At 35.3% G+C, this 72,089-nt stretch overlaps 2 pseudogenes; both read right to left on the minus strand.

Annotated features, from left to right (window-relative positions):
* On the minus strand, window positions 2,367-26,418 carry Vom2r-ps53 (vomeronasal 2 receptor, pseudogene 53; annotated as a pseudogene).
* Vom2r-ps54 (vomeronasal 2 receptor, pseudogene 54) lies at window positions 49,385-66,840 on the minus strand (annotated as a pseudogene).

Raw genomic sequence — 72,089 nt, forward strand, 5'->3', positions numbered from 1 at the left:
ATAAATTATTACAGGTTAAATATAACAGTTTCCAATTCATATGTAACCAACAGTAAACAAATAATCTTTTGAATAATGATGTTTCTATAGATGTCAACACAATTTGAATAATTGTGGCTAACTCTGCAATAATATTTTAATCCATTACACTGCTGGAAAATGAACTGGGTGTGTATAAAATACCAAATATAAGATTCCTCATATTCTATACATAATCCATTAAAAATTATCTATAAATTCATAGATATCAAATCATGTGAAATGTTTAAATGGGTGTATTGACTAGTTTTGTGTGTCAACCTGTTACAACCTGGAGTTATCACAGAAAAAGGAAACTCAGTTGAGGAAATGCCTTCATGAGATCCAGTTTTAAAGCATGTTCTCAATAAGTGATTAAGGGGGGAGGATTCAGCTCATTATGGGTGGTACTGTTCATGGGCTGCTCGTCTTGGGTTCTATAAGAAAGTAAGCTGAACAAGACAGAGGAAGCAAGCTAGTAAGAAACATCATTTCATGGCCTCTGCATCAGTTCCTGCTTGAATTCCAGTCCTAACTTTCTTTGGTGATGAACAGCATGGAAATCAGCTGAACAAACCCTTGCTTCTTGATCATGATGTTTGTGCAGGAAGAGAAACCATGACTGAGACAATGCGGGTGTCTAGTTCTTGAATAAAGTCTTCAGTTTCTTCCTTAGCAGTTTTTTTTAATGTTACAATTAATCATTTATCCTCTTCATTAATTTAACATGGATCTTGAATCTGGATTTGCCATATCCAACATGTACAGACCAGTTGATCTTTTGACATTTTCTATTTTCCACTGTCTCCTTCACTTATATGGTGACCAGAAAATATGTAAGAACTCAAAGTTAAATGTCAAAAAATAAATAAATATTATTAAAATTCAAGATGGGAATAAAATATGAATGTAATTTTAGAGGAGATCAATTAGTATAATAAATTTGCATAGAAATACCTTAAACCACAGTTTATATATCAAATCTTTCTTTGTGAAAATGACACCTTACACAAATTTTCAGTGAGAAAATTTGGAAGTTATTGTAGATGTGTTCGTAAAAGAAACATTGTTAACGATCTGTGAAGACTAACTTAGGGAAGTGATTTTTTTTTGGTTAATGCTGATGCATTTGAGACCAATAAAGTATCATATTGTGAGGAAGGAATTCACAAATATGAAGATTTAGTGCAGGTGTAAGCACTTAATTATCTTTTGGGAAAATTAATATACTAGGGAGCAGCATAATCAAAGCCCAATGCATTCTTCCAGAATTTTGTGACTACAGGACCTCAATCAGAACTGTACAAGTAGGGTAGTGTCTGAGAAAAATTAGGTACATACCAATATCGGAAGTTTTACCTACCCCTTCCATTACACAGTATGATAGCATGTTAATATATCTATATGTCTATTTAATTTAATTTTGTTTTAGTTTTTTATTCTTTAATATTTTTACCAAGTACTCATTATCCCTTTCCCAGTCTGCCCCCTGACTCTTCATCATCCCAAACCTCCTCTCCCAGCTTAAAGAGGAAATCCCCACCTCCCCAAACCCCACATCTTCCCAATCCCTTGAGCCTCACATCTCTCCTCTCCGGAGTTAAGTATGTCTTCTCTCACTGAGGCCAGACCGAACCATCCTATGTTGCATATTTGTTGGGGGTATCATATCAGCTGGTGTATTCTGGCTTGTTAGGGGCTCAGTGTCTGAGAATTCTTGGTTTCCTAGGTTAGGTAAGACTGCTGGTCTTCCTGTGGGTCACCCTCCTTCTCAGGATCCTCCAACTATTCTCTAATTAAAACACAGTGGTCGCTGGCTTCTGTCCATTGTTGGATATAATATTTTTGTGTTTGGCATCAGAAAAAAATATTCCAACTAAGAATATTGACAAATAGCTTGAAGAGAAACTCCAAAAACGGACAGAATTTGGTTATGTGTGCAACCCTATTTGAAATCAGAAAATGTATTCTAATTTTTTCTGTGTTAATCCTTTGGTTTGTTGTTTAGTCTTATTAATTGTTTGATTTGAAAGATGGTTTCTATGTGTAATTCCTGTCTGTGGTGAAACTCATATTCTATATATGGTTACAGATTCAACTGCCTTATCAAATTTATTTGATGTTACCAGGGGGGAAATGTCCATGAAAGCATAATATTGAATAAAATTTTAATAATAATTTGAGAATTTTAGTTTTCCCAGAGAAAACTAAAGAGGTGAAAGAATGCAAGATTTTATGGATAATGTATGCAAGATTGGTAGACATGATATTTCTATATCATGAGAGGAACCAGTGAGAGTGAATCTAAAACTATATACATGCATTATAAAGAAATATTTGGTGGGTATATACCAACATTAGATTTGACAGAATTCTGGAAATATTTGTTCAGAATTATGATTTCTCCCTGATCTTTTGGATATAATTTCTGTCTGGTCTCATTAAAATTATGTAGAGTTTGGGTGCAAAGATGCATCCAAGCATCCCTGCACTGGATGCCAAGATGGAGAAGACCTCAACAGCAACCATGACCCTGCCCTTGGTGCTATGGTACACAGGGAGAAAGGTGACCCAGACACTGCAGAACACTAGCATGCTGAAAGTCAAGAACTTGGCTTCGTTGAATGTGTCAGGCAGATTCTTTGCCAAGAAAGCCATAGTGAAACTTCCAAAGGCTAGACAGGCCAAGTATCCCAGGACACAGTAGAATGCCATAACAGAGCCCTTGTTGCACACAATAATGATGTTGCCATGCTCAGAATGTTGATCAATATCAACAAAGGGAGGAGAAACTGCTAGCCAAATTGTACACAGAATACATTGCAATAAGGAACATATGGGAATAATGTAGTTGGGTAACCCCAATACCAGGAAGTTTCTTAACCTCCTTCCTGGGTCTGTAATTTTAAAAGCCAGAACCACAGTGATTGTTTTGGCCAGAACTGTGGAAACAGACACAGTGAATACAATTCCAAATGTGATTTGCTGTAAGATACAGGTAGCTCTGTTAGGATGGCCAATGAAGAAAAAGGAGCACAGAAAACAGAACATGAGTGACATGATTAATATGTAGCTAAGGATTCTGTTATTGGCCTTCACAATAGGAGTGTTATGGTGCATCACAAAGACCCAAAGAATCGCAGCTGTGAATGCAGACAAACAGAAGGCTATTATTGCCAGAAGCATCCCCAAGTGATCATCATAGCTTAGAAAAATCACACCTTTCTGAATGCATTTGCTCTTTTCTTTGTTGGCATACTGGTATTCTGGACAATTCACACACTGATCCATATCTGATGTCCAAAGAAAAGTTTAGTTAGTGTAAGGAAAATAATAGTAAGAAATTATTTCTTTTTCAATTTAAGATTGTTGATTATATCATATTTATGGTTATCAGAAAGAAAAGATTTCCAAAACAATTTTTTGTTCAATGTTGATATCAAGTTGAATATTGAATGGAGAGAAGATACTTTCCTAGACCCCAATGTTGTTCAGTATATTTTATAAATACAAACCCATATATTCACTGTTTCCTGACATACTTGACTGGTTTATGAATGTATTCCCTGTGACACATTATAACTCTGACTTTACTTCAACAATATCTGTAATAGGTATTTGAGAACTCACTATCTCAAAGTCATTGACATAGAGAAAGCACTAAATTGAAAATGTAGTCTTTGTGGATGTGCACACATATTGAAATGTATGTGTCCATGTAAAATTAAAATTGCATTGTTGAATTTAGGTGATTCCTCTCATAAATCATAAGAATAAGGTGGTGAATGAGAGGAAATACAATATTGATGTTTGAAAAGTAGAAAAAAATTAAAGAAAAAACCCTCAGATGTTTCTTCCTCTAGAAACAAGTAATGATCACTTCTTCAGTTAGAATGCTGAGGAATTTCATCCTTGCCTCATCTCCATTCCCTCAGTGATGGTGAATGTACTCAAGGATAAAATCAATATTGAGAAACAAAATCAGTAAAGTAACAGTGGAATCCTTGAGCTAGTGTGAAAACCCAGGTGGTTTTTCTTAAGCAATAGGATCCAATTCCTAAGTTGTAATTCCTATCATGGCTACAATATCAACTGTAATTTATTTGAATTTAATTTTTTTGTCATTTCAGAGAATGTTGATGTGCTTCTTTGGTTGTCAGAATTCTTGTCTAGAACAATGCCTTTGTGGAGAGCTATTATTTGATAAGTTACCTAAAAGCTTAAGAAGTTGGTTTAGCTATAAATAGAATATTTTATTCTAGCAGAGAACCTGAGGTTAGATCCCAGCACTGGTGTCTCATGATTGCATATAAGTATAACTATAAGAGTATTAAGTCCTCTTATGTGTACCTGTACATGTATTAGCCATTACACACATATACAAATTAATATAATGAAATGTTTTGTTGTGTTTTTGTTGAATTCATTGATGTAGATATTAATTCTTTTTTGTTTTTACATCTAAAACAATTTCAGTATACTTTTAGAAATTATTTTCTACTGTAGTGAAATGTTGGAATGCATGGCTTCAAAAGAGATCTTCTGAGTACATTGTGTGTTTCTTCTTCAGACATCATGGGAATTAAGTCTGATTGTAAGCCTTAGTAACCAATAACTTAACTGTTGTACCATCTCACAGGCATGTTATATCTTTTAATAAGTTTAATTCTTTGTATACATTGAAAGACAAAATAATTGAAAAGCTAATCATAAATATTATGCATGTTGCCAACCCTAAATAATACTTTAAATAGTGGGAGTGGATTGTAATATGAGTCTCATATATTTTAAATCCTGGGTTAATGTTTATCCCCTACTTTCTGGATTCATAACACATCTAGCTTTGAACAAGATCTTCAGAATTTTACATACTAAGCAGTTTCTCTTAAATTTTCAAATATAATTGTATTCTATATTAATCATACAGAACATGAATTTTGTACCTAACAGTCTCATAATCTAGCCCAACAGATTTTCTATTACATTTGGTACTTCATGGGCTCCTGCATGTACATGGAGTGCATAATCATATAAAGGATGGATATATTAATGAAATATGACTAATTTAATTGTTTCAAAAATTGTTAATAAAATTTAAAGTATATGTTGTTTTACAATAGATCAATTATTGGGAAAAATCTTGTGGAGTATTCCCTTATATTGCAGTTTTATTTCCTAAAGTATTTTTGAGAACATATAATCTGCCATGAATTTTCAATGAGTCAATACGTGATTCAAGAAACAAGTTATATGTGTTTGTTTGTTTTTGGCATGGTTCCATTAATTATTTTTATTTCCTCTACGAGTGAACTAGAAAAGTGATATATTTTATATTTGCAGGTGCTTTTATTTGACTTCATAATCCTTGGCGGGCACAAGAGTAATATGTATTTTTAGGATATATCAAAGCAGCAAACACTCACTTGTCTCATTAGAAATTTCATTTTCGGGGCATAGGCTGCAAACAAAACAGCAGGCTGCCATTCCCTCCTTCCAAGTTTTTCTGAATCCAGGACTACAATCTGCACTGCACACAGAGGATGGCATCTGAGAAAAAAATAGACAGATTCTAAAAATGAGTTTTAGCTATTATTTTTGTGTTGTACATTAGTATACTGAGATTCAATGAGCTTGTTTTATGTACACCAACTTATTGCCACTTCACTCTGTCCAATTTTAATAACCAGCTATGAATATTGAAAATACATTGAAGAAATGGTGGCTAATTTCTCAATGGTTAGTTATTCAGAAAAAAGAGCTGATGATGAGTTGTATATAAAAACTGGAGATTGCAACCTGATGTTTTTTAGTTAATTGTCTTCAAATTGGAATTAAGAGCTGTGAATAGAATGAGGGAACTTTAATTGGGATATTTTCTCAGACAACACTAGCCTGTCCTCACACCTTTCAAGCATTTTTTAAATTGGTAATTGATATAGGAGTTGCATCTCACTGTGGGTAGTATAGCCAGCAAATAATGTGCTTTTGAGACCTATGCCTTAGTTCCAGTCTCCAGATATCCACACTTGTTTTTCTTTGACTATAAGCCATACATTAAATCACCCCTTCATCTTCTTGTCCCTTATGATCAAATTTAATTAAAGCAACAGAGAAGCAAGTTAGTATTTGAAGACATTGGAAATGCAACAGTATGTTTCTTAATCACTGATAATAAGTATGATCTTGGATATATTACCATTTTAAAGCATGAGAAATTGTATATGAAAAAATAGGGGAATATGCAGACACTGGTTTAATATTGTTGGAAATGATAAAGTGATGTGTAGTGTTAAATATGGAGTGTTTCATTAGGTTAAAATGCTCCACAGTGGCTACAAATACTGGAAAAGGCTGGGTAAAAATTAGATTGTTTAACACTAATTGAAGATTTGAAGAGGTCTCCCTATGTTTTTCATATTGTTGAAATAGGGTTTTACCATGAAGTATCTAGAGATTAATTTTCACAATAAAAATTAGAGTACATTTTCTCTTTTTTACCCCATGATTTTCTTAAAATTTATGTTAACACTAATATATTAAAGATTATTTTGAGCTAAAGTACTAAAAATGGCATACTTTATTCTTTGAGTTTATTTTAAAGTAGTATCTTCATATCAAACACGGCTGGTTTAGGCTCACAATATAGGACAAATTGGCAAGAAACAATTATTTTCAGACAACTGAGCCTAAAGGGCCTGGATAAATACATGAATCAATAAAACTACCTTTTATTATTTCTGACTTTCATGGATAATAATTTTCTCTGCATGTATTGTCAAGGTGTTTGTGAAAGAAAATGTCTTGTCAATATGTGTTCCTTCTGTTCTTTCACTTGTTTTATTCTTCACCTCTGAATTTTGTGCCAGGTTAACGGCCATTTCTATATGTTACAGAAAATAATGTAATTCTATATTGTGTTCTGTATTACAATCAAAGAATATGCATATGTGGAACCATGCTTGCATCTCAGGATTAAATTCTCTCTGTCTCAGAGTGTGATCTTTCTGTTGTCTGTTATGTTATTTGATAGTTGTTTAAGTTAAGAATTATTCTATACATATCAATCAGAGATATTGATATCAAATATATTGCCCTCTTATTACACATTTAAGGGTTTCCTAACACTTTATAAAGAAAAATTCTCCTCCTGTTTTTCAATGAGTCTCCATCTCTTCTGAAGAGACCAAGACATATCTTAAAATATCAAAAAACCTTCTTGTCATTGATTACATTTAGAGAATATTACCAAAGATATTAAACTATAATTGAAAATTATTTTTGTCTGGTTGCTGTTATTGCTGTATTTTATGAGTTTTAATAGCTATTTCTTTGTCTGCTATAATAGTCCTGTCTACATATTCATTTAAAAATTCGATCATCTAACTTAAAAGTGTGAAGGGGTTCTTAAACTTTATTAAAAATTGATATTTCAGTGGATATGAATTTCTGTAATTGTATCCTTACTGAACTTGGGATATGTCCTTGTATTATATGGGAAACATTTTTGCGTATAATGACAATGTTAGAATTATAAATATTACTGTTTAATAATTGTAACATTAGCCTCACTTGTATCAACATGTCTTCCAGAGGTTTAAGTTAAAGGAGGAGATTACTGTCTAATAACAACAATGATATGAAGAAAACATTGTTCATTTTAAAGAAAGAATATCACAAATTGGTGAAGAACAGTTTTACATTCATTATTTTTCAGCTTATGGTTCCGATAAGACAAAGGTGTAATTTATGCATGCATGAAATCTTCAGAGAATTAGTAAAACAGGTTAAAAATGAAAAAAAGAAATATAAAACAGGAGCCTTCAAGTTGTTTCTGATGTGATAAAATATTTAATTTCTTTATGTTGAAGTGTTAATGAAGTGTAGTATAAAACAGTAAGTTAGTACACACCCACCTTTTTACTTCCTGTTGCCAACTCAATCATGTCTCCATATAAGTGAAAAAGTCTACCATTTGGAAAATATGGACTGAACTTTCCTATCTTCACCTTAATCCAAAGGTGTTGTGAGAAGTTATGAATGTGAACAATGTCATAGTCTTCCTGCACTCGCTCTCTGTGTTTCATAATCACTCTGTCCCCAAGAGGATTAGTAAAGTGGGTCTTTCTGAGAAAGGAGTTTAGCTAGAAGACAAGCGTTGCACAACAATGTACATACCACTCCTTCAAGTCATAAAATGCATTATAATTTCATAGTTAAGGAGACATTATTTAAAGAATGAACGAGATTAATTAGAACAAAAGCGATTGGAGAAATGAAATTAACAGGTTTTATGTGGAAGTCCTTTAACCCATTAGACTTGAGTTTGTACACAGCAATAAAAATAGATCAATTTCCATTCTTCTATATGATGAAATCCAGTTGAACTAGGACCATTTGTTGAAACTGCTGTCTTTTCTACTGTATAGTTTTAGCTTCTTTGTCAAAGATCAAGTGACCATAGGTGTGTGGGATTATTTCTGGGTAGTCAATTCCATTCCATTGATCTATCTGCCTGACTCTGTACTAATACCATACAGTTTTTATTATTACTTCTTTGTAATACAACTGGACTTTAGGGATGGGGATTTTCCCAGAAGTTCTTTAATATTTGAGAATAGTTTTCACAATTCTAGGTTTTGTTGTTATTCCTAATGAATTTGTAAATTTCTCTTTCTAAGTCTGAAAATTTGGCTTTGTATTTTCATGGGTATTTCACTGAATCTGTATATTGCTTTCAGAAACATGTCCATTTATACTTTATTAATCCTGCCAATCCATGAGCATGAGCGATCTTTCTACAATATGAGATCTTCTTCAATTTCTTTCAACAGAGATTGTATTTTTTTTGCCTACAGATCTTCACTTCCTTGGTTATAGTTACACCAAGGTATTTCATATTAATTGTGACTATTGTAAAGGGTGCTTTTTCCCTAATTTTTCTCAACCTGTTTATTGTTTGAGGAGAGGAAGTCTACTGATTTTTTGTGTTTGTTAATTTTGTATCCAATCAATTTGCTGAAGTTGTTTATGAACTGTAGTAGTTTTCTGGTAGAAATTTGTGGTCACCTAAGTATACTATCATATCATTTGAAAATAGTGATATTTTGACTTCTTCCTTTTATTTTTTATCTCTTTAACCTGTTTTTGTCGCCTAATTGGTCTGGCTAGGACTTCAAATGCTATATTGAACACGTAGGGAGAGAGTTGGCCAAGTGGACCAATATCTTCCACATACAACTAGATACCCTGAAACTAATAGAAAAGAATGTGGGGAAGAGCCTCAAACACCATGGGCACATGGGAAATATTCCTTAACAGAACATCAGGATTTATGGTATAACATCAAGAATGAACAAATGGTACCTCATAAAATTTTAAAGATTCCATAGGGCAAAGGACACTGTCAACAGAACAAAACAGCAACCAACCAATTGAGAAACGATCTTTACCAATTCTACATACGATAGAGGATTAATATCCAATGTATACAAAGACTTCAAGAAGTAAGGCTCCAGTGAATCAAAAAAGAATCCTTTAAAAAAATGTGTTATAGAGCTAAACAAAGAATTTTCAACTGAGGAATATCAAATAGCCGAGAAGCACCTAAACGTGTTCAGCATCCTTAGTCATTGGGTAAATGCAAATCAAAACAACTCTGAGAATTCACCTCACAATGGTCAGAATGTCTAAGATCAAAGATTCAGGTTACAGCAGATACTGGCTAGCATGTGGAGAAGAGGAAAATTCCTTTATTGTTGATGGGATTGCCAGCTGGTTCAACCATTCTGGAAATCACTCTGGTGGTTCCTCAGAAAATTGGACATAGTAGTACCTGAGGCCCAAGTTATATCACTCCTGGGTATATACCTGAAAGGTGCTCCAACATATAGCAAGTATTTATGCTCCACTATGTTCAAAGTAGACTTATTTATAATAATCAGAACCTGAAAAAAATCAGATGTTCTTCAACAGTGGAGTGGATTCAGAAAATTTATTTGCACAATTGAATATTACTCAGCTATTGATAACAATCTCTTCATGAAATTCTGAATTCAATGTATGGAACTAGAAACATCATCCTGAATGAGGTATCTGAATCACAAAAGAGCATGCATGTTATCCACTTCCTGATAAGTGGCTATTTGCCCAAAAGCATGGAATAACCAAGATACAATCCCCAGACCACCTGAAGCTCAAGAAGAAGGAAGAACAAAGTGTGGATGATTTTGACCTTCTAAAATGGGGGAAAGACAATGCTCACAGGAGGAAATATTGTGACAAATTGTGTAGCAGAGTCTGAAAGAAAGTTCATGAAGAGACTGCCACACTTGGGGGATCCATCCCATATACAGAAAGTATTGTGTATTCTGGAAGTACTTGCTGACAGCAGCCTGATATAGTTGAGAGGCTCTGCAAGAAACTGACATAGACAGAGATGAATGCTTGTGGCCAATCATTGAACTGAGAATAGGGTACCCAATGGAGGAGTTAGAGAAAGGACTGAAGGAACTAAAGGGGTTTGCAACTCCATAAAAAGAACAACATCAAGAGACCAGAAACTCCAGAACTCCATGGATCCCAGGGATTAAACCACCATCCCAAGAGTACACATGAATGGACCATTGGCTCTACCTGCAAATGCAACAAGGGATGGCTTTGTCAGGCATCAATTGGTGGAGAAGCCCATGTTCCTGTAAAGTCTTGGAGAACCCGTGTAAGGGAATGTCAATTCGGAGAGCTAGGAGTTAGTGGGTGGTTGGGTAAGACAGCACCCTCATAGAAGCAGGCGGAGGGTGGGTGGGATAGCGTTTTGGGGGAGAGAAAACTTGGAATGGGAATAACATTTAAAATGTAAATTACACATATTATCCAATAAAAGAAAAATAAAACATTATAAAATGAAATTTTCATAATATTCCAAGAATTTCAGTTCACTAGACTACCAAACACAAATGTACAAAAATACAGAACCAAACAGAGATATGCAACACCCACATTCATACACACACAAACACATTAAACCATAAAGAGGCTCACATCTTTTCTGAGCAATACATATAATAGAGCTATACACATATTTACACACAAGTATACACATGTGTTGACACACAGATGTAACCATTCAGGTACAAAAATGATATACATATGCACAGATATGAAATTATACAAAATACACACACTGGCACACATATAAACACACATATACACACACAGGCATGCACACGAAAACACACAAATGTACACAGACATACAAAAATACACAGGGAGAGTTATAAAATATAACCACCAGGCCTGAGTGATATTGACACCCAGAGAAATTTATACCCATACATAATGTATAAAAGGCAGGTAATGGACAAAAATGAATAAAGAAATATCAGAAATATAACCTTTAAAGCAGATAGAAGCACTCACAAAATACATACAGTGGTACACAATGACAAAGAAACACACACATACACACAGAAACACACTTATAGAAAGAAATTCATACAAAGAAAAATTGTTGCTCATATCCACAGTAATACAGATACATAAACACGCATGCCCAAAGCAAAACTGATAAAAAACAGATACACAGAAAGTATAAAAATTATACATATACACAGTGAGAAAGATACATTCACACCTATAAACATATTTTTATAGATGGATTTACACAGTGAGAAAGATACATTCACACCTATAAGCATATTTTTATACATGGAACTGACTACCAACATTATTTCTTGTTTAATTACTCTTAGAAACCATGTAAGTTACCCAGAGGAAGCAATGTGTGCCGAATCACTGAAGGACCCTAATGAAAACCACTCCTTAAAATGATTTCCAAACAATTGTTATGTATATATAACCTCATCTCATCCTAGATAAAATTCATGAAGAAGGACTGTTTATAGTGAGTATTAGAAGGGATATGATGATGGATAGTTAGGTGCTCCCTATGAAACTGTCAGTTACAACTGATACACCATACCTTATTCCCAAATTAGAGGGCAAGAAAAATATCTTCAACAGAATTATAGAAGAATACATTCCTAACCTAATAAAAGAGATGGCTAAGAAACATAGAAAAAAAAACATATTGAACTCAAAATAAATTGGACCAGAAAAAAATTTCTTCTGTCACGTAATAGATAAAACACCAAATCCACAAAACAAAGACAGATTATTAAAAGCAGTAAGGAAAACTGGTCAAGTAACATATAAATGTAGACCTATCAGAATTATATTAGACTTCTCGACAGAAAGATGAATGCTAGAAGACCCTGGGCAGGTGCCATACAGATACTAAGAAAACAGAAATGCCACTCAGGATACTGTACCCAGCAAAAATCTCAGTTGACAAAGATGGAGATACCACAATATTTCATAACAAAACCAAATTTATAGAATATTTTTCTGCAAATCCAGGCTTACAAAGAAAATACATGAAAACTCCAACACAAGTAAGGAAACTACAATCTACGAAAAGCACGAAAGTACTCTTCTTTCGACAAGCCCAAAAGAAGATAGCCACACAAGCATAATTCCAGTCCTAAGAACAAAAATAACAGGAAACAACAATCATTGTTTCCTAATATCTCTTATCATTAATGTACTCAATTACCAAATAAAGAGATATAGACAAACAGAGTGGATATATATATATATATATATATATATATATATATATATATATATATATATATATATGCTGCCTAGAGGAAACACACCTCAGTGACAAAGACAGCCAGTACCTCAAAATGAAAGGTTAGAAAAAACTTTACAAGCAAATGGTCACAAGAAACAAGCTGGAGTAAGCATTCTAATATTGAATGCAATCAACTTTCAACCAAAAGATATCAAAAAAGTAAGGAAAGCCATATCGTATGCATCAAGGGAAAAATCTACAAAGATGAATTTTCAATTTTGAACATCTATGCTCCAAATACAGTGGAACCCACTATCATAAAATAAATTTACTAAATCTAAATCATTCATTGTATCACACACAATAATACGTTGGGACTTTAACACCTCATTCTCATCAATGGACAGATCATGGAAAAAGAAACTAAGAAGAAACAGGTTGAAACTAAAAGAAGTTATGTACACTCACAGCTCACTGCTCCCAAAACCCTTGGCAGAGGGAGCTCATTGCCTGGACAGGTGGGAACTCCTGAGACTGCAGAGCGGGAGAGACCACCAATACTGCCCACCCCTGCCCACATCCCTAAACCTTCTGGGAAACCAGAAGAGACTACACTCTGCCCACATTTCTGACTTCAGAGGAAAACACCAAACACCATCTGGGACCCCAGTGCACAGGGGCCTAGGGAAAGGCAGCACAGGCTCTCCTGGTTGCCGCTCTCATGGAGAGCTCAAAAGCAGACTCCACGAGCAACTTGAGCCACAGGACCACAGGTAAGACCAACTTTTCTGCCCCAAGCAAACTGCCTTGTGGACTCAGGACACACAGAAGCAAAATTCCTCTGAGACCAGACTCTTCTGGTTTTTAGCTGGAGCCCAACCTCGCTGATCCCTCTCCACAGCTCACTGCTCCCAAACTCTTGGGAGAGACAGCTCATAACCGTGGACAGGTGGGCACTCCTGAGACTGCAGAGCGGGAGAGACCACCAATACTGTCTACCCCTGCACACATCCCTGACCCAAAAGGAAACTGTATAGGGTCTCTGGGAACCAGAAGAAAGAGGTGCTCGAGCGGCAGGTCCCCTGCGCTCCAGACACTGCCCTGACCTAAAGGGACCCAGTAAACATTTCTCTGCACCTAAATCCCATGGGAGGGAGAGATAAACCTTCAGAGGGGGCAGACACGCCTGGGAAACCAGAAGAGACTACACTGTGCCCACATTTCTGACTCCAGAAGAAAACACCTAATGCCATCTGGGACAAGGTGCACAGGGGCTCAGGGAAAAGGCAGCGCAGGCCCTCCTGGCTGCTGCCCTCATGGAGAACTCAAAAGCAGCCCCCCATGAGGAACTTCAGACATAGGACCAAATGTAAGACCAACTTTTCCGCTCCCAGGGACCTGCCTGGAGGATCCAGAACACAGGCCAACAGGAAGAGCTGAAGACCAGTAGACAGGAAAGACTACATGCCAGAAAGCAGAACACTCTGTTCCCATAAATACCTGAAAGTAAACAGGAAAACAGGTCTACAGCAATCCTGACACACAGGCCTATAAGATGGTCTAGCAACTGTAAGAAACAGCAGAACAAGGACAGAGACAACCTGATGGTGAGAGGCAACCACAGGAACCGAAGCAACAGAAACCAAGACTGCATGTAATTTTCAGAGCCCAATTCTCCCACCAAAGCAAACACTGAATATTAAAACACACCAGAAAAGCAAGATCTAGATTTATAATCACATTTGATCATGATGCAGGAAGACTTCAGAAAGACATGAAGAACTCCCTTAGACAAACGCAGGAAAACATAAATAAACAAGTAGAAGCCTATAGAGAGGAATCACAAAAATCCCTGAAAGAATTCCAAGAAAACACAATAAAACAGGTGAAGGAATTAAAAATGGAAATAGAAGCAATAAAGAAAGCACAAAGGGAAATAACCCAGTATATAGAAAACCAAAAGAAGAGACAAGGATCTGTAGATACGAGCATTACCATCAGAATAAGATGGAAGAGACAATGTCAGCAGCAGAAGATTCCATAGAAATCATCAACACAACTGTCAAAGATAATGTAAAACAGAAAAAGCTACTGGTTCAAAACATACAGGAAATCCAGGACTCAATGAGAAGATCAAACATAAGGATTATAGGTATAGAAGAGAGCGAAGACTCCCAGCTCAAAGGAAAGTAAATATCTTCAACAAAATCATAGAAGAAAACTATCCGAACCTAAAAAAAACTGATGCCCATAAACATACAAGAAACCTCCAGAACAATAAATAAATTGAACCAGAAAAGAAAATCCTCCTGTCACATAATAGTGAAAACACCAAGTGCACAAAACAAAGAAAGAATATTAAAAGAAGAAAGGGATAAAGGTCAAGTAACATGTAAAGGCAGACCTATCAGAATCACACCAGACTTCTCACCAGAAACTATGAAAGCCAGAAGATCCTGGACAGATGTCATACAGACCCTAAGAGAACACAAATGCCAGCCCAGGTTACTGTATTCAGCAAAACTCTCAATTAACATAGATGAAGAGAACAAGATATTCCATGACAAAACCAAATTTACACAATTTCTTTCTACAAATCCAGACCCACAAAGAATAATAAAGGAGGCAAGCTACGCCCTAGAAAAAGCAAGAAACTAATCATCTTGGCAACAAAACAAAGAGAAGTAAAGCACACAAACATAATCTCACATCCAAATATGAATATAACAGGAAGCAATAATCACTATTCCTTAATATCTCTCAACAACAATGGTCTCAACTCCCCAATAAAAAGACATAGAGTAACAAACTGGATACACAACGAAGACCCTGCATTCTGCTGCCTACAGGAAACACACCTCAGAGACAAAGACATTACCTCAGAGGGAAAAGCTGGAAAAGAACTTTCCAAGCAAATGGTCTGAAGAAGCAAGCTGGAGTAGCCATTTTTATATGGAATAAAATCGATTTTAAACTATAAGTCATCCAAAAAGATAAGGAAATACACTTTATATTCATCAAAGGAAAAATCCTCCAAGATGAATTCTCAGTCCTAAATATCTATGCTCCAAATGCAAGGGCATCTACATATATAAAAGAAAACTTACTAAAGCTCAAAGCACACATTTCACCTCACACAGTAATAGTAGGGGATTTCAACACACCATCTCATCAATGGACAGATCATGGAAACAGAAATTAAACAGAGATATAGACAGAATAAAAAGAGAAATCATGAACCAAATGGACTTAACAAATATTTATAGAACGTTCTATCCTAAAACAAAAGGATATACCTTCTTCTCACCGCCTGATGGTACTTTCTACAAAAGTGACCATATAATTGGTCATAAAACAGGCATCAACAGATACAGAAAGATAGAAATAACCCCATGCATCCTATCAGACCACCACAGGCTAAAGCTGGTCTTTGATAATTATAAGGGAAGAAGGTGCATATATACATGGAAGTTGAACAATGCCCTACTAAATGATAACCTGGTCAAGTAAGAAATAAAGAAAGAAATTAAAGACTTCATAGAATTTAATGAAAATGAAAGCACAACATACCCAAACTTATGGGACACAAGGAAAGTTGTGCTAAGACGAAAACTCACAGCTCTGAATGCCTACAGAAAGAAACAGGAGAGAACATATTTCAGCAGCTTGACAGCACACCTAAAAGCTCTAGAACAAAAAGAAACAAATACACCCAGGAGGAAGAGAAGGCAGGAAATAATGAAACTCAGAGATGAAATCAACCAAGTAGAAACAAAAAGGACCATAGAAAGAATCAACAGAATCAAAAGGTGGTTCTTTGAGAAAATCAACAAGAAAAATAAACCCTTAGCCATACTAACAAGAGGACACAGAGAGTGTGTCCAAATTAAGAAAATCAGAAATAAAAAGGGAGACATAACTACAGATTCAGAGGAAATTTAAAAAATCATCAGATCTTACTATAAAAGCCTATATTCAACAAAAGTTGAAATCTGAAGGAAATGGACAATTTCCTAGACAGACACCAGGTACCGAAGTTAAACCAGGAACAGATAAACCATTTAAACAACCCCATAATGTCTAACGAAATAGAAGCAGTCATTAAAGGTCTCCCAACCAAAAAGAGCCCAGGTCCATATGGGTTCAGTGCAGAATTCTATCAGACATTCACAGACTCATTTTAATACTATCCAAACTATTCCACAAAATTGAAACAGACGGAGTACTACCGAATTCTTTCTATGAAGCCACAATTATTCTTATACATTAACCACACAAAGACCTAACAAAGAAAGAGAACTTTAGGCCAATTTCTCTTATGAATATCAATGCAAAAATACTTGATAGAATTCTGGCAAACTAAATCCAAGAGCACATCAAAACAATCATCCACCATGATCAAGTAGGTTTCATCCCAGGCATGCAGGGATGGTTTAATATACGGAAAGCCATCAACGTAATCCATTATATAAACAAACTGAAAGAACAAAAGCACATGATCATTTCATTTGATGCTAAATAAGCATTTGACAAAATTCAACACCCCTTCATGATTAAAGTCCTGGAAATAATAAGAATTCAAGGTCCATACCTAAATATAGTAAAAGCTATATACAGCAACCACTAGCTAACATTAAACTAAATGGAGAGAAACTTGAAGCAGTCCCACTAAAATCAGGGACTAGACAAGGCTTCCCACTCTCTCCCTACTTATTCAATATAGTTCTTGAGGTTGTTCCCAGAGCAATCAGACAATAAAAGGAGATCAAATGGATACAGATTGGAAAAGAAGAAGTCAAAATATCACTATTTGCAGATGATATGATAGTATATTTAAGTGATCCCAAAAGTTCCAAGAGAGAACTCCTACTCCTGGCTCCTACACCTTCAGCAAAGTGGCTGGGTATCAAATAAATCAGTAGCCTTCCTCTACACAATAGAGAAACAAGCTGAGAAAGAAATTAGGGAAACGACACCCTTCATAGTAGTCTAAAATAATATAAAATACCTCAGAGTGACTTTTACCAAGCAAGTAAAAGATCTTTACGATAAGAACATCAAGCCTCTGAGGAAAGAAGTTGAAGAAGATCTCAGAAGATGGAAAGATCTCCCATGCTCTTGGATTGGAAGGATTAATATAGTAAAAATGGCCATTTTACCAAAAGCACTGTACAGATTCAATGTAAACCCCATCAAAATACCAATCCAAATCCTAAGACAGTTACACAGAAAAATTTGCAAATCATCTGGGAAAACAAAAACTCCAGGATAGCTAAAACTATCCTCAACAATAAAAGGACTTCCAGAGGAATCATTATCCCTGAACTCCAGCAGTGTTACAGAGCAATAGTGATAAAAACTGCATGGTATTGGTACAGAGACAGACCAATAGAACAGTAAAATCGAATTGAAGACTCATAAATGAAGCCACACACCTATGGTCACTTGATTTTTGACAAAGGAGCCAAAACCATCCAATGGAAAACAGATAGCATTTTCAGCAAATGGTGCTGGTTCAACTGGAGGTCAACACATAGAACAACGGAGATCGGTCCATGCTTATCACCCTGAACAAAGTTGAAGTCCAAGTCAATCAACGGGCTCTCACATCAAAGCAGATACACTCAAACTAATAGAAGAAAAAGTGGAGAAGCATCTCAAACACATGAGCACTGGAATAAATTTCCTGAACAAATCACCAATGGCTTATGCTCTAAGATCAAGAATCGACAAATGGGATCTCATAAAACTGCAAAGCTTCTATAAGGAAAAGAACACTGTTGTTAGGACAAAATAGCAATCAACAAATTGGAAAAAGATCTTTTCCAATGCTACAACTGATAGAGGCCTTATATCCAAAGTATACAAAGAACTCAAGAAGTTGGACAACAGAAAGACAAATAGCCTTATTAATAAATGTGGTTCAGAGCTAAACAAGGAATTCACAGCTGAGGAATGCCGAATGGTTGAGAAACACCTAAAGAAATGCTCAACATCTTTAGCCATAAGGGAAATGCAAATGAAAACAACCCTGAGATTTCACCTCACACCAGTGAGAATGGCTAAGATCAAAAATTCAGGTGACAACAAATGCTGGCAATGATGTGGAGAAAGAGGAACACTCCTCCACTGTTGGTGGGATTGCAGACTGGTAGAACCATTCTGGAAACCAGTCTGGAGGTTCCTCAGAAAATTGGACATTGAACTACCTGAGGCCCCAGCTATACCTCTCTTGGGCATATACCCAAAAGAGCCCCAACAGATAACAAAGACACATGCTCCACTAAGTAGATATGGAAAATGTGGTACATCTACACAATGGAATATTACTCAGCTATCAAAAACAATGACTTTATGAAATTCATAGGCAAATGGATGGAACTGGAAAATATCATCCTGAGTGAGGTAACCCAATCACAGAAAAACACACATGGTATGCTCCCATTGATAAGTGAATGTTAGCCCAAATGCTCGAATTACCCTAGATGCACAGAACACATGAAACTCAAGAAGGATGACCAAATTATGAATGCTCCACTCCTTCTTTAAAAGGGGAACAAGAATACCCTTGGCAGGGATTAGAGAGGCAAAGTTTAGAACATAGGCAGAAGGAACACCCATTCAGAACCTGCCCCACATGTGGCCCATACATATACAACCACCAAACTAGATAACATGGATGAAGCAAAGAAGTGGAGGCCGATAGGAATCTGATGTAGATCTCTCCAGAGAGACACAGCCAGAATACAGCAAATACATATGCGAATGCCCTCATGAAACCACTGAACTGAGAACGGGACCCCCGTTGAAGGAATCTTAGAATGGGCTAAAAGAGCTTGAAGAGTTTTGACACCGCATATGAACAACAATGCCAACCAACCAGAGTTTCCTGGAACTAAGCTACTACCCAAAGATTATACATGGACCTACCCTGGGCTCCAACCTCATAGGTAGCAATGAATAGCCTATTAAGAGCACCAGTGGAAGGGTAAGCCCTTGGTTCTGCCAAGACTGAACCACCACTGAATGTGTTGTTGGGGAGAGTGTGGTAATGGGGGGAGGGTGGGAGGGGAACACGGATTGAGAAGAGGAGGGGAAGGTGTTAAGGGGATGTTGGCCTGGAAACCAGGAAAGGGAATAACAATTGACATGTAAATACGAAATACCCAAGTTAATAAAGATGAAAAAAAATCATCAGATCCTTCTCAACAAATCAAGTAATTCTGTATGGGATGGAAAATATTGAACAATAACAGGATGCTGTGAGTGAGTAGGGGTGAGTGGGATCATCTTCATAGAAACAGAGGTAAGGGTGTTGGAAGTGAAGGAAAGAGGATAATATTTGAAATGTAAAGACAGAAAATATCCAATAAAAATATAAAAATAAAGAAAACCTACCTTCAAGCAATGAGTACCTGCTCCTTTCCCATTTCTTATTTCCTGTTTATCAATCTCTTGCAGATTATTTTCATGGAGGGCATGGGCCATGGCATACACAGCATTGTATACGCTATTACTCTCATCATTAAAGGCCATCTGAAACTTCTGTTCTGTTAGCCATTCCAATGAGGAATTAGAGGTAAAGTTCCTTAATATTTTACAGTTAGATCCTGAGGTTTCATAGCTAAAGTACTTCCACTCTGATATTAATAGATTTAAATTTCTGCTTCTGAGATGGTCCCACATCTCTACAAAATTTTTAAATTCAGAAATCTCACCATGGTGGTGTAGAAATGTCAGAGTCCCATAGAATGTTCCATGATTTAAGTCTCTCTTACTTGTTGGGAAATCCAACTCTGATTTGGTGACCCATATCCTCTGTATAACCGGGGATTCCCACATTCTGAAGCTCAATTCAATAATACTGTCTGTTTCCCCATAAATGATAATAACATTTGTGGATGACATCACAATTTGGTTGTAGTACATTTCAGTTTTGTCATAAAATGAAATATCATCGATTGCCATCATGTTCACAAAGGCAAAGCAAATTTCTTTGTTTTGGGCCTCTTTTTTCAACTCTGAGAGAAATTGATTGCCTTCATCATTATCTGAGATGATAAGGCCAATCCAGTTCCAGTTGAAGTAGAGTATGAAGGAAACCATTGCTAGTGCTAGTGATGTGTCCTTTGGGGTCATCTGATAGAGATAGGGAAATTGTTCATTATCACTGAAGATGGAATGGAAAGGTCCATAGGAAATCTGAAGGAACTACAATAGAGAGAGCAGCATGAGTTGTAATGCACTTAAAAACTTGTAATCATATTTACCTACAAACAGTTGATTACCTATGACATTTGCTCTCATCACTGAGTCAAATAAGCACATGTGGAAGCCTGGTACATCCAAATTTAATGGGAACAGCAAGCATAGCTGTTTGATAAAGATATAACAAAACATATTTGCATGTTATAATAACTTCCTTTCTGTCATTCAGTTTTGGTCCTGATATCAGTGTATTCAAAGTTTGGAGAGATTTTAATATATTTACAACTTGGAGATATTTGGCTAATATTTTTTTTTCAAAAAGGCATTTATGCATTAATCCAGAAATTCTTCCGCTATTATTTAACAGAGAAGTTTGATGCATAACTGCTTCAGCTACTAGGAACACATATTCTTATCTTGCCCTACTTGTAGGTATTCCTTGTACACTAAAGGATGCAACTCACATAAAGAAGATATAGATCTCCTTTTCAGGATAAGGCTCCAAAAATACTTTGTGAATATCTGCCTCTCTCCTCCTCAGGAAACAGATAATCAAAGTAAAGTAAATTTAAGAGTGTAAACTCAAATTGGCTGCATAAAGATGTATGAGGCAGATCATATTTAAAAACTCATCCAACTATATACCTAAGCAATGTTGCTACAAAATATATCAGACTGATAAGTTGTATTTTTAAGGCAATTATACAGAAACAAAGTTAGACTAAATGGTGTTATCTCTAATAAACAAAATATCTTATAATGATGGAAAAATAATTTTGTGGAAATATATGAAAAAATGAGGTATCAGAACATCATAAACCTTCTTTCTTAGAATAGTTCACTCATGAAGGTCCACTCTTGTATCTTATAAGGATGAAACAAATGAAAACACAAGGTAAGACATAGCAATAAATTCCACAAAGATATGACTTAATCGTTATATTATTAAAGAAAATGATTTATTCTAACTATAGCAGTATGTTGATTAAAATTTTGACAGAGGTTCTAATGATAATGGATACTCTGACCATTAATGGTTGCCCAAACACTTGCTTTTAGTAAAGTGGCTAATGTCACAGACTGGAATGGAGGTTATCATCCTGTCTAGTGATACTGAAATGTCTTGAACTGCAAAGCTAAACATTTTTTGTCATCATGCCTCTGTAAAAAGGTACTCCAGATAATTAAAAGTTGGGTTATAGAATAAATGTCTGTAAAATAAAATTTTGTTCATTCACAGTTTATCACTGATAACTAAACGTATAAAACCACCATTGTGGTAAGTAATAAGTGCGTTATTTGAAATTTTAACAATGATAATCTAAACTTAGATGATGAAGATGAAGATAACACATATCTGGGGACATAAATAATATTTTCTAGGTTTTAGAACAGCATGATTCAATCTCTGCCTATTGATATTTGTATAAATAAAGAAACACTCTGCTGCAAGTTTCTCTCTGCCACCATGCCAGACTCAATTCTTCACGGTCTCCACTATTCTTCTTTTCTGGAATCTGTAGAATTCTGGAGGTAATGCCTAGCAGAAGGCCTATCTTGTTTATGATTAGTAATTAATGTGGAAATACATAGATTGTTTGATATAAACATAAGCCCAATCTCATCCATTAATTTTCTTAATACCTATCAAAATATGCCAAAGAGAAATGATGTGAATAATTCCTTGTCTATGATAACTCACACGTGGAAAGAAGAAGGTGTCCAAGTCTCTAAAAAGTATTATGGACGACATCCAATTCAATCCTATAAGCAGAAATGAACACATACTCTCTTCACTACAGACATAATTAGGTAAAGGCCTAAAAAATTTTTCTTTAGCTATATGTAGTGCAGTTTTTCCATCACAATAGCTTAAAGTATGTTTTATAATCAAAGACATATTTGGTAAAATATCAGGATTCCTGTTGATTTCTTCCATTGTAAAGGCTAATGCCAAGGCATATTTGTTGGTTTTAGTTGTTTTTCTGTAAAAGAGCACAGTTTTTATTATGGAAAGATGTTTATACAAGTTCAATTGTAATCAATAGAAGCACTATTCTGTACTGGACGTTTCAGCTTTTGACCTCTGAAGATGGAAACAGCTGGCTTGTTCTGAGTGTGGGATGAAATGATAACCTATAAAATAGCAAACATTTTAAAAGTTTATGTCAGTATGTCTCCCATAATAAGATATGGTATTTATGCCACTTACAGAAAATTTCCATCTCTGGTTTTGAGTGCCTACTCAGAAAGTAAAGAGAAAAAAATAGATATGGATAAAACAGTAATTCAGATCATGAATTCATTTTGAAATTATTAAGCATTATAAAAATTATGTGTGTTATGAGAGCTATTGAGTTCATGATATTTTCTTGTGAAATTACCTGAATTCGTTAGGAGCTGAGAACATGATTTATTTATCAGTGCATAATAGTCTTTTTGCCGCAAATTTTTTTCCTATACTTATAATCATTTATAATTATTGGCCAATATCCTTAACATGTCCCACCATATCTCCCCTCATCTTGTTAATTTTTTCGTTCTATCTTTCGGTGAAAGTAAATGTTTTCTAAATATATAAATTCAAATATCAAACATGTATTTGGCAAATCATACATGTCTATGCATATATTTGTATATGTTTGAGTAAGAATTACTTTGGTCATAAGAGGGCAATATATCTGAGTGTTTTATTTTTACTATTTTTACAGGTGTTTTTATCTTTGATCATAAATTCTTATTCTATTTCCCACATGAAACTTTACCCCACTAAAGTTAATTTTATTTTTTTCTTTCATTGGTTATTTTTTTCATTAATATTTCAAAGTTATTTTCTCTCCTGGTTTCCTGGACATAATCCCCATATCCCATCCCACTCCCCTTCTTCTATAACGGTGTTCCCCTTGCCATCCACCCCTCTAACTGGCCCTTTACATTCCCTTCACTATGCAGTGCAGCCTTAGCAGGATCAAGGGCTTCTCCTTTCATTGATACCCAACAAGGCCGTTCTCTGCTAGCTATGCAGCTGGAGTCGGGGATCAGTCCTTGTGTAGTTTTTGGGTAGTGGTTTAGTCCCTGGGAGCTTTGGTTGGTTGGCATTGTTGCTCTTATAAGGTTACAAGACCATTCAGCACTTTCGATCCTTTCTCTAATCCTCTAACTGGGATCCTGTTCTCAGTTCAATGGTTTGCTCCTAGGATTCAGCTCTGTATATGGCATGTTCTGCTTGTGCCTCTCAGGAGACAGCTATATTAGTCTCCTGTCAGCATGTACTTCTTAGCTTCATCAATTTTATCAATAAAATATAAGGCTCCAAAAATACTTTGTGAATATCTGCCTCTCTCCTCCTCAGGAAACAGATAATCAAAGTAAAGTAAATTTAAGAGTGTAAACTCAAATTGGCTGCATAAAGATGTATGAGGCAGATCATATTTAAAAACTCATCCAACTATATACCTAAGCAATGTTGCTACAAAATATATCAGACTGATAAGATACTTTTCTGCAGTCTATACTCACTTCAAATGTGCCAGTACACACATGTGCCAGGTACTTAGTGCAGAAATTAAGGGCTTGCCCCAACACCCAAGTATCATTCACCTACTTTCTATTAACAAAGGATTATGACATATTCACTCTGGGTATTTCTCATCATTATAACATAATTTCTACTAAATATCTTTGGCAACTTTTCCAGTTAAAATAAAATAATGCTAGCATCCTACTGAGAACTAGGAAAATAAGTAAATTGCACTGATATTTGTATTTGCAAGTATTATATGTTTATAGTATAGAAGAAATTTTGATGTAATATGTTCATTTTTTTAATGAAAGTGACCAGAAGATAGTGGGAATGGAATAATACCATACTTTGTTTATGTTTATGTAAAGACTAATATTTCCCATGTCATCCTTGCCATTTAATACAATCTGATCAATAAAAAATAAACAAATGCCTATATGTTTAATGATTAAATTAGAGGAAAATTAAATAAGGTTTTCACAAAAAATTGTATCCCTGTGGTGTTTTCATTCTATACTCTATAAAACTGTTGATTTTATGATATTCTCTATTACCACACACAAAATTGTCAATTAGAAATGTTACTAATATACAAAAGCATTTTAAGAACAAAACTTGTAGAGTGTTCAAACTACTTCCTTCAGTGAAACTTTAGGAAACATCAGTTACTTAAACTGTCTGTGTAGCCCAGCAGTCTAGAGCACTGTGTTTTAAAACAACTATCAGATACACACTAAAATAGGAATTGATTTCACATTAGTAGTATGCGCACATATATTTTCTAAAATTACTGCAAAAAGTCTCATAAGATATACATATCATAAAGGGGTAAAAGATATACCAACTTAGACATGCAAAGAGTACACATGTTTCTAAAACAGTGACAAAAATCTAATGGAAAATTCCTGTATCTCTTTTCTCAAATGTTATGACTCTCCAACACCACAATTGTAACCTATGCCAGTGACAAGGGGCATAAGCAGTCACCACTGTTATTGATAGCCTCACTATTCCAGGAATGTAAACATATCATTTAATTTCATATGTTTCAAATATATTTTATTCTAAAAAGAGTGCCAAACTGAAATTTATAAAAGACAAAAGCCAGTGATTGTACCAGAACAGTGTGAAGCACACAACCACGGGTCTTTTCGGATTTTATCTTTTAAAACAATTGGATGTCTTGCCCTCTAATGACCTAAATACTCCTTGCTCATTACATAAAACCATATACAAACAGGCATTCGTATGAATTATGAAATTCTGAGTATAAACATCTTCTCTTTCCAAACTTGATGAAGCATTAGAAGGCAAGAAGTGACCATGGGCAATGAATTTGGGGGAGTAACTTTGTATATATGTAAATATCTTGATAACTATATGCGCTGTAAATATTACTGGAACCAGCATATGCTAGAGAAGCAACACGCTGAAGTACAGATTATCAGCAGAATTTATGACCACATATTTTCAAGCACTTGGGATAAAACTCAATGAAATATTATGGGATCAAACTCAATAAGTCATCGCTGTCTAGTGTGCAACATAAACTGTTATTAGGAGTGCTTTATGTGAAAGATCCATGTAGATATTCCTTTCTTTCTCAGCTTCCAGGCTTTAAGTCAGATGTCACCTGGAAGAAAAATAAAACCTTCACTGGATTAATTAAAAGGAGAAAATAGGATTGAATCTGTAAAGTAATTAAGCTTGTTTAGTGGTGTTCTGACATAACAACATGACAGAAGACTCAAGAATTTATCTAATCTTTATATTCAGAACACTCAAGAAATATGAAAGATGTCATGGAAATTTACATGGAAAATACAAATTCACTTACAGGACATTAAGAGTCTCATTGTAATAATCTTTCTCCATAGGCAACTGAACTGCTCCAAGGATGAAGGCACAACTTATCTCCAAGTCTTTTTTCTTGGATTCATTCAAATTTATTCTCCAAAAGCACCAGGAATCAATGAAATTTGCCATGAGAAGTGGAAGGTTGAGGAGGAAAAATACTACCATCAAAATGAACATATTTTTCCTGCCTTAACCCTGTGCAGTATGGATTGTGAAGTGCCTTGCACATGAGCACATCAAATTTCTACCATCTTTTATTACTCTGTGTACAGAAGAGGTTGAATATTCATGACTCATTCTGTTTTTCCAAATTGCTTCTAAGTCATGGAGGAAGTTTAAGCACTTTCTTCCCTGGGGCTCTGCAACTGGTGACCACAGCTCATGTAACACAGATTGGTAAATACTTTGGAGAATTATTCATCTCAGGCTCCATGATATCACTCATGTTTGTTAATGCCTGGAAGGAAGCCTTTTCTTCCAGTTTGGTGTTGTAAGTTTTAACAAGGTTATTATATGGACAAAATTAGAAATGATGTCAGTAGATTGTATCAGAACATTTACAGTGAGAAATCCAGTAATGGTACATTCAGAGCTACTGCAGACACACAGGACATTGTACTACAAGATTCAAGACAGGAATAGGCAGGCTCATGTTTATAGTCACTGAGATCCACAGACCATATACGGTATTGATTATGTCATACAAGTGGCATGAACAGAGTATCAAAACAATGCTTTTGCTTCCATTTTCTTGAGAATCAATAAACAGAACAAGTCAGAAATATATTTAATATAACTACCAAAAAATATTCAGTAGTTCACTGATCCACAGTCAGTTAAAATGATAAAGATTGAATATTACAGTTTCAAAAAGATCCAGAGAGAATGTCATGCTCTGTGCTTTCTTCCTTTTATTCTTTCTTTTTATTGGTAATTATAATAGTATACTTTTCAAATTTTATTCCCCTCCCAGGTTCTCCTCCACAAATCCCCTATCCCCTCTGCTTCCCTTTCCTCTCTGAGAATTCTTATCCATAAACCCACCTAATCCTGTCTCAACTCCTTAGCATTCCCCTACCCTGCATCATGGAGCCTCCATGAGACCAAGGAACACCCCCTCCAGTGATGCTAAATAAGGGACTCCTCTACTAAATTTCAAGCTGGACCAATGGTAGCCCCATTTGTACTCTTTGGTTGGAATTTTATTCCATGTCACTCTACTTTCCAAACATTCAATACTAATGAAAAAGTAATGTAATCTAAATATTTTAATTCAAAATCATGATCTTCCACCCTGATTCTCATGTTTCTTTTTCAATTTAAAAACTTATGTTGACGAATCTATTCTACCTTGCCTTTATTTTCCTACATATTTCTTGCTCATTTTCATTGCACTAGTGGCTGTTAGGAAGTGTTTTTTATTAATATCTTCTTTGTATCTTAGAAACAGCTAATGACTATGAAACAGCACCAAGTTCTAATGTGTAAACTTTTCTCGTACAATCTTTCTACCCATCTATTCTTACTTTAAATCTAGCATTAAAATTGGCAATCATGAGTTTAATGAATATTGTACACGTATGAATTTTTTTCAGTGGATTTAGACTGAATGAAATGAGAGCACATGTAGGCAACTCATTGGTTTATGGAATGATAAGCCAAATTTTGTGTTATAATGATACAAACAAGTTTAGTGCTTTGCACTGGATATTGCAGTACACTTAAAAGTCAATATTTTTCATATGTATGACTTCTGGTTCTGTTATAAGGTGTCATAGAAAGCTTAGACTTGTATTTAGAAGAATGTGAATGGAAAATTCTTCAGAGGAATACAGAGGGAAATTTCAAGTGAGAGGGATGAGGACATACATCCTTCTCAAATATTTTAACTCAGAATTCTTCCTGTGTGAAGGAAATAGAGAAATAAAAAGTAGAGCATATACTGATGAAAACATCATATAAAGATGTCCAACCTTGGAAATTATCTCACATGCAGCTACCAAAACCAGACACTCTTGCTGATTTCAAGAAGTCCTTGCAGACAGGAGCCTGATACAGCTGTCTTCTGAAAGACTCTGCAAGAACCTGACCAATTCAGATGCAAATTCTTGCTGGAAACTATCAGTCTGACCATGAATACTCCAATGAAGGGCATAGGGGAAGTATTGAAGGAGCTAATGTGTTTTGAAACTCGATGGGAAGAACAACAGTATCAACCACCTAGACACCCTAGAGATCACATGCTCTAAACTACCAAAAGAAAATTACACATGAAAGGACCAATGGATTAAGTTGCATATGTAACAGAGGCATCAGTGGAAGGAGAGGATCTTGGTCCTGAGAAAATACATAAGGGAATGCTGGTACAGACAGGCAGGAATGAGTAAGTGGTTGGTGGAACATCCTCATATAATCATGGAGCAGGTGGGATGGCCTAGATGCTTTGCAAGGACTATCTGTGAAGGGAGATAACTTTTGAAATGTAAGTAGGTAAAACTCTCCATAAAAAAAAGAGTTCAAATGAAATTTGCAGTACTCCAGATTTAGTATTCATATTTTTGTGTTCAATAATAAATATTATTTTTGAAATACCACACATTATTTCAGTTTTCATTATGGCACACTGACAAAAATGTAGCATACATTCTGTTAATATCTGTACCTCCATCAACATTATTGCTTTCTAATCTTGCTACTGAATCAGTTCAATCAGCCTCTTTCTCCCTTCATGACATTGGGTGTATGTGCAATTTTCAATCCAAAATGATATTTTACTGATATTTCTTACTACCAGCTTCACATGATACATTCATTCACAATTCCTTCATGCCTATTAAGTGGGCAAATACCTCCACTACTTTCTTTGTGCAAAGATGTGGATACACATGTGTGCTCACCCACAATCATACAAACACTCATAAACATGGATACACACACACACACACACACACACACACACAAATACACACTGCTAAAAATAACCAACCCCCCCCCCAAAAAAACACTGTTATTTCCAGACTCAGGAAAGTCTGATTTTCCTCAGACAGTCTTTAGTTTAAAATGATAACATCCTGTTATATCCTCAAAACTTTTTAACAAGATAATTCTTGAAGGTTTGAGAAAAGTTTCATATTTGTATGTAAACCCTTCATCTTTGTCATATAAATTGTGATATGACTATAATAACAGTAGACCCAGAAATCTTATATGTTTAACTTCAAATATTTTTCAATGATCTCTGCATTACATAAAGACTAGTTCCTTAAATATTTATAAAATTGTTTTATGAATGTTAGTCTAAATAATTATATTTAAGAATTGATTTCCACTGAATATAATGGTAAAATTCTAAGAATACAAATTATGTCCCTCAGCTCTTCACTGTTCTAGAGACAGCCACATTTACTTGGGCAATGCAAGTCCTGTACAAAAGATGGGAAAGGTTTGAGTGAATAGATTTTACTGTATTGGGTGCCTGGTTACCAGGGTTGCTTTCTCTGCATCTGGCAAAATGGAGATTTTTGTCATCAACAAAGCCTTCATTGACTCTACCCATTGCAAATTCAATGGCACAATCAAGACTGAGAGTGGGATGATTGTGATCAACACAAAAGCCATCACCATCTTCAAGGAGTAAGATCCTGCTATCATCAAATAGGTTGACGCTGGTGGTGAGTTTGCCATGGAGTCTACTGGCATCTTCATCACCATGGAGAAGGCCTGGGCCCACTTGGAGGTTGAGGCCAAAAGATTCATTGTCTCTGCCCCTTCAGTCTATACCCCGATGTTTGTGATATGTGTGAACCAAGAGAAATATGACAACTCACTCAAGATTTTCAACAATATATCCTGCGCCATCAAATGATTTGCCCCTCTGGCTAAGTTCATCCATGACAACTTTGGCATCATGGAAGTGCTCAAGACCACAGTCCATGCTATCACTACAACTCAGAAGACTTTGGATGAGTCGCCTGGAAAGCTGTTGTGTGACAGCCATGGTTTAGCCCAGAACATCATCCCTGCAACCACTGGTGCTGCCAAGCCTGTGTGCAAGGTCATCCTGGCAAGGTGAAACCTGCCAAGTATGATGATATCCAGAAACTGGTGAAGCAGACATTTGAGAGAGCATTAAATGGTATTTTGGGTTACACTGAGGATCAGTTTATCTGTCGTGGCTTCAACAGAAACTTTTACTCTTCCTCTTTGATGTTGATGCTGGCATTGCTCTCCATGACAACTTTGTAAAGCTCATTACATGGTATGACAATGAATATGGCTACAGTAGCAGGTATTAGACCTTATGAATTACATGGGCTCCAAGAAGTAAGAAACCCTTGACCACCTACCCCAGCCCAGGAAGGATACTGAGAGAAGAGAGAGGCCCTCAGTTGTTGAGAATTTCCCATCCCAATTTGGCCCCCAAGACTGAGCACCTCCCTCAAAATTTCCATCCCAGTATCCCACAATAACAGGAGAAAATCTATGGAGACATCCCTACTCTCTTGAATAGCATCAATAAAGTTTGCTGTACCCACAAAATATCAGTATATGTGGCAATAATGAATATCCATTTTTTGAAAGTAAAATACCTAAGTAATATATGGTATGCTTTATTTACTCATTTGTTGAAATCGCTGAAATGCATGCAATCTTGCATATTGTGAACAATCACAAATAAAAACAAAAACATTGACAGAAAATAATTTCTTTGGTATGTTCACTCATGTTTACTTTCAGAAAAATCCATCAGAGCTGTGTATCAACTATAGCATACGCCTACATGTACTGCCATTCATACTGGAGTCTTTTGTGAGACTTGGTACAAAGTTGTCATGCTCAATAAATTCTTTTGTCCCTGTTTACCAACACTTTTCCAAAGTCAGTTTAGATACACAACCTATCTCAAGTACAATTTATTTTTCATACTAACTGCACCAGTCATAGTCTTGTAATTCTCCACAACTTGAAAATTTGATGTAAAAATTAAGTGCTATTTTTAAAAAAATCTAAATTATTATTGCTGGCTATGTATGTGATATAAAATATAATCATTATATTTAGGCAATTCATACGTATCTCTACTGGCTGCCATTATTTTATTATGAAGTAGTATCGGGTATTTTCAAATGCTTTTCTTCATCTAATCAATCTTGCTGTATACAGGTAATATACCTCAACTTCAAATACATACATTATCTTAGAATAAAAGTTGGAAAAAAATTTTATAAAAATATATCTAATGAGCAAGCTTCTGGAGCCATTCTAGTAGATGAGAAAATAGACTTCAATACAAAACAAATTATAAGAGATAAAAGATATTACATATTAATCAAATTGCTTTGATTCTTATTTTGTTTGCACAAACACAAGGATACACACTTTTGTAAAAGAAATTCTGCTAAAGATTAAATCACCCATTGACAACCATTAAGATCTCACAATCTGACTTCAACTCTTCTACAGATCTAGAGTAATGAAAACGTACGGTATTGGTATAGAAACAGACAGATTGATTAGTGGATAAAAATTAAAGTCTCTGAAATAATACTGCACAGTTGCAGACAATTGCCTTTTACAAAGAAGCCAAAATAATTCTAGGAAGAAAGTAGTTTATCTTCACCAACTGGTGCTGGTTGTCTGCACGTGGAAGAATAGAAATAAATCCATATTTATCACCCTGCAGAAACCTCAATTCAAAGTGGATATAGTCTTCAATTTTACATTTAAAATTCTTCAGGTCGCTTGCCTGTAGAGGATCACAAAATCATGTCACAAGGTGTGTGCTGATCATGATGAATCACTTCTCAGAAACACTTGTCCACATCATTAAGCCAGAAAAAAATGCTTTAACTGAACAGTGAGCATTGTTAGGGACAGCTTAGAAGTGTGGAAGTGACCAGTGTTGAAGGGACCCTTCACTCTAGTGGTGTTAGATGGTGAGCAAGTCCTGGGAAGCAATGAGATAAAACTTGTATTCTAGATACCATAGACTGAGGGACAACTAGACTCTGCACTTCTACAGTCTTGCTTTCCAAACACATATAGCAATTGTTCTATAGATGTCTTAAAAATGCAGTTGTGGAATTGATTGTTCTCTCAGTCTATGAATATTTGTTTTATTATCAGAAAAACCTGAATTGTGACCACCTCACAAAATATGGCATTCCATCATTACACATTCCTTGATCTGTCAATACTGGAACCAACTGTATGAACAAGGCTGGCCTTGGGCAAATAATCTGCCTCCCTGTCTTATTATTCCATGGCTTAATGAGGTGTACCATCACTTCAGACTAGAAACTGTTTTTTTTTTTTTTTTTGTTGCTGTTGTTGCTGTTGTTGTTTTTTGAATGACTGGCTTTAATTGCTTAATCAAATTCTCTCTTGGTATACATTTTTTCCTACCTGAAAAATAACTTTGTCCTAAGTAGTATTTCTAAACCAAATCCTCGAATACATGTAAGCATTAAATTTTGTTGGATACACTCCTTGTTTTGATTTTAGATTACATGTGACTGAACAAAATAATTTAGGAATATATTCTGTTCTGTGGAGGAAAGGAAAGCTTGTTGCAAAACCTAGGCAACTTTCCAGAAGAAGAGATTTTGGGGATCTAAAAAGAAAATCTGCTATTGCCATTTTACTAAACCAACATGAATCCTAACTACATTATAAATATTTATCCTTATATTCAAAGAAAAGTACAGCTCTAACACCTAAGAGAAATTTTGACTGAAGTAGATGGGTATCGTTACTGAGAAACAAACTGAAACAAATTCAGAAAATAAGAAATCTTGTGGTGCCTATCCCTATCTGATTAATCTTCAACACAATTGCATATAAAGCTTAGGTATCATAGTGGAAGAAAATGTTGGAAGTGAAAATGTTGCAAGAGTGAGAGAAACAGGAAATTTGCTGTGATAATAGACTCCTACACTTTGTAGACAGATGACATCCATGATGTCTCATAAATTTGGCTTTCTAAACAAAAATGGAAAAACGCTGATATTGTTCGGAATACTAAAATGGATGAGGTCACTTTCATGAGGACTCAACCATATGCAGAGGACTACAGACAATCAAAGAATGATGAAATTGAGGAAATAGTCTACTCACAGGCAAAGATTTCCAGTATGTAATCTAACACAAGAAATCATCCCTGAAACGTTGTACATGTAAGTTATATTGTATGGATGATGCAGGTTCTATTTATATATAATTCATAAATGGACATTATGAATACAAGTGTTGAGGAGTATACATGGGAAGGATTGAAGTGTTGAATGAAAGGGGGAAATGATGTATTTATTTTTAAATTTTTAAAGTAAAAAATTTTTCTTAAAATTTAAAAAGTTATAAAAGGACAATATTTCAAAGAATATCTTCATGTCTTCATTATAAAAAGTTATTAGACTAAACTCAATGTTCTAATGATCTCCATTGCTTCATGTGACAGCAAGTTTTTGCTTTAACTCCTAATTCTTTAGAAATGCCTTTTTGTATTTTAATATTTAATTAATATTTTTATTTATTTTTTATTTTTTAAAAATTTTACTAGATATATTTCTTTACTAACATTTCAAACGTTATTCCCCTTCTCAGTTTCCTAAACATAAGCCCCCATTCCCTCCTCTTCCTCCACTTATCCATGAGTGAATACCAAGTATGATTTTCTGTGATTGAGTAACCTCACTCAGGATGGTTTTCTAGTTCATTCCATTTGCCTATGAATTTCATGAAGTCATTGTTTTTGATAGCAGAGTAGTAAGCCATAGTGTAGATGTACCACATTTTTATAATCCATTTCTCTGTTGAAGGGAATCTGGGTTCTTTCCAGCTTCTGGCTTTTATAAATAAGGCTGCTATGAATATAGTGGAGCATACGTCTTTGTTGTATGTTGGAACATCTTTTGGGTATATTCCCAAGAGAGGTATAGCTTGGTCCTCAGGTAGTAGAATGTCAATTTTCTGAGGAACCTTCAGACTAATTTCTAGAGTGTTGTACCAGTTTGCTATCCCACCAACAATAGATTAGTGTTCCTCTTTATCCACATCCTTGCCAACATCTGCTATCACATGAGTTTTTGATCCTAGACATTCTGATCGGTGTGAGGTGGAATCTCAGGGTTGTTTTGATTTGCATTTCTCTGATGACTAAGGATGTTGAATAATTCTTTAGGTGATTTTTGGTGATTTGATATTCCTCAACTGAGAATGTTGTGTTTAGCTCTGTACACCATTTTTAATAGGGTTAAATGGCTCTCTGGAGTGTAACTTCTTTAGTTCTTTGTATATTTTGGATATTAGCTCTGTATCAGATGTAAGATTGGTAAAGATCCTTTCCCAATCTGTTGGCTGCCAGTTTGCCCTAATGACAGTGTCTTTTGCCTTATAGAAGCTTTACAATTTTCTGAGATCCCATTTGCTGATTCTTGATGTTAGAGCATGATCCATTGGTGTTTTGTTCAGGAAATTTTCCCCAGTGTCCATGTGTTCAAGACTCTTCCCCATATTTTCTTCTATTAGTTTGAGTGTATCTGGTTTGATGTGGAGAGCCTTGATACACATGTACTTAAGCTGTTTACATTGTGATAAGAATGGATCGATTTGCATTCTTCTACATGCTAACTTCCAGATGAACAAGCACAATTTGTAAAATGCTCTTTCTTCCATTGGGTGGTTTTAACTCCTTTTTCAAAGATCAAGTGGTCTTAGGTATGTGGATTCACTTCTGGGTCTTCAATTCTGTTCCACTGATCTATCTGTCTGTCTCTGTACCAATACCATAAATTTTTATGGCAATTTCTCTGTAATACTGCTTGAAGTCAGGGATGGTGATTACCACAGAAGTTCTTTCATTGTTGAGTATAGTTTGTTATTCCAAATGAACTGCTCTTTCTATCTCTATAAAGAATTGAGTAGGAATTTTGGTGGGCATTGCATTGAATCTGTAGATTGCTTTTGGCAAATTGTCATCTTTACTATATCAATCCGGCCAATCCATGAGTATGAAAGATCTTTCTATCTTCTGAGATCTTCCTCTATTTCTTTCTTCAGAGACTTGAAGTTTTTTGATATAAAGTACTTTGTTACTTTGTTGAGTATTCTTAAATGGGGCAGGTTAGTTATTTCCAAGTTAAGACATAAATAGAGGACAACCAAGGATTATGTTTATGACCTGTAATGTTTGGCAGTATTGGTAATCCTAAGATAAGAAACCGTTACTGAAGATACCCAAGTCTTCACTCAAAGAATAATATGAAATCTAGGTGGAAGTTTTGACTATACTGGATATTTTTATAGGACTAGTAGTGATCATAAATGTTACCCAATGATGGGCCTGGAGAGGTGTAACAATATTATCCCTGTTGAAACTATGTCATGACCATCCTACGAGTAACTAATGACTGCAAAATTGAATTGAAGGTCCATTTCTCAAGATAGTACCCATGCCTGGTACCATTATCAGGGATTATAATATGTAGCTACAGAACTACATAAACTCTGGAGAAAGATCTAACAGTAACATTCAGCTTAAAGGAAAATTGATAATGTTTCTGCAGAATCTTGTTTTTATATGAAGGATAAGTCTATACCTCAATCCTCATTAGGGAATTTTATTTTTAAAATTTATGGATACACTGGCATTCAAAAAGGTGAGAGTAATGGATGTTGGCATGTTTGGCTAAAACTAAATATCTATATCACACCTTTCATTTCAAGAGTCAGGAATCATCCTGGACGACTATTCAGAAGTTATATAAAAGCAGAAGTAACATATGACTCCAACTAAGGTTTTGTTCAGAAAGAATATGATGCTTTCCCTCAATAATTAGATTTACCAATATGCACATAACTTTTCCAAAATCAACCACATCTCCTGGTCAAGATGGCCAATTCATGTCTCAAATTTAGTCATATTTCATTTCAGTTCTCTAAACAACACAAGTGTTTTTTTTTTTCTCAAAATCATGAAGTTTGTAGGAAATAGTGGAATGGGAATCAGGAAGAGATCAGAATATTAATAATATTTTAACAATGAGTAATACACATATGCAAATATAAAATAGTCTAAGAAATATTTAAGCATTAAATGTTATAAGTGCTTTTTGTTGGAAAAAGTCATTAAAACTTTGTACCAGGGAGACACTAAAGCTTCCCTCAATTTCTTACAAATCTGCCCCTAAGATTTTAGCATCTTCCAGAGAACACCTGGTCAGCTTTCAGAGATAATGAAAACTAATGCCTTCTCAAAACATCTTGTGTTTTGTAAATGTTCAAAAAAAACAGTTTATATACTTTTGGTATTTATCAATTGATACATTCATAAGTAATCTGGAAATTCTGTAATTTGCCATTGTGACTAAAATTGCAATCATGTAGAGAAATACAAAGCTGTCATATCTTTGTCTACTACAGAGAGAATAACAACCAGATATTCACTCTTATTAAAAATTACAGAACATAAATATGAAAAAAGATGAATTGTGTCCCAAAATTCCTAAAACATTTCCTTAACTTAGAATTTTGGCATTTAACAGATAATGTTTATCTGAATGTGCATTCCAGAGTGTATATGCTCTGCAGTTTGTAAGTCTGTATTTTCTCTCAATTTTAAATTATAGGTAACAGAAGAAATGTCTTTAAATGAAGGAAGTAATGCAAAGGAGTGAATGGAATATTGCTAGAATACCAAAAGCACTTACTAAATTTTAACTTTCAGCCCACGGATAAATGTTGCTAGCTAATCCCCATAATCTATTATTACATAATAGATTATGTAATCCCCATAATCTATTCTACATCAGAAATGGGGAACACCACTGAAAACCCATAACTTTTATACAATGTAGAGATTAGCTAATTTTGCTGAGCCTAATTCCAATAAAGTCATCTATATCACAAGTTCTTTATCAATTGTGAGGGAGTATTATAGAAGACAGCCTAAAGATTGAAATTCAGAATATTAGAAAATTTTTCATGAGATTTGCCCTTCCAAAATGAATGAATAAACGAGATCTGAGCAATGGAAATATTAGGAGACATGGCAATGTTTAATTGAGAACAATTTCTGGGATCACATTTCTGGACAAAGAATTACAGGCTACTTAATAAATACAGAGTAACACTTAGCTTTCACAAGGATGACCTGCCTAATGGATTGTTTAAAAGAAAGTAGTAAAATACTTATACAACTAGCATAAAAAGAAGCTTAGCAGACTAAATTACATGCTTGTTCATTAAAATGTATATATCATATGCAACAGTCATGATAAGGGAACGATATTGTGCAGATTAAGTTTTGTTATGGAATATTTGTGAAGAAGTAGCTAACAGTTTTAGAGGGACATGGAAGAAGTTGCAGATAAGGAGATATTGGGAAAGGATCAGACAAAGACAGGAAGGGTAGAAATGGTAAAGTTTAATATATATATAATATATTTATGAATAAATATATTGGGCCAAAAACTTTTCTTCTTCCCCACCCAGTTCATATTTTTATCACCCATTTATGGCCATTTCACTCATGCTAAATTGTTGCTAACCTGGTCCTTAGTTTCATGAGACCCTCATCTTCTGTGTTTAGGTTAACCCCTGCACTTGACTATCTCACAGAATCTTCTCCCATTGCCAGATACATCAACTTCTATTTTTGCCTCAACACATTGAACCAAGGCTTTTTTTAATGACAGGAGAAGAATCTATACAGTGCAGAAAAGTTTCCCTTTACATCCCCCCTTTTAGTCCAAAAAAAAGGCCTTTATTCTAACATGTATAAATTTTATAAAATGAAAATGTTTACAAAAGTATATTTTAATTCAAATGTATTAGAAAAATGTATTATCAAAATTGCCAAAATACTTATATAAGATGAAATCTCATTTGATATTTAGCATGTCTTTTTACGTCTGTTGTGCAGGAATAACTATTATGATTCATATAGAGAGTAAATAAAGATGATCAAAGAACTGGTACTATTGACATATTTGACCCCCTTTTGAATATTAGAATATATGTAACAGAACAAAACTTAAAAATCAAATGAGGGTAAAAAAATTAAAAAATCAAATAACTCCATATGCTGTTAGAATTAAATGCAAATAAGGAGAATTAAATGTCATCTAATTTGTTCCTAGGTTTATTCTTCCTTAAGTCATACTTTAGCTATATTTCAGGAGCAGGATATAAAGAGGAGATTGTTCTGTATATAAATTGTTAAGTAAAGAATAGTACATAGTAAGAACTACACATATACAATGAAATAATGAAAGCTGTGCTGAGAGGAAAACTCATAGCTCTGAGTCCCTGCAGAAAGAAACAGGAGAGAGCATATATCACCAGCTTGACAGCACACCTAAAAGCTATACAACAAAAAGAAGCAAATACACCCAGGAAGAGTAGAAGGCAGGAAATAATCAAACTCAGAGCTGAAGTCAACCAAGTAGAAACAAAAAGAACTATACAAAGAATCAACAGAACCAGAAGCAAGTTCTTTGAGAAAATCAACAAGATAGATAAACCCTTAGCCAGACTAACGAGAGGACACACAGAGAGTATCCAAATGAACAAAATAAAAAAATGAAAAGGGAGACATAACTACAGAATCAGAGGAAATTCAAATAATCATCAGATCCTACTAAAAAATCCTATATTCAACAAAACTTGAAACTCTGTAGGAAATTAACAATTTCCTAGACAGATAACAGGTACCAAAGTTAAATCAGGAACAGATAAACCATTTAAACAATGCAATAACTCCTAAAGAAATAGAAGCAGTCATTAAAGGTCTCTCAAACAAAACGAGCCCATGTTCAGATGGGTTCAGTGCAGAATTCTATCAGACCTTCATAGAAGAGCTCATACCAACACTATCCAAACTATTCCAGAAAATTGAAATAGATGGAGCGCTACCGAATTTCTTCTATGAAGCCAAAATTACTCTTATACCTAAACCAATCAAAGACCCAACAAAAAACAGAACTTCAGACCAATTTCCCTTATGAATAATGATGTAAAAATTCTCAATAAAATTCTTTCAAACCGAATCCAAGAGGACATCAAAACAATCATCAATCATGATCAAGTAGGATTCATCCCAGGGATGAAGGAATGGTTTAATATATGGAACATCACCAATGTAATCCACTATATAAACAAACTAAGATAAAAACAACATGATCATTTCATTAGCAAAACACAACATGAAGTATGAACATTTAACAAATAATATCATGACATGAAAAAATAAGTTGAAAACAATGAGATAAAGCATTTTATTTCAAATTCAACATGTATTTGCTTTGAAATGTATTTTTCATGATGGCCTCTTACTCTGTAACTATAGCTAGCCTGCAACGCACTATTGTACTAGGTTGTCCTGAAAAATCACAGAGATCTGCCTGTCCTTGCCTCCCAAATGCTGTGATTAAAGTTTTTCCCTACATACCTGTTTTATTTGCTAATTCCTACATTAAAATTTCTGTCGTAAAGACATTTATGATATATTCAATAAAAGAGATACATTCAAAACAAAAAGCTTCAATCTAAAAACTTTGAAAGATTAACTCTGGCCCAGTGAGATACAGCACTAGGTGTGGATTCACATTTGTCTGAAGGATAAAACTGTGGAATTAAAATATGAACAATCAAAAATGTTCCATGAAAATCAAAAACAAATAGTAAGAAAAGGTGTGATATCAGGTTGGGCTTAGAGTATTATTAAACCACAGAAAACAAGGCACATTTGATTCTGTCTGCCATTGCTCAATACTCAATGGTTTGTACCCTTCCACATTGCATTACCACATTTAAGAGGGAGAGGCTTCCAATCAGACCTTGTATCAGTGGCCACTCAATTCAGACACAGTTACTGCCTCTGTAACCTGATCATAGATGTAGTGTCTCACATGAATACTTTTCAATACACAAATAGTGGAAATCCATTTTCTGTAATTCACAGGATTGGGTGCTACCTTTGTTGCCATTCCAACATTTCCTAGGACATAAATCCATGATAAGTTAAATGGTAACAATAATATTTTAAAGTTAGTCTGCACAGTGTCCAAGGTAAGATGAATTATCTAATGACTTATTTTCACAGTATTTCAGCACCTTCAAAGAAGGGCTTAACTACCCAGTGTTATTCACAGTTACTCTTAATAGGGAATTATATTCCATTAAAAGTGGCAGGGGCTGGTACATGGTCACGACCAGTTCTAATTTTTCAATCATCTCTCAGGAAATTTTTGTTGTCCTTCTCTGCCCATTCCATAGATCTTATTCTCTATAAGTGTCATATTTGCAGATGTGAATATTTGCCTAGGCTGCTCTACTCTGCTGGCTTTGCTACTCAGACCGAAATACAATCTACTCACCTGGATCTTGGTGTCTACAGGATACTTAGTTCACTGAGCAGATTCAGATGCATTAATAAGTAATGTTGTAAGTGAATCATATTGAGCCTTATGTAGATGTCTCTGACCTCACCAACTTCCAGAACTTCAGGTTTCATTTCACCTATACCAACTATGGCAGCACTGGCTTTGGTAGGCAAGATTATCTATAAAATTTTGTCATTGTTAATTAACATAAACATTTTGGAGAGATTTTTTGTGTGAATATTTCCAAATGGATAAGTTGTTTTTAATAATAATTATGTTTTAAGATCCATCAAATATAAACAGGTGAAATAAGTTCTACAATGTTGATGTCATATTCATGAGAAAGTTAGTGAAATCTCTGTATTGATTTAGATTCCATGTTCACTTATCTTATTTCAACACAAATGAACACAGTTAATTTTTAGATTCACAATATGAATTACTTAAGATGTTTGAGTGCTTTATATGGGCATGTGTGTTTTACTAGTCTATAAACGATAGCTTTACATTCCTCTCTTTTCTTAAACATCTATCACATTTCCCTCTTAATTTCTTGCTTTCCTTAAACAAAACAAAAAAAATCTCTATTTAGAGAACCTAGTATGTGACTAGGTCACAGGCATATGAGGAGTCTGTAAAATGTGGATATCTTAAGGAAATCTGATTGTTCCTCTCAGAAATCATCTATGGCCATTAGTTCTTCAACTAGGAGTGGAACTTCCTGACCTTCTCACATTAGCTGGTATTTTTCTAAGTTGATAATTTTCAGATATTGTGCATATAGTATTGCAAGTTAATTGAGGCATGAAAGTGTTCTGTTCTTTCTGTGGAAAGCCTGTTTTCTAGGATTCACCTACAATAAGAAAGAATATAACACTTCTCTTCATCATTTGTGATGACCCTTTGGCTTTGTAAGGAATAGTTTGATAGCAATGTCCCATTTATATGCATCGAAGCAAAATGTGCACACAAAATCAAAATTGCTAACACATGAATCTTTTCAAAAATAAGTTTCCATTTTGACACCATAGCTTATTTCAAAAGCAAATGCCAAGTGTACTATACCTTTGAAGATTTTAGTAAATCATATTTGTCTAAGCTGTCAAAGAACTGTATTGTCTTCCAGTTTCATTTCATAACCAAAAGGAAGCTCAAGAAGAATGACCAAAATGTGAATGCTCCCACTCCTTCTTAAAAGGGGAAAAATATCCACAGGAGGGGATATAGAAGCAAAGTTTAGAGCAGTGACTGAAGGAATCGTCATTGAGCACCTGCCCCACATGTTCCCCATATGTATGTATGTACACACACACACACACACACACACACACACACACACACACACACACACATATATATATATATATATATATCCACCAAAACTAGATAAGATTGATGAAGCTAATAAATGCATGTTGAAAGAGACCGAATATAGATCTCTCCTGAGCGACACATCCAGAGCATGTCCAATACAAAGGTCAATGCTATCAGCAAACCACTGAACTGAGAACAGGACGCACTTGGGGGCAATTAGAGGAAGATTGAAAGAGTTGAAGGAGCTTACAACCCCACAAGAACAACAATGCCAACGAACCAGAGCTTCCATGGACTAAACCACTACCGAAAGCCTGTACATGGACTGACCCAGGGCTCCAAGTGCATGTGTAGCAGAGAATAGACTTGTTGGCGCACCAGTGGAAGGGGAAGTCCTTGTTCCAGCCAAGGTTGGACCCCCAGTGCTGGGGAATATGGAGAGGCAGTATATGGAGAGGCAGTAAGGGCGATGGACGGAGGGAATACCCATGTGGGGTGGGCAGAGTGGGAGTGGATGGAGGCTTATGGACAGGAAAACTGGAAAGGGAATAACATGTGAAATGTAAGTAAATATATTTAATTAAAAAACCAAAAAACAAAAAAAACAAGAAAAAATTAGTACAGAAAACAGGATCAAGTCCACAAAACTCAAAAAATTTAACAAACCAAAGTTCCCAAGTTAGGATGCCTCAATTCAACTTAGGAAAAAGAATAAAGCTATTTAGATTCAATGCCCCACAGTAGGGAGAGGGAAATTATAGAGCCCATTTCCATCAGAAAGGCAATGAGGGATAGGGTTGGCATTACAGATTCAAAAACTCTGAGCCATAATTATTCCTTTCTGAAAGAATTGCAGTGAAAGAAATGGAGAGTATCTTGAGGAAAATTAGGTCCAGTCACAGGCCCAAGGTAGGATCCAGTTCAGTGGGAGACCCCAAGGCCTTACACTATTCCTGAGGTTATGGTGTTCTCACAAAAATGGTCCTATCATGACGGCCCTCTGAAAGAAACAAAAAGCAGTCAGATACAGATATTTATACCCAACCAGTGGACAAAACCTACTGATGCCTGTGGTTTTATTAGTTAGTGAAAAACTGAAGGAAGCTGAGGAGAGGAGGGTAACGCCATAGGAGAACAAGCAGTATCAATTTATCTGGATCCCAAGACCTCTCAGACAAAGAACCACCAACCATACAGCATGACCAGCAGGAAAAAGGCCATATACAGCATAGAACTGCTAGGTATTACTCTGTCCAAGCTGCTGAGCCTAAACCTCAAGAGACTTAAGCACCCTGGGAATGTGGCGGTTTGGTGAGGTGCGATGTGGGGGTGGTGTGGGTGGTGTGGGGACATCATCCTTGAGAAGGGTCAGAAGGTATGGAATATAGAGCAGTTAGAACATTGACTGAGATGGGAATAAAATCAGGAATGTAAAAAAAAGATTAAATAAAACTTAAAAATTTACATAAAGATAGTAAGAGAAACAACATTGCAATTGCACTGAATCTTTTAAGATTTGGAGAGAATGTTTATGTGCTTCCAGGGTTCTATTTAGGTTTATCTGTCAAAATGCATTGATGGAAAGCAATTATTAGTTAATATTATTATGGGCCTGAGCATTTGGGTCAACTGCAGAGAATGTATTGCCCATGATGAATATCTGATTTCTTTTTTTTTAAGGATTTATTTATTTTGTATATCTGAGTACACTGTCACTGTCTTCAGACACACCAGAAGAGGGCATCAAATCCCACTGCAGATGGTTGTGAGCCACCATGTGGTTGCTGGGATTTGAACTCAGGACATCTGGAAGAGCAGCTAGTGCTCTTAACCCCTGAACCATCTCTCCAGCCCTGAATATCTGATTTCTAGTCCTATACCTTGCTAGGATTTTTACAGCTGTCTCTCTATCTACTTCCAGAATCACTGTATAACTTTCACTTGCAGCTGTACTTGTATACATGTACAAGCTCTTCTGTACATACTGCACACACATCCTGCACACAATAAAACAATAAAAGCAATTTCTGTGAAGATTTCGGAGTATTTATTTTTGTAACTAATGTTGTTCCTTATTTGTTTTATTAGAAATGATTTTATATCACTTTGTGTAATAATTATGAGTATATATTATATAAGAATGTATGGTTTTCAGAAGATTCCTTCTAGGGTTAATCTTTCTCATTTTGTTAAATAGACCTGAGGGGGACTCAGTTCATCATATTTAGTGTTAAGGAATCAAACTGCTTTGCCATCATACTGGCTACAAATGTCCTTTAAAAACACTGATTTTTAAATAAATTACTACATGCTAAATATGCTAGTTTCCAATTTACGTGTAACCAATAGTAAACAGATAATCTTTTGAATAATGTTTGTTCTATAAATGACAACACAATTTGAATAATTGTGGCTAACACTTCAGTAACGTTTTAATCTATTACACTGCAGCACAAAAACTGGGCATGTATAAAATATTCTTTGTATTCTATATATAATGGATCAAAAAGTATCTACAAAGTCATAGATTTCGGATCATGTGAATTTTTTTTTATGTGTGTACTGGCTAGTTTTGTGTGTCAACTTGACAGGAGCTGGAGTTATCACAGAAAAAGGAGCCACAGTTGGGGAAATGACTTCATGAGATTCAAGTGTAAGCCATTTTCTTAATAAGTGATTAAGGGGGGAGCACCCAGCCCATTATAGGTGGTGCCATTCCTGAGATAGTATTCTTGGGTTTTATAAGAAATCAAGCTGAACAACCTAGGGGAAGCAAGCTAGTAAGAAACATTCCTCCCTGGCTTCTGCATAAGCTCCTGATTCTTCAACTGCTTGAGTTCTATTCCTGACTTCCTTTGGTGGTGAACATCATAGACATAAGCTGAATAAACCCTTTCCTCCCCAACTTGCTTCTTGGTCATGATGTTTGTGCACAAAAGTGGGAACCATGATTAAGACAACGGGGAGTATCAAGTTCATGAATAAAGTCTTCAGTCTCTTCCTTAGCAGTTTTTTTTCATGTTAAATTTAATCATTTATCCTCTTCATCAATCTAACAGAGGTCTTGAATCTTGATTTCCAGTTTCCATTGTGTACAGTACAGTTGACCTTTTGACATTTTCTGTTCTCCACTCACTTCACTTACATGGTGACTAGAAAATATATAGCTCCACTATGTTCATCGCAGCCTTATTTATAATAGCCAGAAGCTGGAAAGAACCCAGATGCCCTTCAACAGAGGAATGGATACAGAAAATGTGGTACATCTACACAAAGATATTACACAACTATCAAAAACAATGGCTTTATGAAATTCGTAGGCAAATGGTTGGAACTGGAAAATATCATCCTGAGTGAGCTAACCCAATCACAGAAAGACATACATGGTATGCACTCATTGATAAGTGACTATTAGCCCAAATGCTTGAATTACCCTAGATGCCTAGAACAAATGAAACTCAAGACGGATGATCAAAATGTGAATGCTTCACTCCTTCTTTAAAAGGGGAACAAGAATACCCTTGGCAGGGAAGAGAGAGGCAAAGATTAAAACAGAGACTGAAGGAACACCCATTCAGAGCCTGCCCCACATGTGGCCCATACATATACAGCCACCCAATTAGACAAGATGGATGAAGCAAAGAAGTGCAGACCGACAGGAGCTGGATGTAGATCGCTCCTGAGAGACACAGCCAGAATACAGCAAATACAGAGGCGAATGCCAGCAGCAAACCACTGAACTGAGAATAGGACCCCTGTTGAAGGAATCAGAGAAAGAACTGGAAGAGCTTGAAGGGGCTCAAGACCCCATATGTACAACAATGCCAAGCAACCAGAGCTTCCAGGGACTAAGCCACTACCTAAAGACTATACATGGACTGACCCTGGACTCTGACCTCATAGGTAGCAATGAATATCCTAGTAAGAGCACCAGTGGAAGGGGAAGCCCTGGGTCCTGCTAAGACTGAACCCTCAGTGAACTAGACTGTTGAGGGGGAGGGAGGTAATGGGGGGAGGGTTGGGAGGGGAACACCCATAAGGAAGGGGAGGGGGGAGGGGGATGTTTGTCCGGAAACCGGGAAAGGGAATAACACTCGAAATGTATATAAGAAATACTCAAGTTAATTTAAAAAAATATATATAGGGACTCATACTTAAATGTCAAAAAGAATAAGTAAATATTATTAAAATTTAATATGAGAATATAATATGAATGTAGTTTTAGAGGAGATCAGTTAGTATAATAAATTTGCGTAGAAATGACACAAACCGCAGCTTAAATAATAAACCTTTCTTTTTGAAAATGGTATCTTCAGCAAATTTTCAGTGAGAAAAATGTGCATGTTATATCACAATGTGTTCCTTAAGGGGACATTGCCAATTATCTATGAAGACTAACTTAGTCAAGTGATGTTTCTTTTTGGTAATGCATTTGAGACCGATACAATATCTCATTGTGGGAGGAGAATTGACAAATGTGAAGATTTATTCCAGTTACAAGAACTCAATTGTGTTTTTGAAAAACTCATTTTCTAGGAAGCAGCAAATCAAAACATCTGCCTCCCAATCCATTCTGACAGAATTTTTTGACTCCATTACCTCAATCAAAACTTCACACCTAGGGTAGACTCAGAGAAAAATTAGGTACATACCAATATCAGGAGTTTTACCTATCCCTTCCATAAAAACAATATAATACCATGTTAATATATCTACAAGCCTATTTATTTTAATTTTTTAGTATTTTTAGTTTAACTTTTTTTTACCGTGTACTCATTATCTTTTCCCCAGTCTGTCCAGTGATTCTTCCTTATCCCATACCTCCACCTGCAACTCCAAAAGGAACTCACCACCTCCCAAACCCACATACCTTCCTATTCACATGGGCCTTATGTTTCTAGGGGCTTAGGTGTGTCTTCTCTGAGGCCAGACAAGGCAGTCCTATGTTCCATATTTGTTGAGGACCTCATATCAGCTGCTGTATACTGCCTGGTTAGTGTCTCAATGTCTGAGAATGTTTGGTTGTCCAGGTTACTTGAGACTGTTGGTATTCTTATGGGTCACCCTTTTTCTCAGAATCTTCCAAATATTCCCTAATACAAACTCAATGGTCATTAGCTTATGTCCATTGTTGAATATAATATTTTATGTTTGAGCTCAAGAAAGGACATTTCTACCTTAGACTATGGACCATTATCTTGAACAGCAACTGTAAAAACAGACAGTATTCTGTCATGTATGTGCTCCTACTGGAAATCAGAAAATGTATTCTAATTTTATCATTGTTGATTCTTTAGTTGATTTTTAGTCTCATTGATTGATTTGATAGATGGTTTCTAAGTGTAATTACTGTCTGTTCTGGAACTCATACTTTATACAAGGTTATAGATCCTATTGCCTTATCAAAGTTATTTGAAGTAACCAGGGGTGAAATCTCCATGAAAGCAAATTGTTGGATAAAATTTTGATAATAATTTGAGAATTGTAGTTTCCCAAAGGAAACTAAACAAGTGAATGAGTGCAAGATTCTAAGGACAATGGATTCAAGATTCATAGATATGATGGTTCTAGACATCACTAGAGGAATGATTGAGAGTGATTCTGAAACTAGATACATGCACTGTAACCAAATATTTGGTGGGTATATAGCAATGTTACATTTGACAGAATTCCTGAAATATTTTTTTCAGAAATATGATTTCTCCCTAATCTTTTAGATAGAATTTCTGTTTGGTCTCATTAAAATAAAAAACAAAACAAAGAAAATAACCTATGTAATTTCTTGGTACTAAGAAGTACTTCACTTTGATCGCTTCTTCATTTGGAATGCTGAGCACTTTCATTCTTGCCTCATCTCCATTCCTATGTGTCTCAGTGTCTGTGAATGTACTCAAGGATAAAATCAGTATTGAGAAGCAAAATCAGTAAAATAACTGGAATCTCAAATGGTTTTTCTTTTTTTTTTCTTTTTTTCGGAGCTGGGGACCGAACCCAAGGCCTTGCGTTTGCTAGGCAAGCACTCTACCACTGAGCTAAATCCCCAACCCCACAAATGGTTTTTCTTAAACAATAACATCCCAATCCTAAATTCTAGTTACCATGATGGCTACAAAATTACATGCAATTGTATTTTAAATTAATTTTTATGTCATTTCAGAGAATGTGGATGTGCTTTTTTTGGTTTCAGAATTCTTATCTAGAACAATGACTTTTTGGAGAGCTATTATTTGATAAGATGGGTAAAAGATTAAGAAGTTGGTTGTGCTATACATAGAAGATTTTACTCTAGCAGAGAACCTGAGTTCAAATCCCAGCACTGGTGTCTTGTGAGTGCATATAAATGCAATGATAGGATTATTATTTCCTCTTTGTGTACTTTTACATGTATTACCAATACCACACACATAACAGTTAATATAATGAAAAGTTTTATGGACTTTTGTGGAATTCATTGATATAAGTATTAATTCTTTTTTGTTTTTACATCTAAAACAATTTTAGTATACTTTTAGACATTATTTTCGAGCATAGTATAATGTTGGAATGCAGGACTTCAAAAGAGATCCTCTGAGTACATTGCTTGGTTTTACTTCATGCATCATGGGAATGAAGTCAGATTGCAAGCCTTAGCAACAAATGACTTAACTGCTGTACCATCTCACAGGCATTATATGTCTTTTGATAACTTTAATTCATTTTATAAATTGAAAGACAAAATAATTGCAAAGCTAGCCATGAACTTTATGCATGTTAACGAACCCTAAATAACAATTTTAATAATACATGTGGTTTGTAATATGCTGAATACAAGTCTCATCAAATATTCTAAATAATGGGTTAACACTTATTCCCTGCTTTCTGGATTCGTATCACATCTGGCTTTGAACATGATCTTCAGAATTTTGCATACTTAGCAATTGCTCATAAATTTTTAAATACTTTTGTAGTCTATGTTAACCTTACAGAGAACATGTATTTTGTACATAGCAGTCTCATAATCTAGTCCAATACATTTTCCATTACATACTTCAAGGGCTCCTATATATACATGGTGTGCATCATCATATACAGCATGGGTATATTGATGAAATATGACTAATTTAATTTTTTAAAAAATTATGACTAAAATCTAATGTACATGTTGTTTTACAATAGATTAATTATTTGGGAAAATCTTGTGGAGAATCCCTTATATTGCAGTCTTATTTGCTAAAGTATTTTTTGAGGAAATGTAATCTGCCATGAATTTTCAATAAGTCAATATGTGGTTCACGGTTCAATGTGTATGTGTTTATTTGTTTATTTTGACATGAATTTTAAATTATTTTTATACCTAAAACTAGTAAATTAGAAGTGATATATTTTATATTTGCAGTTGCCTTATAGTTGAATTCATAATCCCAGGGGGCACAAGAATAATACATATTTGAAGGATTTATCTGAGCACCAAACACTTGTCTCATTAGAAATTTCATTTTCAGGGCATGGGCTGCAAACAAAACAGCAGGATGCCATTCCCTCCTTCCAGATTTTTCTGAATCCAGAACTACAATCTGTACTGCACACAGAGGATGGCATCTGAGAAAAAAATTAGACACATACTAATAATGAGTATTCCCTATTACTTTTATGATTTGTAGTAGTATACTAAGATTCAAGAACTTGTTTCATGTACACCAATCGATGCCATTTCATTCTGTCCATTTTTCTTGAACAGTTATGAATATTGGAAATACATTGAAGAAATGGTGGAAATTTTCTCAACATCTAGTTATTCAGAAAAAAAAGAGCTGATGGTGAGCTCTGTGAAAACTAGAGATTGCAACCTGATCGAGTTTTTTTTTTGTGTGTGTGTGTGTTTTGTTTTGTTTTGTTTTAATTATTTTCAATTTTGCACTAAGAACTGTGAACAGACAGAGGGACCTTTAAATGGGATATTTTCTCAACCAAAACTAGCCTGCCTTCATACATTTCAAGCATTTCCTTAATTTGTAATTGATATAATATTGTCCATTTCACTGTGGGTAGTATGGCCAGGAAATAGAGTGGTTTGGAGATCTTTAACTTAGTCCCAGTCTCCAGATATCCACCCTGGTCTTCTTTGATTATAAGCCATATATCCAATCACCCCTTCCTCTTCATGTTCCTTATTATCAAGTTTAGTTGAAGCAAAAGTGAAGCTAATTAGTATTTGAAGATGTTTGAAAGAGGAGCAGTTGTCTTTTAATCACGGAAAACAAATATGATCTTGGATAAATTACCATTTTAAAGCATGAGAGATTGTAAATGAAAGAACAGTGGAATATGCAGACACTGGTTTAATATGGTTGGAAATGATAAAGTGATGTGTAGTGACCTTAAATATGTAGTGTTCCATAAGGTCAATATGTTTCACAGTGACTGCAACTACTGGAAAACTCTGGATAAAAATTAGACTCTTTAAGGTTAATTGAAGATTTGAGGAGTTCTTTCTATGATTTTCATATTGTTAAAAGAGGGTCTTACTATGAAGTATCCATAGAAAAATTCACACAATAAAGATTAGAGTACATATTCTCTTTTTTACCCCATCATTTTCTCTACATGTATGTTAACACTGTTTTATTTTAAAGATTATTTTGAGTGAGAGTACTAAAATGGGCATACTTTTATGGTTCATGTCAATTTATTTTAAGGTAGTAAGTATCTCCACATCACACATGGCAGATTTAGGCTCACAATATAGGGCAGACTGGTAAGAAAGAGTGATTTACAGACTGCTGCCTCTAAAGTGCTTGAATAAAAACTTGAACCAATAAAACTACTTGTCATTATTTCTGACATTCATGGATAATAATTTTCTCTGCATGTATTGTCAGAGGTTTGTGAAAGAAAATGTCATACCAATATGTGTTCCTTCTGTTCTATTACCTGTTTGATTTCCTTAACTCTGAATGAATTTTGGGTTGGTTAACAGTCTTTTCCAAATGTTTATGGAAAGTAATGCAATTTTATATTGTTAACTGTATTACACTCAAAGAATCCACATGTGAGGAACCATGCTTGGAACCATGAATTCTCTCTGTTCTCATAGAATGATCTTTCTGTTGTGTGTTATGTTCCTTTGCTAGGTAGTTTAGTCAAGAATTATACTGTACATATCAATCAAAGGTATTGTTATCTAATTTCCTTTTTCTTTCTTATTATACATTTTAATGTTTTCCAGCAATTTTATTAATAAAAGTTCTCCTCTTGCATGTGAATGAGTCTCCAAACCTTCTGAATGGAGCAAGGAATATCTTAAAATGTAAATGAGCCTCCTTGTAATTGATTACATTTAGAGAATATCACCAAAAATATTAAACTACAATTAAAAATTATTTTTGCTTATGTCTGGTTGTAGTTACTGCTGTATTTAATGGGTTTTGATAACTATTTCTTTGTGTGTTGTACTAGTTCTGTCTAAATATTGCTTTTAAATTTTGTTTACCTAACTTAAAAATGTGAAGGGGTTCTTAAAGTTTATTAAAAATTAATGTTTCTCTGAATGTGAATTTCTGTAATTGTTTTAATTAGTGAACTTGGTATATGCCCTTCTGTCATATGGCAAAACATTTTTGAGTATAATGATAAGTGTTAGAATTTTGAATCTAAGTGTTTCATAACTGTAGCATTAGTCTTACTTGTATCAACATGTGTTCCAGAGGTTTAAGTTAAGGGAGGGGATTACTGTGTAATACCAACAATGATATGAAGAGAATATTGTACACTTCAAAGAAAGAATGCCAAACAGTGGTGAAGAACACTTTTGTATTCAGTATATTTCATATAATGACTCTGATATGAAATAGGTATAATTTATGCATGAATGAAATCTTCAAAGTATTAGTAGTAGAAATATATTAAAAATGAAAAGAAAAGAAAGATAAAACAGAAGCCTAGAAATTGGTCCCTGATGTGACAAAATACTTTACTTCAATATGTTGCAATGTTACTGCTATGTAGTATAAATCAATAACTTAGTATACACCCACCTTTCTACTTCCTGTGGCCAAATCAAACATGTCTCCATATAAGTGAAAGGGTTCACCATGTGGAAAATATGGGCTGAATTTTACTATCTTCACCTTAATCTGAAGGAGTTCTGAGAAATTTTGAATGTGAGCAATGTCATAGTCTTCCTTCACTCTCTCTCTCTCTTTTTCATAATCACTCTGTACCCAAGAGGATTAGTAAAGTGGGTTTTGAGGAGAAAGGAGTTTAGCTAAAAGAAAAGCATTGCACACAATGTGCATACCGTTCTTTCAAGTCATAAAATTTATTCTAATTTCATAGTTAAGGCAACATCATTTAAAGAATGAGAGAAATCACAACAAAAGCAATAGGAGAAATGAAAATTGGTTTTATATGGAAGTCCTTGATCAGTTGGACTTGAACTTTGTATATGGCAATAAGAATAGATCAATTTCCATTCTTGTACATGCTGACCTCCAGTTGAACCAGGACCACTGGTTGAAAATGCTGTTTTTTTTTCTACTAGATAGTTTTTGTTTCTTTGTCAAAGATCAAGTGAAACATGGTGTGTAGGTTAATTTCTGGGTAGTCAATTCTATTCCACTTATCTACCTGCCTGATTCTGTACTAATACAATGCAGTCTTTATTTTTATTTCTCTGTAATAAGCTGGACTTTAGGGATGGTGAATGCCTCAGAAGTTCTTTAATTGTTGAGAGTAGTTTTTGCTATGCTGGGTTTTTTGTTATTCCTAATGAATTTGCAAATTTATCTTTCTAACTCTGAAAAATTGACTATGTATTTACATGGATATTGCATTGAATCTGATTATTGCTTTCAGCAAGATGCCCATTTTTACTATACTAATCCTGCCAATACATGTGCATGGGAGATCTTTCCACCAAATAAGATCTTTTACTATTTATTTCTTCAGAGATTTGTATTTCTTTTTGCACAGATGTTTCATTTGCTTGTTTAGAGTTATACCCAGGTCTTTCATATTAATTGTGACTATTGTGAAGTGTGTCTTTCCCTAATTTCTTTTTCAGCCTGTTTATTCATTGAGTTGAGGAAGGCTAATGATTTGTTTGTGTTAATTTTATATCCAGACTATTTGCTGAAGTTGTTTATGAGCTGGAGAAACCTAGTGGAATTTTGTGGCCACTTAAGTATACTATCATATCATTTTTTAAATAGTGCTATTTTGACTTCTTCTTTTTAATTTATATCCCTTTGACCTTTTTGTTGCCTCATTGCTCTGGCTAGGACTTCAAGTACAATATTGAACTGCTAGGGAGAGATTGGGCCAAGTGGATCAAGGTCTTCCACATAAAAACAGATACACTGAAACTAAAAGAAAAGAAAGTGCTCAAACACATGGGCACACGGGAAATTTTACTAAGAAGTATACTAATATCTTATGCTCTAAGATCAAGAATGAGCATATGGTACATCATAAAATTGCAAATTTTATAGGGCAAAGGATACTGTCAATAGAACAAAAGATCAACCAAACAACTGGGAAAAGATCTTTACCAATTATACATCCAGTAGAAGGTTAATATCCAATATATAAAAAGACTTCAAGAAGTTAGGCACCAGTAAATCAAAACCACCTTAAAACTGTGCTACAGAGCTAGACAAAAAATTCTCAACTGAGGAATATTGAATATCTGAGAAGCACCTAAAGAAGTGTTCAGCATCCTTAGTCATCAAGAAATGCAAATCAAAACAACTCTGAGATTCCACCTCACACTACTTAGAATGGCCAAGATCAAAAATTAAGGTGACAGCAGATCCTGGCAAGGATGTGCAGAAGAGGAACATTCTTCAATTGTTGGTGAGATTGCCAGCTGGTTGAACCACTTTGGAAATCATTCTGGTGGTTCCTCAGAAGATTGGACTTAGTACTACCTGAGGCCCAAGTTATATCACTCTTGGGCATATACCTGAATGATGCTCCAACATATAACAAGGACACATGCTCCACTATGTTCAAAGCAGTCTTATTTATAATAGGCAGAACCTGAAAAAATCTAGATATCCTTCAACAGAGGAGTAGATACAGAAAATGTGATACGTTTGCACAACTAAATGCTACTCAGCTTTTAAAAACAATATTTTCATGAAATACTTAAGTCAATGGATGGAAGTAGAAAGTATCATCTTTAGTGTGGTAACCAAATCACAAAAGACCATGCATATATGCATGCATCGATAAGTGGCTATTAACCCAAAAGTATGAAATAATCAAGATGCAAGTCACAGACCATCTGAAACTCAAGAAGAAGTAAGAACAATGTGTGGTTGATTTAGACCTTCTTTGATGGGCGAACTGGGAAAGGAAATATTGTGATACGTTTTGTAGCAGCGACTGATGGAAAGGTCATGCAGAGATTGTCACACCTGGGGAATCAATCCCATATACAGACACCATCCCAGAAAATATTGTGGATGTCAGGAAGAACTTGCTGACAGAAGCCTGATATAGCTGTTTCTTATGAGCCTCTGTAAGAGCCTGACATATACAGGGATGAATGCTTGCACCCAACCATTGAAGGGAGAACAGGGTTCCCAATGGAGGAGTTAGAGAAAGGATTGAGGAAGCAGAAGGAATTTGCAACACCATAAGAACAACAATATCAAGAGGCCAGAAACCCCAGAACTCCCAGTGTCCCAGGGATTAAACCACCATCCCAAGAGTACACATGAATGGACCAATGGCTCCAGCTGCAAATGTAACAGCGGATGGCTTTTTCAGGCATCAAATGAAGGAGAGGCCCTTGGTCCTGTCAAGTCTTGATGCCTCAGTGTAGGGGAATGTCAGGCCAGGGATTTGGGAGATAGTGTGTGGTTGGGTGAGAGAGCACCCTCATAGAAGCTGGTCGAGGGTGAATAGGATAGTGGGTTTCTGGAGGGGAAACTGGGATGGTGATAGCAATTACAATGCAAATTAAAAATATTCTGTAAAAGAAAAAATTCTAAAAAATGAAATAATCATAATATTGTAAGAATTTCAGTACTCTCAGTCAGGACTACCAAATATAAACTGACAAAAATTCAGAACCAAACAGAGATATGCAACACACACACACACACACACACACACAGACACACAGACACACACACACACACACACACACACACACACACAGACACACAGACACACACACACACACACATTAACACATAGAGAGACTCACATCTTTTCTGAGTAACACATAGAGGAGAGCTATATACTTATTTACACACAAATATACATACATGTTGACACACAAATGTAAATATTCAGGCACAAAAAATGATATACATATTCACAGATAAGAAATTTCACAAAATACATACAATGGCACACATATAAACATGTACACACACACAAACACACACACACACACACACATAGAAACACACAAATACACACAGACAGATAGCAACACACAGGGAGAAGTATAAAATACAAACACCAGCCCTGAATGCTATTGACACCAAGAGAAATTTACACTCACACATAATGACTAAGAGGCGGGTAAAGGCCAAGACAAGCACAAAGAAATAGTCAGATACTTACACAGTAAAACAGATTCAAATATGCATAAGCACATGCAAACACTCACAAAATACATACAATTGTACACAAAGACAAACACCCTGACAATCACACAAAGAAACATACACACATATACAAACATACTTATAGAAAGGATTTCATACGTAGAAAAATTGTTGTTCACATCCACAGTCATAGAGATACATAAATATGTATGTTCAAAGTAACACATATATGAATACAGATACACAGAAAATGTAAAAAAATATAAATATTCACAGTGAGAAAGATACACTCACACTTATGAACATATTTTATAGATGGTACTGATGATCAACACTATTTCTTGTTTAATTATTTCCCAAAACCTAGTAAGTTACCAGAGGCAACACTATGGGTAGAATCACTGGAGGACCCCATTAAAAACCATTCCTTAAAATGATTTCCAAACAAGTGATGAGTATGTAGAAAAGCTCACCTCTTCATCATAGAGAAAATACATGAAGTACTGTTTATATTGAATATTGGTAGAAGTATGGTGATGGATATTCAGGTACTCCCTAGGAAACTACAAATTTTAATAGATAAACTGTATCTTCATTTTCCATTCACACATACAACAATCACTAGATTTCTTTTTCTTTAAAAATGTTCAGAAACCAATCTATTTTGGAAAATATTTCCTATTTCATTAAGTGTGTGCATTTAAGAGACTCTAGAAGACACCAAACATCATCCATTAGAAGAAACTCTACACATCCTTCTGGTCTCCATCTGCACCCCGAGCTAAGGGTCTCCAACAGCCTTGGGACTCAAAACCTGCCCAGAGAGAGCTGGTCTCTCAAGAGTGTTCTCACTCCTAAATCCACAGGTGAGTCCCCAGTTTTGCTACAATAACTGTACAAAGAGGGACCCAGGAGAAGCACATAAGGCACAGGCACCATGGAGGAGCCTGGGATAGGATCCTTCTGGCCTGCAAATCTTAGATACCCCAGCACAGAAGAAAATAGATTCATATTTAAAAGCACCCTTCATGATGATAATAGAAGACATTAAGGACATAAATAACTCCCATTAGGAAATACAGAAGAACACAATTAAACAAATATAAGCCCTTAAAGAGAAAACAGAAAATCTCTTAAAGAGTTACCAAGAAACACAACCAATTAAGTGAAAGAACTGAACAAAAACATCCAGGATCTAAAAATGAAAATAGAAAAAGTAAGAAATCACAAAGGGAGACAACCCTGGGCATAGAAAACCTAGCAAAGTGATCTGGAGTCATAGACACATGATTCTCCAATGGAGTACAAGAAATAGAAGCAAGACTCTCAGGGGCAGATCATACTGAATGAAATATTGACACACTAATCAATGCAAAATATAGAAAAGGCCATAACCCAGAAAATTCAGGAAATTCATAAATCCACGAGAAGACCCAACCTACGGATGATATGAATAGAAGACAGTGAAGATTCCCAAATTAAAGGGCCAGTAAATATCTTCCACAAAATTATAGAAGAAAACATTCCTAACCTGAAAACAGAGATGTCTAAGGAACATACCAGAAGCCTACAGAACTCCAAATAGATTGGAACAAAAAAATATTTCTCCCATCATATAATAGTTAAAAAACTGAATCCACAAACCAAAGACAGGATATTAAATGCAGTAAGGAAGAATGGTCAAGTAACATATAAAGGCAGACTTATCAGTATTATATCAGACTTCTCAACAGAAAGATGAATGCTAGGAGATCCTGGGCAGATGCCATACACTAGGAGCACAGAAATGCCATCCAGTATACTAACCTCAGCAAAAATTTCAATTAACAAAGATGGAGAAACAAAGATAATCCATAACAAAACCAAATTTACACAATATCTTTCTGGAAATCCAGGCTTACAACAAACATAGATGGAAAACTCCAACACAAATCAGGAAACTACACCCTATGAAAGGCAAGAAAGTAATCATTTTTGACAAGCCCAAGAGAAGATGGCCACACAAACATAATTCTACCTCTAAAAATGAAAAGTAACCATAAACAATAATCATTGCTTCCTAATATTTCTTTTCATTAATGTACTCAATTCCCCAATACAAAGGTATAGACTAACATAGTGGAGATATAAACTCACCATTTTATTGCAAAGAGGAAACACACTACAGTGACAAAGACACCCAGTACCTCAGAGTGAAAGGCTAGAAAAAAATTTCCAAGCAAATAATTACAAGAAAGAAGCTAAAGTGGCGATTCGAATATCGAATACAATCTACTTTCAACCAAAAGTTATCAAAATGTTAAGGAAGGCCATTTCATATGCATCAAAGGGAAAATCTAACAAGATGAATGTTCAATTCTAAATATCTATGCCCAAATTCCATAGAAACCATTATCATAAAATAAATTTACTAAAGATAAATCATTCCTTGTATCACACAAAATAATAATCAGAGACTTTAACACCTCACTCTCATCAATGGACAGATCATGGAAACAGAAACTCAAGAGAGACAAGTTGAAACAAACAGAAGTTATAAACAAAATGGAATAAAGAGATATCTGTAAAATATTTCATCCTAAAGCAAAAAGGAATATGCCTTCTTCTCAGGATATCATGGAACCTTCTCCAAAACTGACCACATAATCATTCATAAAACATGCCTTAACAGATAAAAGAAAATGGAAATATTCCCATGCTTCCCATCAGATCACCATGGACTGAGGCTGGTCTTCAAAAACAGCAAAAACAGCAGGAAGCTCACATGCAGATGGAAGATGAACAACACTCTACCCAACGATAACTTGCTCATGGAAGACATAAAGAAATTAAAAACTTTCAAGAATATAGTGAAAAGAAAGGCACACCATACCAAAACTTTTTGGACACAAAGAACACAGTACTAATGGGAGTACTTATAGCTTTAGTGAATCCAAAAAAGAGAGAGAGAGAGAGAAAGAAAAAAAAAGAAAAAATACTGGAGCTTGCATACACTAGCAGGTTGATAGCAGTTGACAGCATACCTGAATGCTCAAGAACAAAAGAAATAAATAAACCCAAGAGGAGTAGGAAGAAATCAAACTCAGGGCTGAAATCAACCAAATAGAAACAAAAAGAACTATACAGGGGATAAACAAATCCAGGAGCTATTTCTTTGAGAAAATCAACAAGATGTATCTAAGCAGTTAGCCAGACTAACCAGCAAGCACAGAGACAGTATCAAAATTAACAAAATCATAAATTAAAAGGAAGGCATAAGAGAAAATGAAGAAATTTTAAAAAATCATCAGATTGTATTATATAAGCCTATACTAAAATAAAATACAGGTAATTCTGTATGAGATGGAAAATATAGAGCAATAACAAGGCCTTGTGAGTGGGTGGGGGTCAGTGGGAGAATCTTCACAAAAGTAGGGGAAGGGGAGTTGGAATTGAAGGAAAGGGGGTAACATTTGAAATGTAAATACAGAAAATATCCAAGAAAATAGAAAAAAAATAAGAATCTCTATCTTCAAGCAGTGAATAATTGCTCCTTTCCCATTTCTTATTTCCTGCTTTTCAATGTCTTGCAGACTATTCTCATGGAGGGCATGGGCCATGGCACACACAGCATTGTATATGCTATCACTATAATCATTAAATGCCATGTGAAACTTCTGTTAGCCATTCCAATGAGGAATTAGATGAAATGTTCCTTAATATTTTACAGTTACATGCTGAGGCTGTATAGCTAAAGTACTTCCACTCTGGTATTAATAGATTTAAATCTCTGCTTCTGAGATGGTATTGTGTCTCTACAAAATTTTTAAATCCAGTAATCACACCATGGTGGTGTAAAAATGCCAGAGTGCCATAGAATGTGCCATGAGTTAAGTCTCTCTTAGTTGTCAGGAAATTCAACTCTGATTTGGTGACCCAAATCCTCTTTATAACTGGAGATTCCCACATTCTGAAGCTCATTTCAATAATACTGTATGTTTCCCCATAAATGATAATAACATTTGTGGATGACATCACAATTTGGTTGTAGTACATTTCAGTTTTTTCATAGAATGATATCTCACTGTTTGTTATCAGGTTCACAAAGGCAAAGCAAATTTCCTTGTTTTGGGTCTCTTTTTTCAACTCTGTGAGAAATTGATGTCTTCATCATTATCTGAGATAAAAAAGCCCACCCAGTTCCAGTTGAAGTAAAGTATGAAGGAGACCATTGCCAATGCTAGTGATGTGTCCTTTGGGGTCATTTGATAGAGATATGGAAATTGTTCATTATCACTGAAGATTGAATGGAAAGATCCATAGGAAATCTGAAGGAACTGCAATACAGAGAATAGCATGAGGTGGAGTGCACTGAAAAAAAAACTTTTAATCATATTTACTTACAAACAGTTGATTATCTATGAATTTTTCCTCTCATCACTGATTCAAAGGAGCAAAAGTAGAAGACTGTTACATCCACTTTTAATGGGAACAGCAGGCATAGCTGTTTGAAAATGATATAACAAAACATATTTGCATGTTATGACTTCTGTCATTCAGTTTTTGTCTTGATATCTGTGAATTCAATGTTGGGAGAGATTTCAATATATTTACAACTTGCAGATATTTGGCTATTTTTTTTCAAAAAGGCATTTGTGCCTTAATCCAGAAATATTTCCTCTACTATTTAACAGGAAAGACTGATGCACAATACTTCTTTAGCTTTTAGGAACACATATTCTTATCTTGCCCTACTTTTAAGTATTCCTTGTACACTAGATGATGAGACTCACATAAAGAAGCTATAGATCTCCTTTTCAGGATAAGGCTCCAAAACGCTCTGTGAATATCTGCCTTTGTCCTCTTCAGGAAACAGATAATCAGAACAAAGTAAATTTAAATATGTAAACACAATTTGGCTCCCTAAAAGTGTTAGCAGCAAATCGTATTAAAAACCTCATCCTACTAAATAACCAAGCAAATTTGCTGCAAAATATATCCGACTCATAATTTGTATTTCTTGAGGCAATTAGACAGAAACAAAATTAGATTAAATGGAGCTGTCTCTAACATACAAAGCATCATATAATGATGGAAAGATAAGCATGTAGTAATATATAAAAGAATGAAGTATCAGAACCCCATAACTCCTTTTTCTTAGAAAAGTTCACTTATGAAGGTCAACTCTTGTAACTTATGAGGAGGAAACAAAGAAAAACGAGATAAGACATAGCAATAAATTCTACTAAGATAGTACTTAGTCATTATATTATTAAAGAAAATGATTTATAATAACTATAGCAGTATGTTGATGAAATTTTAGACAGAAGTTCTAATAACAGTGGGCACTCTGACCCTTATTGGTTGGACAAGCACTCTCTGCTAGTAAAATGGCTAGCTTCACACACTAGATTGGAGGTTTTCACCTGGTCTAGTGACACAGAAATGTTGTGAGCTGTCTGGCAAAAATGGTTTGTCACCATACCTTTGTAAAAAATACTCCAGATAATTAGAAATTGGCTTACAGAGAAAATGTTGGCAAAATAAAATTCTGATAAATCACAATTTATAACTGATAACTAAAATTATAACAACACTTTAACAATGATAATCTAAATGAATGACCAAGATGAAGGTAGCATATATCTAGTTATAGAAATAAAATTTTCTAGGTTTTCAAACAACATGAATCAATCTCTGATTAATGATATTTGCATAAATTAAGAAACATTTTCTCTGACAGTGAGTCAAGGCTTCAAATTTCTCAATTCTTCCTTTCTGGAATCTGTCAACTTCTGGAGGTCTTTGAATAGTAAGTACTGTAGAACTATATAGATTGATATAAGCACAAATACAATCTCACCAATTAATTTTCGTAATATCAATCAAAGTTTCTCATAGAGAAATGATGTGAAGAAATCCTTGCCTGAAATAACTCACACGTGGAAATAAGATGTCCAAGTTTCTAAAAAGCTGTATAGATGACACCCAATTCAATCCTGTAAGAACAAATGAACACATAGCCTCTTCATTGCAGACATAATTTAGGTAAAGGCCTATAAAATTTTTCTTTAAATATATGGAGTGCAGTATTTCCATCACAATAGCTCAAAATATGTTTTATAACCAGAGACATATTTGGTAAAAGACCAGGATTCCTGTTGATTTCATCCATTGAAAAGGCTAATGCCAAGGCATATTTGTTGATTTTAGTTGTTTTTCTGTGAAAGAGCACAGTTTTCATTATGGACACGTGTCTATAGATGATCAATAATGCTCAACAGAACCATTATTCTGTACAGGATGTCTCTGTATCTGACTTCTGAAGATGGAAACAACTGCCTTTCATTGTGAGATTGGGTTGACAAACTAACCTAGAAAATAGCAAACACATTAAAAGTTCATGTCAGTGCTTATCACCCTGTACAAAGCTTAAGTCCAAGTGGATCAAGGACCTCCACATCAAACCAGACACACTCAAACTAATAGAAGAAAAACAAGGGAAGCATCTGGAACACATGGGCACTGGAAAAAATTTCCTGAACAAAACACCAATGGCTTATGCTCTAAGATCAAGAATCGACAAATGGGATCTCATAAAACTGCAAAGCTTCTGTAAGGCAAAGGACACTGTGGTTAGGACAAAACGGCAACCAACAGATTGGGAAAAGATCTTTACCAATCCTACAACAGATAGAGGTCTTATATCCAAAAATATACAAAGAACTCAAGAAGTTAGACCACAGGGAGACAAATAACCCTATTAAAAATGGGGTTCAGAGCTAAACAAACAATTCACAGCTGAGGAATGCCGAATGGCTGAGAACACCTAAACAAATGTTCAACATCTTTAGTCATAAGGGAAATGCAAATCAAAACAACCCTGAGATTTCACCTCACACCAGTGAAAATGGCTAAGATCAAAAACTCAGGTGACAGCAAATGCTGGCCAGGATGCAGAGAAAGAGGAACACTCCTCCATTGTTGGTGGGATTGCAGACTGGTACAACCATTCTGGAAATCAGTCTGGAGGTTCCTCAGAAAATTGACATTGAACTGCCTGAGGATCCAGCTATACCTCTCTTGGGCATATACCCAAAAGATGCCCCAACATATAAAAAAGACACGTGCTCCACTATGTTCATCGCAGCCTTATTTATAATAGCCAGAAGTTGGAAAGAACCCAGATGCCCTTCAACAGAGGAATGGATACGGAAAATGTGGTACAACTACACAATGGAATATTACACAGCTATCAAAAACAATGACTTTATGAAATTCGTAGGCAAATGGTTGGAACTGGAAAATATCATCCTGAGTGAGCTAACCCAATCACAGAAAGACATACATGGTATGCACTCATTGATAAGTGGCTATTAGCCCAAATGCTTGAATTACCCTAGATCCCTAGAACAAATGAAACTCAAGACAGATGATCAAAATGTGAATGCTTCACTCCTTCTTTAAAAGGGGAACAAGAATACCCTTGGCAGGGAATAGACAGGCAAAGATTAAAACAGAGACTGACGGAACACACATTCAGAGCCTGCCCCACATGTGGCCCATACATATACAGCCACCCAATTAGACAAGATGGATGAAGCAAAGAAGTGCAGACCGACAGGAGCTGGATGTAGATCGCTCCTGAGAGACACAGCCAGAATACAGCAAATACAGAGGCGAATGCCAGCAGCAAACCACTGAACTGAGAATAGGACCCCCGTTGAAGGAATCAGAGAAAGAACTGGAAGAGCTTGAAGGGACTCAAGACCTCACATGTACAACAATGCCAAGCAACCAGAGCTTCCAGGGACTAAGCCACTACCTAAAGACTATACATGGACTGACCCTGGACTCTGACCTCATAGGTAGCAATGAATATCCTAGTAAGAGCACCAGTGGAAGGGGAAGCCCTGGGTCCTGCTAAGACTGAACCCCCAGTGACCTAGACTGTTGGGGGGAGGGCGGCAATGGGGGGAGGGTGGGGAGGGGAACACCCATAAGGAAGGGAGGGGGGAGGGGGATGTTTGCCTGGAAACCGGGAAAGGGAATAATACTCGAAATGTATATAAGAAATACTCAAGTTAATAAAAATTTTTTTTCAAAAAAAAAAAAAAAGTTCATGTCAGTGTGTCTCCCATAAATAAGATATGGTATTTACCTCTTTTGCAGAGAGGATTTAAATTTTTGCTTTTGATTGTTTGATTAGAAATAAAGAGAAAACAAAAGATATGGACAAAACAGTAATACTGATAATGCCTTCATTTAGAAATTATTAAACAATATAAAAATATGTGTGGTATGAGAGCCACTAAGTTCATGATATTTTCTTGTGAAATTAAGTGAATTGGTTTGGAGCTAAAAATATCATTTATTTATAAGTGTATAATAGTCTTTCTGCAGCACCATTTGTTTCCTGTACTAACAATCATTTACAATCAGTGGCCAATATTCTTTTTTTTTTTGGTTCTTTTTTTTTCGGAGCTGGGCATCGAACCCAGGGCCTTGTGCTTCCTAGGCAAGCGCTCTACCACTGAGCTAAATCCCCAACCCCAGTGGCCAAAATTCTTAACATGTCACGTCATATCTACCCTAATCTTGTTAAATTTTCTTTCAATATTTAGTGAACGAAAATATTTTCTAAATATATAAATTCAAATATAACATATATTTTGTAAATCATACATGTCTTTGCACATATTTGTATGTATTTGAGCAAGGATTACTTAGGTCATAAAAGAGCAATATATCTGAGTGTTTTCTTTCATTATTTTTACAGTTGTTTTTTGTCTTTGAACACAAATTCTTACTCTATTTTCCACATCAAACTTTATCGACCTATTATTAATTTTAATTTTTCCTTTATTGATTATATTTACTTACATTTTGAATGTTATTCCCTTTCCATTTTTCCTGGACATAAACCCCCTATTCCATCCCCCTCTCCTTCTATAAGGGTATTCTATCCAACCCTGTAACTGGTCAACTACATTCCCCTACAGTGGGGGTGTCTTATCTTGGCAAGAACAATGGCTTCTCCTTCCACTGATGCCCAACAAGGCCATCCTCTGCTATATATGCATATATACCATGATGTTTAGTCCCTGGGAACTATGGTTGGTTGGCATTATTGCTCTTATGGAGTTGCAAGCTCCTTCAGCCTTTTGAATTCTTTCTCTAATCCTCTAACTGGGAATCCAGTTCTCAGTTCAACGGTTAACTGCTGGCATTCATCTCTGTATTTGACATACTCTGGCTGTGCCTCTCAGCACAAAGCTATATCCATCTCCTGTCAGCATTCACTTCTTAGCTTCATCAATCTTTTCTGAGTGTTTTATAAGATATTTTGCTGCAGACTATACTCAATTCAAATGTACACATAAAAACATGTGCCACGTGCTTAGTACAGAAATTAAGTGTTTGCCCCCCAACCAAGCACCATTCAACTACTTTTTCCTATTTACAAAAGAGTGTGATTTATTCAAACTGGGTACTTCCCATCATTATAACTTAATTTATATTAAACATCGTTGACAATCTTTCCAGTTACAATAAAATAATGCTAGCATCCTAATGAGAACAAAGAAAATAAATAAATTGGAGTGATATTTGTAATTTCCAGTATTACATGTTTATAATGTAGAAGAAATTTTGATGTAATATGTTCATTTTTGTAATAAAAGTGGGCCACAGGACAGTGGGAAAGGAATAATAACACACTTTGTTTATCTTTATGTAAAGACTAATATCTACAGTGTCATTCTTGTTATTTAATATAATCTGAAAAATAAACAATAAATATATGCCTATATGTTTAATGATTAAATTTGAGGTAAGTACAATTAGGTTTTCACCACAACCAGTATCCATGTGGTATTTTCATTCTATATTCTATAAAATTCCAATTTTATGGTATGATATTCTCTTTTACCACACACAACATTTTACAAACATACAAAAGTAATTTAAGAATAAACCTTGTGCAGTGCTCAAATTATTTCTTCAGTGAAACTTTAGGAAACATCAGTTACTTAAGATGTCTGTGTAGCCCAGCAGTCTAAAGGACTGTGTTTAAAAAAAAACTATCAGCAACTCACTAAAATGAGGATTGATATCACATTGGTAACATGTGCACATATATTTTATAAAATTACCACAAAAAATCTCATAAGACGTAAATATCATGAAAAGTTCAGAGATAAACCAACTTGGACATGTGAAGAGTAGAAATGTTTTTAAAACAATGACAAAAATCTAATGGAAAATTCCTGTATCTCTGTTCTCAGATTTTACAACTGTCCCACTCCACATCTGGAACCTATGCTAGTGACAAGAGACATAAGCAGTAAACACTGTTATTGATAGCCTCTTTATTCCAAGAATGTAAACACATCATTTGATTGCATATGTTTCAAATATATTTTACTCTAAAGAGAGAGTGACAATCTGAACTTTATGAAGGATTAAATCCAGTGATTGTACATGAACTGTGTGAAGCCTACAGCCATGGGTCTTTATGATTTTATCTTGTAAAGCAATTGTATGTCTTTCCCTGTAATGACCTAAATATTCCTTGCTCATTACATGTAAACATAAACATCCATGCATTCATATGAAGTATGCACTTCTGAGTGAATCTTTCCAAAACTGATGAAGCATTAGAAGGCAAGAAGTGACCATGTGCAAAGAATTTTAGAGACAAAGTCTGCATGTATATTAAGTTTTTGATAACTATAGGCACCAAGAATATTACTGCAACTAGCATATGCTCTAGGAGAAAGACATTGATGGAAGAATTGAAAGCAGCATTTATGACCATTTATTTGCAAGTACTTGGGGTAAAACTCAATGAAATACTGCAGGATCAAATTCAATAAGTCATCACTGTCTAGTTTGCAATGTAAACTGTTACTAGGAGGGCTTTAAGTGAAGGATCAGTGTAGATATTCCTTTCTTCCTCAGCTTCCATGCTTTAAGTCAGTGGTCACCTCGAGGAAAAACAATATTTTCACTGGATTAATGAGCTGGAGACTATAAGATTGAATCTATAAACAAATTAACCTTGTTTAGTTGTTTTCAGACTTAGCAACATGACAGAAGACTCGGGGATTTGCCTAACCTACATCCTCCGAATACTAAAGAAATGTGAAAGATGTCATTACATGGAAAATACAAGTGCACTTACAGGACATTCAGAGTCTCGTTGGAATAATCTTTCTCCATAGGCAACTGAACTGCTCCAAGGATGAAGGCACAACTTATATCCAGGTCTTTTTCCTTGACTTCATTCAAATGTATTCTCCAAAAGCACTTGGGATCAATGAAATTTGCCATGAGATGTGGAAGGTTGAGGAGGAAATATACTAACATCAAAATGAACATATTTTTTCTGCCTTTAACTTGGACAGTGATGTGTCGTGCATATAAGCACATCAAGTATCTACCATCTTTTATTATGCTCTGTATAGAAGTGGTTGTATTTTCATGATTAATTTTGTTCGTCCAGATTGCTTCTGAGCCTTGGAGGAAGCTTAAGCACTTTCTTCCCTGGGGCTCTGCAACTAATTACCACAGCTCATGTAACACAGATTGGTAAGTACTTTGGAGAATTATTCATTCTCAGGCTCCATGATATCACTCATATTTTTTAATGCCTGTAAGGAAACCTTTTGTTCTAAATAGGTCTTGGCGGTTTTTAGCAAAGTTATTACATGGACACAAGTAGAAATGAAGTGAGTGGGTTGTGTCAGAACATTCACAGTTAGAAATTCAGTAATGGTGCAATCTGAGCTACTGGACATGCACAGGACATTGTACTACAAGATCAAAGACATGGATAGGCAGAATCATATATATAGTCGCTAAGATCCACAGTCCAGGTACAGTATGGACTATGTCACACTGGTGGCATGAACAGATTATCAAAACAATGCCTCTGCTTCCATTTTCCTGAGAATCAATAAACAGACCAAGTCAGAAATATATTTAATCTAGCTCTATCCAAAATTATTCAGTTCTTCACTTACCCACAATTCATTTAAATAATAAAGATTGAATATTAAGGTCTCAATAAGATCCAGAAAGAATGTCATGCTCTGTGCTTTCTTTGTTCTTTCTTTTTATGGCTCACTATAATTATTTGCTTTTCAAATTTTATCCCCCTTCCCAGTTTCTCCACCATGAATATCCTAGCCTCTCTGCCTCCCTTTCCTCTATGAGGGTACTTATACATAAACCTCACCCAATCTTCACTCAGCTCCTTAACATTCCCTTACCTGCATCATGGAGACTCCATAGGACCAAGGAATACCCCCTACAGTGATGTTAGAAAATTAGAACTAGAGTCATGGGACCCACATTTGAACACTTTGGATGGTGGTTTAGTCCGTGCAACTCTTCCTTCTGAACATTCAATACTAATGACAAAGTAATGTAATCTTAAGATTTGAACTCAAAATCATGATCTTCCACCCTGATACTCATGATTTTTTCTTCAATTTAATAACTTACTGACCAATCTATTCAACATTGGCTTTATTTTCCTACATTTTTTTCTAATTCTTATTGCAGTAGTTGCTGTGTGGAAATGTTGTTTAGAAATATCTTCTCTGTATCTTAGAAGAAACTAGTGAGTATGAAGCAACACTGTGTTCTAATATGTAAACTTTTCTCATAAAATATTTCTACCCATCTATTCTCATTTTAAATCTAGTATCAACAATGACAATCATGAGTTTACTGAAAATTTTACACTCATGAAACTTTTTCAGTGGATTTGGATTGAAAGAAACTAGAGAACATGTAGGCAACTCATTGGTTTGTGGAATGATAAGCCCTATTTTTTGTGTTTTCATGACACACATTTTTGAGCTTTGCACTGGATATTGCTGTCCACTGAAAATTCAATGTTTTTCATTTGTATGACTTCTGGTTCTGTTATAAGCTCTCTTAGAGTGCTAAGACATATCTAGAGGAATGTGAATGGACAAGTTTTCATAAGAATACAGAAGGAAGACAGTGCCTGGACCTGAAGGGACCCAGTCAACAATTCCCGGCACCCAAGTCCCGTGGGTGGGAGAGCTAAACCTTGAGAGGGGCAGACATGCCTAGAAGCCAAAAGAGACTACACTCTGCCCACATTTCTGATTCCAGAGGAAAACACATAACGCCATCTGGGACAATGGTGAACGGGGGTCCCTGGAAAAGGGGGCACAGGCCCTCCTGGTTAGCAGCTCACAGAGAGCTCAAAAGCAGCCCCCCAGGAGCAACTTCAGCTGCAGGACCACAGGTAAGACCAACTTTTCTGCTCCAGGTGACCTCCCTTGTGGACTCAGGATACATAGCCACAAGAAAAGTTGAAGACCAGTAGACAGGAAAGACTACATGCCTGAAAGCAGAACACTCTGTTCCCATAACTAGCAGAAAGAAAACAGGAAGACAGGCCTACAGCACTCCTGACAAATAGGCCTATAGGATGGTCGAGCCACTGTCAAAAACAGCAGAACAGGTAACACCAGAGACAATCTCATGGCGAGAGGCAAGCGCAAGAACCCAAGCAACAGAAACCAATAATACATAGCATCATTGGAGTCCAATTCTCCCACCAAAGCAAACACTGAATACTCAAACACACCAGAAAAGTAAGACCTAGATTTAAAATCACATTTGATAATGATGATGGAGTATTTCAAGAAAGACATAAAGAACTCCCTTAGAGAAACACAGGAAAACATTAATAAACAAGTAGAAGCCTATAAAGAAGAATCACAAAAATCCCTGAAAGAATTAGAGGAAAACATAATCAAATAGGTGAAGGAAATAAAAATGGAAATAAAAGCAATAAAGAAATTACAAAGAGAGACAACCCTGGATATAGAAAACCAAAGAAAGAGAAAGGAGCCGTAGATACAAGCATCACCAATAGAATACAAGATATAGAAGAGATAATCTTAGGAGCAGAAAATTCCATAGAAATCATCAACACAACTGTAAAAGATAATGTAAAACGGAAAAAGCTACTGGTCCAAAACATACAGGAAATCTAGGACTCAATGAGAAGATCAAACCTAAGGATAATAGGTATAGAAGAGAGTGAAGACTCACAGCTCAAAGGAACAGTAAATAGTTTCAACAAAATCATAGAAGAAAACTTCCCTAACCTAAAGAAATAGATGCCCATAAACATACAAGAAGCCTACAGAACTCCAAATAGATTGGACAAGAAAAGAAACTCCTCCCCTCACATAATAGTCAAAACACCAAATGCAAAAACAAAGAAAGAATATTAAAATCAGTAAGAGAAAAATATTAAGTAAAATATAAAGGCAGACCTATCAGAATAACACCAGGCTTCTCACCAGAGAATATGAAAGCCAGAAGATCCTGGACAGAGGTCATGCAGACCCTAAGAGAAGACAAATGCCAGCCCAGGTTACTGTATCCAGCAAAATTCTCAATTAATATAGATGGAGAAACCAAGATATTCCATAACAAAACCAAATTTACATAATGTCTTTCTACAAATCCAGCACTACAAAGGATAATAAATGGTAAAGCCTAACATAAGGAGGCAACCTACACCATAGAAAAAGCAAGAAAGTAATTGTCTTGGCAACAAAACAAAGAGAAGAAAAGCACACAAACATAATCTCACATCCAAAGACGAATATACCAGGACGCAATAATCATAATTCTTTAATATCTCTCAACATCAATGGACTCACTCCCCAATAAAAATGAAAGTTGTACTCAGAGGAAAACTCATAGCTCGGAGTGCCTGCAGAAAGAACCAGAAGAGAGCATATATCAGCAGCTTGACACCACACCTCAAAGCTCTAGAACAAAAAGAGGCAAAAACACACAGGAAGAGTAGAAGGCAGGAAATAATCAAACTCAGAGCTGAAATAAACCAAGAAGAAACAGAAAGGACTATACAAAGAATCAACAGAACCAAAAGTTGGTTCTTTGAAAAAATCAACAAGGTAGATAAAACCTTAGCGAGACTAATGAGAAGACACAGAGAGTGTGTCCAAATCAACAAAATCAGAAATGAAAAGGGAGACATAACTATACAATCAGGGGAAATTCAAAAAAATCAACAGATCCTACTACAAAAGTGTATATTTTACAAAACTAGAAAATCTGCAGGAAATGGAAAATTTCCTGACAGATACCAGGTACTAAAGTTAAATCAGGAACAGGTAAACCATTTAAACAACCCCATAATGCCTATAGAAATAGAAGTAGTCATTAAAGTACTCCCAACCAAAAAGAGCCCAGGTTCAGACAGGTTTAGCGCATAATTCATCAGACTTTCATAGAAGACCTCATACAAATACTTTGCAAAATATTCCATAAAATTGAAACAGATGGAGCACTACCGAATTCCTTCTATGAAGCCACAGTGACTTGTATACCTAAACCACACAAAGACCCAACAAAGAAGGAGAAATTTAGACCAATTTCCTTAATGAATATTAACATAAAAATATTCAGTAAATTCTGGCAAACCAAATCCAAGAGCATATCAAACAACCATCTGTCATGGTCAAGTATGCTTCATCCCAGTTATGCAGGGATCGTTTAATATACAGAAAACCATCTACGTCATTCACTATATAAACAAACTGAAATATAAAAACCACATGATCATTTCATTAGATTCTGTGAAAGCATTTGAAAAATTCAAGAACCCTTCATGATAAAAGTCCTGAAAAGAAAAGGAATTCAAGGCCCATACCTAAACATAGTAAAAGCCAAATACAGCAAACTAGTTGCTGACATTAAACTAAATGGAGAGAAACTTGAAACAGTCCTACTAAAATCAGGGACTAGACAAGGCTGCCCACTCTCTACTTACTTATTCATTATAGTTCTTGAAGTTCTAGCCAGAACAATCTGACAAGAAAAGGAGATCAAAGGGATAAAGATTGGAAAAGAAGAAGTCACAATATCACTATTTAGATGATATGATAGTATGTTTAAGTGATCACAAAAGTTCCACCAGAGAACTACTAAACCTGATAACACCTTCAGTAAAGTGGATGGGTATAAAATTAACACAAATAAATAAATAGTCTTCTGTACACAAAAGAGAAACAAGCCAAGAAAGAAATTAGGGAAACGACATCATTCACGGAATTCCCAAATAATATAAAATACCTCGGTGTGACTTTAAATAAGGAAGTGAAAGATCTGTATGATAAGAACTTCAAGTCTCTGAAGAAAGAAATTGAAGATCTCAGAAGATGGAAAGATCTCCCATGCTCATGAATGGGCAGGATTAATATAATCAAAATGGCCATTTTACCAAAAGCAATCTACAGATTCAATGCAAACCCCATTAAAGTACCAATCCAATTCTTCAGAGAGTTAGAACAATTTGCAAAATTATGCAGAATAACAAAAAACCAGGATAGCTAAAACTATCCTCAAAAATAAAAGGACTTCTGGGGGAATCTCTATCCCTGAACATAAACAGGATTAGAGAGCAATAGTGATAAAAAAACTGCATGGTATTGGTACAGAGACAGACAAATAGACCAGTGGAATAGAATCGAATACCCTGAAATGAACCCAAACACCTATGGACACTTGAGTTTTGACAAAGGATCCAAAACCATCAAATGGAA

This window comes from Rattus norvegicus, chromosome 1 (genome assembly GCF_036323735.1).
Source record: "Rattus norvegicus strain BN/NHsdMcwi chromosome 1, GRCr8, whole genome shotgun sequence".
Lineage (NCBI taxonomy): Eukaryota > Metazoa > Chordata > Mammalia > Rodentia > Muridae > Rattus > Rattus norvegicus.